The sequence below is a fragment of the Periplaneta americana genome, chromosome 6 (genome assembly GCF_040183065.1).
Source record: "Periplaneta americana isolate PAMFEO1 chromosome 6, P.americana_PAMFEO1_priV1, whole genome shotgun sequence".
Lineage (NCBI taxonomy): Eukaryota > Metazoa > Arthropoda > Insecta > Blattodea > Blattidae > Periplaneta > Periplaneta americana.
Genome location: NC_091122.1, coordinates 4063129 through 4114219, shown reverse-complemented (window position 1 = coordinate 4114219; position 51091 = coordinate 4063129). Strand labels below are relative to the sequence as shown.

The following is a 51091-nucleotide window of genomic DNA, read 5'->3' as shown; positions in this document are numbered from 1 at the left end:
TGGAACTGAACACATACACAAGTATGGTCTGCAGATGTTCAAGGTTTTCTTGCGTTCATTTAAGAAGTATTCATTACATAGACTTTTCTGTATTATTTGAAACTTCACAGTAATAAAACTCTCCTTGACTCTAGAATAAGATCTCGAAGATTCCAAAGGGTGTGATCAGTAACAAGCACCAAAGAATGTATTGTTATAATTTATTATGACCCTTTGAAAGCTGCTGTTTATACATACTTGACCAATGCTTCTTAACATGAGCAAGAACAAACACAAGTCCAATTTTTTTTTTTTAAAGAGAAGTGGCTCCAGAATACAGTCCATCCGATAATCCAAGCTAGAGCCAGTACTATGTTCCTAGCAATGACAGTCCGTTACTTGCAAACTCATCAGACTCATACACAACCAATTTAGATTACAGAATACAGGAAAGTCCGACGGACTCCAATATTAAAAAAAATGTAACCAATCAAACACTAATACAATATATTTCACAAGTACGGCATGCTTACATAAATAAAAAAGAAACCAAACTGTACTGCAATGACGTTCCCAACCAAAACAAAATGAATGTAACAATTTTCGTCATCGTCGTCCAGACAGGAGCCAAGACAACGTTCCTGGCAGCAGTTCGTGTAATATTAAGAGGAATGAATGCAGACTAAAAATAAAGAAATGATGTATGGATGTGATGCAGTACCAGGAAAGTAAGTCCACCTCCTAAACAACGTTCTTTTTTATCAATATTTTTTTTCAACCATCTCACAGGCTTCAGCATTCAAAAATGCAACCAAGGAATTCCAGTTCTCTCAAAAAGACAGCCACATAAAACAGAAGGGTAGCAAAATACAGTGAAAAAACGGGATTTATTTTTACAGCACAAGACAAAACCGCGGAATGTCGACTTTAGTTGTTATAAGTTCTACATTTTCTTCCAAACACTCCAAGTACTTATACTATGATACCAAATTTGTAAGATCTCGTTGGAAGAGATCAAAAAACTTATATTTTTAAAAAAAATCCAACACCTACAATTGTTGTAATTTTTTTAATTTTCAGGTGCACTTTCTTGTTCTTATCTTACAATCTGGAATTCATTCACAACATGACTTTAAGATCCCCCCCTCACCTTCAAAAAATTTTGGAAAATATCTTATTTTGAGAAGTGCGGCAACAGAGACATTGCGTCACCCGCATCCTTTACTTCCCGGACACAAAAAACAACATGAAGAAAATGGAGAGAGAAATCAATGCGTGGTGATGGACTATAACTCACTATACATCAACCGTCTGTCACCAGAGCACAGCTCCCCGCCAGGACAGTCACCCTAAGCGGTTCCTCCATTCTTCAGCGTATCAAAACTGCCTTGCATGTAACCAGAAGAGCGCGACCACGTTTGACGTTATTTTCTTCATCTCTTTTTTTTAAAGGGGAGGGGTCAATTGTTGGTTCTTGCTTTCTCCTTCAAAGTTCTGCTCGCGACACATCCCCTTCCTTGTTTGTTGTCACCACGTGAGTAAACACCAAAGATGCTCACTCTTCTTATATTTTCAAGTCCCATTAAAATGGTTATCAGGTCCACATGCCTTCAGGGGAGAATGCAACCAAATCAAAACTGTATTAACTAATCATTTATAAATTGTTTTGCGTGCACGCTCCGTCTGGCAGAATCACCGTCTTTAGTCCCACTCACACACACTCACACTCTAGGCCCCTTCCGTCAACACAGATGCCACAAAGAAGTATCACAGGTCCACAGATCCGGCGCGACCCATGGACGGTCGTCGCAGTTCTCAAGACTCTACGCTTTAGGAAGGAAAGCACCGGACATTAAGACATAGTAGAAAACAAGTGGAACGTAATGTACTAACATTCAATTACACTAGGACAAAGTAAAAGTGGCGTCCATGGATTCCCAGAAAATGTGGGGTGAAGTGATAAAGATCTGTGGCAGACACGATCGATGTAGCCGGAACATCTTCAAAGGCATCTCTAGAAATAAAGTAAATATCTCTGTTCCCTTGTTGCAAGTTGTGCTGACGATTGCTAGCGAATCCCCACCAAAACTTGCTGCAGATGAATATTTATTTTAATGCTAGATCCTCCTTCCCGTCTCTCAAGGCTGTTGCAAGGTATAGGAGCGGTACAGTGTGGCGAGACTTAGCGATTGGCATTCTTCAACTGGTTGGACAGCCAGTCTAGCCCCTCGTACAGGCCGTCTCCACTGGTGGCGCACGTCGCCTGGATGTACCAGTTGCGGTTCCTCAGCGAATGCAGGCCCAGCTTGTCTGTAATTTCCGCTGCGTTCATGGCATTTGGCAGATCCTGGCAACAGAGAAACACAGCATGAGATATCAGGAGAGGCATGACCCAGGACTGCAGGAACTGTGCCACCTAAGAACCGTCTCAGTCCCGTCTTGAAACAATGTTCACCATCACAGTTGAATATGGGAACAGGTTTGTCATCATCAACAGTTCTTGTAAGGTGGAAATGAACAACTCCCAGAGCCAGGGTAAGACCCGTAACACACTTGCAGAGTTTTTGCCAGTGAGAAATGTGTTGCGAGAAAATTAAAAAATTGATAACATGGATTCAAATGGACGTCCACACACTGGAAGAGATTCTCGCTCAAGGCAAAAACCTCGCACCAGTTTCTCGCTGGAATCAGTAGCTCAGCGAATTTTCTTGACACATTTATCAAAGACGTTTGACATTTATACTCTTTATGACGATTGAATGTAGAAAAAAATATCACAGGTGGCGATAAATTGTATTGTTTTTATTTGAAAATGAGGAAAGATGGCTGATAATTGCAGTCAGAAACTTATCGAACTTGTACGATGTCACCCGTAGGCCTATTTATATGATACATGGGATGAGACTATAAAAACACGAAACTTAAAGAAGAAATCTGGAGACAAATATCAGATTATCTGAAAATAAATAGGGCTATATTTTATTTTGATGAGATTTAATAGTATTGATTAAACATTTGAAATAATGTATCTATATGCCTTAACAATTTACGTAATTTTAATCAGAATATAGCAAAGAATTCTCTATCATATCATGAATAGCAAAAAAACAACTGTGGTCCATTGAACCTGAAATAAAGCCTAAACGTATCATCATTCAAATCGAAACCAGTGTCCAAAACTCGCCCTTATTTTCGTGAGATACAATGTGATTTTCAGATATTTCTGGCTTTAATTTTAGGCCTACTTCTTTTCATGAACAAAATATGTTCATATAACTCCATTTCCTCATCATCTGAATACTAAGAATTCAACATAGCATTTGTATGTAATTTGTAAAGTACGACAATATACTTAAAGGTTATACAGTAGCGTGCAAATTAATCCGAACACGACATATTTTTACATTTTCTGTTATTGTTGGCCTCACAGCTGCTCATACCGCTTTAATTGACATCTGTAGTACGTGTAATTCCATTGTTGAAGGTCTGTCATTATTTTTTTTATAATATGTGACATTTTGCCTGTCGTTTTGTACTTATAAGCATTTCAGTTGTGTTGAAGACTTAATACTGCAATCCTGTGTACATTCTGTCGTCTTCACAAATGGATACAACTCCACGAAAACGGTCTAAAATTATAAAATTAGGAGAGCATTCTTCTATAACACAGAGGCAAATTGCTGCAGAATGTCACGTCGGTTTGGCTACTGTTAAGTCGATCATAAAACGATACAGGGAGACTGAATCCATCACACCCCAGAAAAAAGGAAACTGTGGCCGGAAAAGGAAGACTTCACCTGCAGATGATCGTTTAATTGTCAGGAAAAGTAAATTAAATCCTAGACTAACTGCTGTCGACTTAATCCGCGAGTTAATGGCTACCACTGGGGCGAATATTCACGTCACAACAGTGCGGCGTAGGCTTTTGGAAGCTGGACGAAGGGCTCGTAAGCCTATTAAGAAGCAACTGCTAACCCCTGTTATGTGCAAAAAACGCTTAATGTGGGCAAAATTACATCAACACTGGACAGTGAATGACTGGAAGAATGTACTTTTTTCCGATGAGTCTCATTTCGAGGTCCACAGCCACCATGTTTCTTATGTACGGAAAGGATCCGAAAAAGTAACAGCAGCTCATCTCCAACAAGCACCCAAATACCACCCTAAAGTAATGTTTTGGGGTTGTTTTACACATGAAGGGCCTGGAGCATTAATACCTACCAAGGGAATATGAATTCTGACAAATATATTCACTTATTGGAAACCAGAATCGTACCTCAGCTGCAAAAATCATTTCCCGATGGCAGAGGTGTGTTCCAACAAGACCTGGCACCATGCCATACGTCTCGAAAAACTACAGAATTCTTCAACAAGAATATTCAGGTACTCCCCTGGCCAGGCAACTCACCCGACATCAACCCCATTGAGAACTTGTGGTCAATTTGCAAAAGAAGAATGCAAAAAATGGATTGTTCTACAAAGGAGAAGATTATTTCTGCCCTCATTGGTGTATGGTTTCGTGATGAAGAAATGAAGAATATTTGTGGGAAATTAGTGGAATCCACGCCAAATCGTCTCAGAGCTGTTATTAGGAACAAGGGAGGCCACATAGATTACTGAGGTATGTCTTAGATCCTTTTTTTATCCCATTTGAGTGTTTTTGCATAAGTAATTACGTTGTTCGGATTAATTTGCACGCTACTGTATATTTAAGTACGACAATATACGTAAATACATAACCTATAATATTTCCCCCAACGAGTGATTACTATAATCAGAAAAATGCTTTCTGGATTAAGGCAGTGCATAGATGATCATAGCGAGGTGTGATAGCGAGAACTCTCCAAGTGTGTGGAGGAAGGCTCTTCGCCTCTTTCTCGCACACATTTCTTGCTGGCAAAAACTCTGCAAGTGTGTTACGGGCCTAACATGAAGATGCATGTGTCTATTGCTACCAGACCTGTGCAGTATTACATAGAATCCTTATTTCAGTGGTTTTAAGAATGTCACTTATTCCTTACTTCAGTGACTGACAAGTACGTAAATGAAAGTAAGAAATTGTTAAGGTCTATCGTTTATACAACATGTTTCAGAATAACTATTGCTAATTTTCAGATGTGATAGAGCACAAGTAATGAACATTTTTTTTTTCGTAATAAAGTAGTACCCCGAAATGTTTCCATATCGAGGTGCAACGATATGAAAGAAACTAGGATTTTGAAAGAATCTCAACGTGAAAAGTAATTGGCCACTATCTCATGAAATGTTTCCGTATTGAGGTGCAATGATATAAAGGAAACTAGGATTTTGAAAGAATCTCAAGTGAAAAGTAACTGGCCATTATCTCACAAAATGTTTCCGTTATTGAGGTGCAAAGATATGAAAGAAACTAGGATTTTGAGAGCATCTCAACATGAAAAGTAACTGGCCACTATCTCACAAAATGTTTTCGTATCGAGATGCAACAATATGAAAGAAATTAGGATTTTGAAAGAATCTCAACATGAAAAGTAACTGGCCACTATCTCACAAAATTCTTCCATTATTGAGGTGCAACAATATGAAAGAAATTAGGATTTTGAAAGAATCTCAATGTGAAAAGTAACTCGCCACTATCTCACAAAATTCTTCCATTATTGAGGTGCAACAATATGAAAGAAATTAGGATTTTGAAAGAATCTCAATGTGAAAAGTAACTGGCCACTATCGCAAAAACTTTACTCTAGCCTTGAAATGTTGTATAGTCCAGATCAGCTTATTTATGTTACCTGTGGACAGCCTTACAAAGCTTGCTGTCTACATAGAGAACTGCTACTAAAACTAGGCCCATTTTTTAATTCTGTATCTGTAGAATAAAAACTTTTCTTTTTCCTGATGTCTTAATTTATGCAAGAAGTTCATTAAATAGTTAGTGTCAAGACACTATTTACTCCATGTTAATGGTTCACCTGATTTTCTTGAACATTTTGGTTAATTTCAAATTTTAATACACTGATTTTTTTAAGAATCTCCTTAGAGTTCGAATTACTTCTACAGTCAATCACCAGTATCATGAATTTTATTTCACTCTCATTAACATGTAAAGTCGAAGTAAAGCTTCCATAGGGTAACAACCAAGCAAATGTTAGTACGACTTAATTTCTATGCAGCAATAAGTTAAAAAAACCTGTGTGAAATTCGTGATCAGCTTGCAAAGTTTGGACTACCATCAGAGATAACTCTACAATCTTCACCACCAGTTGCCTCGTACCTGTTTGTTTGCAAAGATAAGTAGCACAGCATCCCGCAGTTCATCTTCTGCCAACATTCTCATGAGTTCTTCTCTGGCTTCCCCAATACGTTCTCTGTCATTGCTGTCTACTACGAAGATCAAACCCTGCAAACCAAAACCACACCGTTCAGTTACAGTAAAAGAAAAACAATCTTCACTGCTGCAAACACTGATGAGAGATTGATATTTCTTTCTGAGCAAGCACAAAATGATGCCGTAACAGAAACCTGAGTCATTGTTGGGGAACACCTTTACTGTAACATTCAATATTAAGACGGTGGAGAGAAATATTCATATTGAATTAGCATTCACCCACACTTTGGGAACCACTGTTCTAAACCAATCCAGCTAGCGGTATAGGAACAAGAACACTTACTATGTGTAGAATGCAATTACAGCTCGACCAAGTTAATGCCCACGTGCATCAACGTCGGTTAGTGTAACCACTAGTTAAAATTGTCACCTAACCCCTGGTTAAGCATTTTTATGGTGGATCGACCTCGGTTACGACTTAAATAGAAGGTTAACCACAGTAATCTCTAACCGGCCATATTCGAGCGGTTAAAGGAGATAACCAGTGATTAGTAGAGGAAGTAAAGCAAAATGGCGGCCAGAGCCACAGATGTTTATTTCGAAGACGATTATTATTGTACAGTACTTGAATTACTTGGATAGGCCTAGAGCGTGAGTGTGAAGTTTCTATAGTGGAAAGAGAGAATTCTTACGAGACAGAAAATTTCAGGAGGATGTCGTTTAACAAAATCTACAAATGGCTCACTTGAAATAACACAAAAACAATCATATTTCTTCTATTGATCGGTTGCTTATGTTACGATTCTATGTAACTTATTTTGTATATTTTAAGAGGGAATACTTGAATATCTCTTTCTCTATGTCACTGGCTGAACAAAGAGAAGTTATGGATGGATCTTAGGATAATGAACAGTAACTTGGTGTAAATGAGGTCCTGGATCGTACACACATTCCTACTAATCTTCTCCATCCTTTTCCTTTATGGATATTCCTTCTTTTTTATGTAATATATTTAAATATAGTAAGTCTATCAATACTTTAACCTCATATTGGAATATAATCGTTTTTGGATTCAATTTTCTATTTTGTACGATTTTAACCTAACAGCACTGAAAAACAAAGAAATGCAACTCGCAAATATAACATCGCCCAAAGGCAAACAAATGCAACGCGAAAATGTAGGACACGTTCATTTCGATGTAGAACGGAGTGAGCGCAGTCGTTTTTAGACGTTGACTATTATCTTTGCAGCGGTATGGATGCTTTCCTTTTGTCATTTTGTAGAAACAGTGTACCATCATAGACTTTACTCTGGTTAAATGAGGTGTCAGTTAACCAATGTTAAGTAATCGGTCATTATGAATGATGCACAGAAATTACATTTTAACCACCGTTACTGTTTAACCGTCGTTTCGTAATCTATGATTACTGCGTTTTTAACCGATGTTGATGCACTTCGCCATAAGTCTGCGAGCCAAGAGGGGAAGTTGGAGGCAGTTCTGTAGTGAAAGGAGGCGGTAACGAGAGGAGACCAGTACAGTCTCATATGACAGCAAAGTTTTCCTTCTGCGCTTCACTTCATAGAGCGGTAACAATTTAAGACGCTTTGAAATAGACTGTACTTCTACTTCTGCTTGACAGTGAGGTTTGGCGTTCTGATTGGCAAACGTGGGCGTAGGAGAGAAAGTTGCATGAGGGGGGAGGCAGCGTAACTGTTGCCTTTATCTGAAGACAAGGACAAAAAATGTGTGCGCTCCGTAGTGTATTTTAAACGATGTGCACACGTTGAAATCTGAGCATCAAGTGACCTATGTGGCAACTGTGTTTTGCCTCTACATTCCATCCTGATATCCCCACTAGCAGACTTGACTTAGACAAGCTGTAACACGATTTTTCGTACTTCATAACTAAGAGAAGAATTCCATGCAAATGCATGTTTTTATAGGAACACAGGACATAGTTCAAACTTACTACTTATCCATTCCATTACTTTCCAATTTTTAGCTTAATAGTGCACAATCAAACATATGTTTTAATGGTTTTGAGTGAACACTTCAGTTTCTCGATTTTATGTCCCTTCAGGAATCAGGACTGACCAAGGAAAAGAAAAAACTAAATAGAAAAATGAAATAAAATGTTAAGATTTTGACAATAAGATACTAGAGGACCTATCTCTGGATGGAAGTTCACTTTCACAACATTTTACAGACGGCCCTCTATAAACTGTGGTCAAACAGATTTATTACGTTTCATATTTTGAGAATAGTAGAGAGGAAATACAGAGCGTTCAAGGAAACTGCTGACAAAATAATAACTTAGGTGAAAAGCAGGAGGGCTGTGAATTCTCTCCCTTTTCCAGTACTAATAGCAATTTAGATTCTTCTAAAATTGGAATCATTCGCTGAACTGTGTTTGCAGTGTGTGAACCTCGTAAGTGGTTAATGTGTTTGTTTATTCTATTTGCGTATGTTAATGTGGTTCTAATATGCTTCCAATTAAAGGTTCCAAAAGTGTACTCTTTGCACAGTGATTAAAGGAAAGGTTTTTATTAGATCAGATGGGGATGTCGTATTCTGCGATTTTGCAGTAAAAAAGTAAACACTACTATTGTTTCCAAATATTTTCTATGGCAGTTCTTTGTAAAAAATTACAGAACTTCTTTAAAATAATTAAATTACGACGTCCGTTTTTAAATGGTATCTAGGTGACCATAAGGTCTATTATAATTTCAGATAAAATGTACTAAAAATTTCAAAAGATGGTAGAGCTAGCCGTCGAAAGCTTGGAAGCTAATCTCCAACTCACTTGGCTGAGAACCCGAGAAGAGTTATTCTAAAAATTTCAAGTTGACCAGCATGTCGCATCTGCTTCATATATTGCAAGAATGCAAAAAAAATTCTGCAAAGAATTTCACAGATCCTTCATTTATGTCCATGAAAAAGTGCGTATAGACGAGGATTCTTTTGTTCAGTGAAGAATATTATTTGATTTGACACCGTCACAAATATGTTCATTCAAGTTTGCACCCATAACTTCTTGCGACATAGAGAAGTCATTCGCTGCCTACAAAAACATATTGACTGACAAGCACAGAAACCAATTTATAAATGATGTTAGGTTGTTAACTGGTTGATTCTGGGGAAATTCCACAGATATTAACAGTATATTCCTACTACAAAAAAAAGTAATTAGAATAATAGTAGGTGCCAAATCTGGGGAATCTTGTAGGACTATTTTCAAAAAACTACAAATAATGCCCATGGCTTGTCAGAATATCTTTTCATTAATAATCTTCCTCGTATGTAATCGTGAAAACTTTGTAACTAATTCAACAGTTCATAGCATAAATACACGTCAAAAAATGACTTTCATACTCCATCGGCAAGTCTATCATGCTATCAAAAAGGAGTGCGTTATATGGCAGTAAAAATTTCTAATAGTCTCCCTATCGATATAAAAAATGAAACTCAAAACATAAGATTATTTAGGGCCAAATTAAAGAAGTACCTAATTTCTCACGCCTTCTATTCTGTAGGTGAATTCATGACATTCAATAACACTTCATGAAATTGATACTAAAACTTTGTGTTGTACTAGTAGACTATATTGTAAATCTCTTCTGTATATATTTCATCTAGACTGTGACTATAAATTAAGATTTTATAATAGTATTAAGTTTTTTGACTTGTTCCATATTCTAGCTGTGTCTCTTCTCACTTTATAGATCTCTTGGATATGGAACAACAAGTTTTGATGGTGAAATCATTGCAATAAGTGAAAGTCTCAGGAATCTTCTAAGCCACATCAATAAATTTAGGAATGCAGTTATAGTATCAGACTCCAAAGCAGCTATTCTATCAATCGTCTCTAAACACACACCTTCATCTCAAACAGCAGAAATAACTAAAATGCTCTCTCAATTAATATCACTCAATAAAAGAATTGTATTCCAATGGATACCATCCCATTGTGGAATCCTGGGAAACGAGAATGTGGATGCTTTAGCAAAGAAGGGCAGCACTGCTACTTACAGACCTGTTACTAAATCTACGTATTACTCTGTGAAAAGATTTATTAAATCTACATACTTAGACTTCAACAAACAAAATTTGATAACTCAATCCCAAGGGAAAAAATGGAACTCTCTGCATCAAAATCCACAGTTAATTCCCGATTTACTACGAAAATCGTCTGTAGCTGCATTTAGATTGGCAACAGGCCATGATTGTTTGGCCAAACACCTGCATAGAATTGGGATATATCAGTCCCCTAACTGCCCATTGTGCAACTCAAACCAAGAAATGGATTCGGAACACCTCAAAATCTGTGCTTCAGTGGCTAGTCATGATAATATCTTTGAAAAATATTGGAGTGCAAGAGGTCAAATGACTTTATTGTCAAACGCCTGGCATTAGAAAACAACAACAACATATTCTAGCTGTGAAGCAATGTATGAATACCATGGAATGTTAATAAATACAATACAATACAAGTGTGCAAAAAGAAAGTGAAGTGAAATAAGGCATTTGAAACAAAAATGGAAGTGCATATTTTAATATATATTTTCCTTGATCGTGCATGTTTCATAGTTTGACAGTGCACGAATGCATGCATATTTTGAATCTTTTTATTGCATTAAATTCTCGTCTCTATTCACAGTGTTTTGGTAACATTTTCATATTTCATAAAAATCTTCATATTTTGCACTATTTCCCCTCCTTTCTTTTCCATTAATATTTCTACAGCTACCACTGAACAGGACTTTCCAGATATTATAAGACCACAACAGCAATGTTTTCTAGGGAACACTTAGAAAACCAAAACCAACCATTCCACCGGAATTCCCAAGGGCAAGTGAAATGTTCAAAATACTCTTCAGAGCCATTGAACTTGTTAGCAGAAAACAAGACGACACTAAGGGATGTGCTACTGGAGCTAAATGACAGCTGTGAGCAGTATGGGATGAAGATAAATGCAAACAAGACGAAGATCATGGTCATAGGAAGAAAAATAAACAAGGTAAACGTGCGAATTCTAAATGAGGCAGTAGAGCAAGTGGACAGCTTCAAATACTTGGGGTGTACTATGAGCAGTAACATGAGCTGCTGCCAGGAAGTGAAAAGGAGGATAGCAATGGCCAAGGAAGCTTTTAATAGAAAAGGAGCATCTTCTGCGGACCTCTGGAAAAAGAACTAAGGAAGAGGCTACTGAAGTGCTTTGTGTGAAGTGTGGCATTGTATGAGGCAGAAACATGCACATTACGACGAAGTGAGGAGAAAAGAATAGAAGCATTTGAAATGTGGATATGGAGAAGAATGGAGCGTGTGAAATGTACAGACAGAATAAGAAATGAAGCTGTGTTGGAAAGAGGGGGTGAAGAAAGAATGATGCTGAAACTGATCAGGAAGAGGAAAAGGAATTGGTTGGGTCACTGGCTGAGAAGAAACTGCCTACTGAAGGATGCACTGGAAGGAATGGTGAACGGGAGAAGAGTTCGGGGCAGAAGAAGATATCAGATGATAGACGACATTACGATATATGGATCATATGAGGAGACAAAGAGGAAGGCAGAAAATAGGAAAGACTGGAGAAAGCTGGGTTTGCAGTGAAAGACCTGCCTTGGACAAAACACTAAATGAAATGACATGAAATTTTTGTAACTAATGATGTAAAATGATGTAAACCTGCTCCAAATGGTTTAGGAACGAAGATTTTTAGCACTGAAATATTTCAAATTTTGCTAATTAATATGTCCCATGACCTTTCCAAAATTCAGATATTACGTTATAAAATGAAATTACGGATCAACTGTGGTACAGCAGCAATTGCGAGGTCACTGGTCCAAGTCTCAAGTCTGACAGGAATCGAACCTTGCTCCCACTAAAGGCAAAACTGAATGAACTTCGGCACTGTTCCTTAGACCACTCTAGCACCAAACACTGTAGCACTGATCACTCTTCCACGTCACGCGACTGGGGTGACTCATATCCAAGGAGTTGTGCACTATCTCACAGCACACTTCATTCACGACCACGTGGAACAGGAAGGCTATTCACAGCGACTTCCAACACATACACGCCTCGAGGATAAGAAGGGTCTATGTGCCACAGTACCTCAATAACGATCTATTGACTTCAACATAAAATATAATTTCAAAGGTAGTATAGTTCATTACAGTTATAGAGGTAGGTCTAAAAGTGATCCTAAAATCTATACAAAAAATATTCACATCAATATAACCATTGTAAAAAAAAAAAAAGTAAAAAAGTGATCCAAAACAATACAAAAATTGTGCATATAGACATAAAACTGAACTAGCTATGTAACTTAAGGGAGAAATGAGGCGAAATTTCATAAAAATTCCTACTTATTTATTCTTTTGCTTTAATATCAAGTCCTGGTGTCTAATACAGTAAATTTCAGTCACTTTCGCTCCTACAATCAGCTGTTTTGGTAGCCATTTTGAAATGTTTACACAATTTAAATGTGCCTTTACCTGTCAAAACTTTAAATATAATTTTCTCGGCTTAAATTTTTTGGCAATCTTCTCACACAAATATTGTTCTAGAACAACCATTTCTTTTTTCATCTGCATGGTAACTGTTGTTAACAATAAAACAGGGATTTTTGTAGTAGGGCTCGAAAAAAAACCTTCACACAATGTTGGCACTCTTTCCTTTTTCAAAATTAAGTTTTTTTTTTTTAATAACGGTGTATATGAGGTTGTAAAATGCAAATATCTGTCTGGATATTAATTATTCAACTATTTGGGAAGCACAACAAAAAATTCAACACAAAAACTTTAATTTTCAGAGAAAAAAAATTGTATAAAACCTTCTTGTTTTAAAGAAAAAAATTCATTACTTCTACAATTTTAGATGGACTGATTTTAAAATTGGTATACATATATAACATATCAAGATACACCAGTGTACCAAATTTTAACTTTCCATCTTTACCAGGTTAACGAATTAAAATTTCACCTTATTCCTCTGTTAAAATATTTAGAATGACACAAAATGGAGTCCAAAAATATGGTCAATTAAACCCTTTTTCTTCATGCTGGATTATATTTTCATTCCTTATCGGAAATAGAACTATTTCTCCAATTTAGAATTCGTGCTAAACAAAGAACATACAAATTTCGTGGGCTCACTTTAGAATAAATTATAACAAATCAGTAATAGTCCATATTTTGACATCAAAGTAGAACTAGATCCCAATGCATAACCAATAAAATCATTAGGATGAATCTGTTTGCAAAGTCTACAACATACAGTATATATTTTGCTTGTGGAAATCAAATCTATTCGGGAATATTTCTTGTGACATTTTGTCTTCCTCCAAAAACTAAAGAAGGTAAATTACAAAAAATTATTTTATTGGGTTATTTTACGATGCTGTATCAACATCTAGGTTATTTAGCGTCTGAATGAAATGAAGGTGATAATGCCGGTGAAATGAGTCCGGTGTCCAGCACCGAAAGTTACCCAGCATTTGCTCGTATTGGGTTGAGAGAAAACCCTGGAAAAAACCTCAACGAGGTAACTTGCCCCGACCGGGATTCGAACCCGGGCCACCTGGTTTTGCGGCCAGATGCGCTGACCTTTACTTCACAAATTACAAAAAGTTTAGTTGCTTCCACATCCCTTTCTACTCATCTTAGCAATGAATTCTGCTATCAGCCTCTATGAAATGAATGTAACATGGCTAGGTAATGCCAACTTCGTCCTTGTTACTTGGACCACTTCTGCACAATGCAGTGTTTGGAGAAGACAAAAGGAAGAGCTGTAGTCAAAGACTCTGTAAGGTTGCTATCTTATCACTAATTCTAGACAGTCTTATCTGCGGAATGCTCACTCCAAGCTTCTACTGACAGAGAACTCATGCAATGATTTTGTGCTCCAGTTTCTTAGCATTATTTTTACAAGTGTGTGAAGTCAGAAACTATCAAATGCTTTAAAAAAAAAATTAAGACGAAAAACATGCACTTCACATTAATTCACGCAGAATGCACACACTCATTGCAGAATCTTCTAAATGATTATGTATGGAAAGAGTCGTAAGTATATGGGCGCCCACAGGGGGTAGTCATTGCTACCACCGAGATTTATTTTTTTACGCGTTTCTTTTTTACTTTTTTTTTTCATCCACTGAGCAACCTTTGACATTGTCCATCACTTTACCCTGCACTACATGTACAGTAGAACGGTCATTCAGGTAAGTTATGTTCGTTTGTTATGGTTACAACATTTATCAGAAAATACTTCTATGCATTCCTTATATTTATATGTTTATCCATGACCACAACGAAAAGCATGCCTTTACTAAATACTTTTGTGTTTGTAAAGTAGGCTTTTATTCAACATTACTTTATTCCACTAATGAGATAAAGACTTCACCTCACAGTTTGAACTTTATCTCACAGTTCATTAGTATTTTCCTAGTACCCGGGCGCACACGTATACTTTTCCATTGAACTATTACTCAAGAAGTTAATATATTAGTTACTAGATGTCACTACTTCTACTTCTTTATTACCATTTCTTAAATATACATACACTCAATCTCCTTCTCTTTTATCTATCTGTTACGTCGTAATTTGTGCATTGTATTTTTTTTTAAATTTTTTTAATAATTTACCTTTTGGGATGCGAGGAGACATGAACCTGCGAAGTTGGGTTTATAGAATTTTATAACAACACGCATTAGCCAACTGAGCTAAACAGACAAGATGATTAATTACGTTTTAATATTCCTCTTAAGTTTACAGAAGTAAAATGAGAAATTATTTTAATCACAATAGTCCCGTGAACACTTCTAAATAATCCCTGAAACTTAAAAAAAAAACGAAAATACACGTTTAAAATGAAAAATATATATTAAAATTATATAATTAATTATAATTTGTTATTTATCCAATGCCTTAGATACCATTCTTTACTAATCATGGCCTCCTACATCATAACCTATCTAGTACACGTATCGATTCTAAAATCCATGCCATGATATTATTTTCAACATATTTTCTTTCATAAAACAGAATTTTTCGTTATGGTCATGGATAAAATTATGTATGGTACTTGTGAGAGTGATCTTTATTGTGCTCGTGTGATTTAAGCACATAAATCTTTCCACTCGCGCAATAAAGATGCACTTACCTCACAAGTACCATAAATAACTATTTAGCACCCTTCGGAGAGTGAAAACATGGTCAAGGAACACCACGGAAGATGACCATCTTTCCTCTCTATGCATGCTGTCCATACATTGGAAAGACATAGAAGAAAACAGGGATTGATATCTATGGATGAGATCCTAGGAGACTGCAAATTTTGTTTTTTCAAGTTCAAGAATCAAAATATTGAAATACTACTAGCTGGAATATTGTGTATAGGTACATAAAAACATTAAAATTTGAATTATTATATTATATAAATTTTGAATTAAACTTTCAATTTAGGGTAATTTAGATTTCAGAACTGACTATTTTTCATGTTCAATTTCCTCTCTCCTCATCCATCCATTTCCTCTAATTTTCTAACCATCTTGCTACCAGTGAGATTGAATCCTGCAGGTACCCTTGTACAACAACCTACTAATATTCAACAGGCATGATTATGAACTCCAAAATCTGCAATAATATATGTCGCACTTCCACTAAAATAGTGTCATAACTCGAAAATTGTGATTTATAAAGATATGCTATGTATTTCTAAATAAAATACTACCATAAAAATATTTTAATAAATACATGCCAAAACCTTTGATAAATCACCATTTTATTATTAGAATTTCATACCTCCAACTAGTAAAATAGTTTTGGAAATAATTTACGAAAGTATTGGATTGGCACATAAGTTCGTAGTGTAAATAAATACTTGGTTGCTATGGAAATATGGACAGCAAATAAATGAAAGTAGAGAAAAACGCTACGAAATCATGCACCAAACAAATGATATGTGATTTTCGACATATGAGTATTTTACTGGGAATGCAAAACGATTAATTTCTAGAAAAGTTCCTTAGATGTCAGAATTATATTTATCCTCCCATTCATTGAATATATGCTCACTATACTACGCCAATTTTCGTAATTCATTAAAACTCGTTCAAAAAGTTTCTACAACCCAATATTTCAATTCTATCAGTTTACAATCACACATATGAAGAGTTTGCGGGAAATGAATGTCACAGTTTTGTTAAGGTTGATGTCATTATCTAATTCATGGATCACTACGAAATTTAATGTTGTTCTTATGAAAAATGGTAAAAAGGAGAATTATCACCATGAATACAGTAAACCTTTCCTTTATTTTCTATAGAAACAGCGCTACATCTTGCAGTTAGACTCAATTAGATCATTATCTAATCCTTAACAGAAATGTGACATTCATCGTTTTTCCCGCGAACTCTTCATATGTAAATATACGCAGAGTATATCTTTTCAATCTTCTATTAATATGTATAAACATACGAACAATGCAGTATTAATGAAGTCTGCGAAGTATAGATATGGAATTAAAGTATGAAATTAGTCTTGATGGGTGTCCACCTGTATGTAGGCAATTTCACACGACTGTCCACAAGTTAGCATTTATACAGGAGTCTTGTTGACTGCACATGCGCAGTGTGTTACAAGTCAAACTTATACAACAAGGAAGCTCCATCTGTACATTCACGACTTATCAAAAAATATGGAGGACAACAAAACTGTTTTTAGGCAATGCTGTAGCACTTAGGTTATACTTAGATCATGATTTCACTGAATGGAAACAAAGAAGGAAATTACAGCTTGCACAATTACATCCACTACAAACAGGAAATCTACAACCAATGCTTTCAACGTAATATTGAAGAACATGGCCATGTACCAACACAACTTCCTGCAAAATCCAGTACAAAGTTCTAATGATGACTATTCACTATGACACCCAAGTAAATTTAGAAGTCGTATATTGAATTAGATGCCATGACATGCTTCAACTGTTCCTGGAGACAGCGTCCATTAGGAGATCAGGAGTGATTATCAAAAAAGCTTACGACACAGTGAGTAGGACAACTATGGGGAGCTCTAGTATAATTTACGCAATTGAAAGTAAGAATGAAAATATCAAAATCAAAAAGAATAACACAGTAAGTAGAATAATAAACAAGGTGTAAAGCAGGATTGCCAAATGTCACGCACTATATTTAACATTCATGTAATTAATATCATTAAGACCTTGGAAACTGAAATAATTACACACTTCATGGTTGATAACTTCCCTCTGAATACGATCAGAGTATTCTAGCCAACACTGAAGACAATACAAACAGCAGTACATACATTATTCAAGGTAGCAAAAAATTATAATTTGGAAATTTTTATAAACAAAACCAAAATAATGCATTAAAAACGCGAAGACCTAAAACTGTCATTAATAACAACAGTCCACACCTGTGGAGTAACAGCACGTCTGGCCGCAAAACCAGGTGGCCCAGGTTCGATTACCGGTCGGGGCAAGTTACCTGGTTGAGGTTTTTTCCGGGGTTTTCCCTCAACCCAATGTGAGCAAATGCTGGGTAACTTCCGGTGCTGGACCCCGGACTCATTTCACCGGCATTATCACCATCTCATTCAGATGCTAAATAACCTGAGATGTTGATAAAGCACCGTAAAATAACCTACTAAAATAAATAAAAATAACAATAGTGTCCATTGCTGTGGAGTGATTAGCATGTATAACCGTGAAACGAGCAGGCCTGGGTTCAAATCCTGCTTAGATAAGTTGCCTGGTTGAGGTTTTATCTGGAGTTTTCCCTCAAACCATTAAGAGAAAATAATGGTTAACTTTTGGCACTGGATCCTGAATTCATCTCGTTAGCAATATGACCTTCATTTCGCTCAGATGCTAGATAATCATAGCAGTTGATGAAGTGTCGTAAAATAACCAATTAAAAAATACAGAAAAAGTAAATGCTTCCAATTACTTTCACTGCTCTCTCTCTTCCAGAGATGTATTACATCAAATTAGCCAAATTTCAGCAACTTTAAAGTACAATAAAGTTGACATGAATTTAACCGAAGAAAGCTCTAAACCATGTTAACAAGCGAACTATGCTCATATAAAAAGAGATTCGCTTCAAGCAACTGGAAATCATTTAAATTTTTACAAGGAAAGCACATAGCCTACAGTACCCCTTACTGTGACCTAATGAATTAGCTAGGGTTATAAGTGGTGCCATGTTGGTATCACTTGTGAGATTCAGACCTGTCTTCGGACAGTTGACTACACAACAAAAAACATGTTCTGTGAGAATATGAAGGATAAAGTAATATAATATTTATGTTCCTTCTGGCTTGCCATTATATTTACCACTTTTTGTGCTCAACTTGACATTTTTCTCGTTTTTTAAATGTTTTAACCAAAGTAATCTCACTAGAGGTTTAGTTTTATCAACAGTACTCTCACTACACGTTTTGATTTATCTAGAGAAAATCAAAACTCGAGTGGGATTTAATTGACTATTACACGATTAGAAGAAAGTATATAAAGATTAGAAGTAACGAAGTACTCCAATACAATAAAATATTAATTGACTTACGAAAATACAACTGTCTTCAAATGTATTATTGTACCATCTCAACATTACAAATATTACGCTAGATGCATGCTAGATGGCAGTAATGAGTTATGATTACTAGCAATGCCTTCTCATCGAGAAGTTCTCGATCTATACACGATGGCAGTGTTACTAGTCAAGAAGGCTTTGTTGATTCAGTTTCATTTTTATTAAAATGCAACATTCCACTTAAATTATCCAAATCCCAGTAATCAATGTCACTTGACAGATGATTTTCAATAAATCTTAATATTAAACAATCTCTGATACGTAACTACCCATAATAGCATAAGCAGAAGCTATAACATAACCTAACTAATATCACAAGTGTTAGAAAAGTTTTAATTAACGACGATGACATAAAAAATAAACATGAATAATTTTAAAAGGAATAATTATTGAATGTACAATTTTCAAATTTGAATGTGGTTGGTGGTTCAATTGATGTTATATTGGACGTGTGCGTAATAGAAGTGGAACTCGTTGATTTAGGCCTACATGGTGTATTCAACTTATTCAGGATTTCCGAATGGTGCTCTTCATTTATTTGTATATCGGATTTCAGAAGATGCATAGGTATGATCAGTGATTTTTATTAATTCTTGTTCTTGAATGCCAATGCGAGTCATATTTGAAACTGCTGTGCATCAACTGGAGTGGTTTGTAATTTTATATATAGGCTATATTTTTTTTTTTTTGACTTCCAGACCAGCGCAGTTTCAAATGTTGGCAAACAAAGAAACAAATGCTAGGGACGCGATAAAATTAAACAAATGCTAGGGACACAATAAAATTGTGCGATAAGCAGCCATGATTGGTTGAAATACGTCATTTCGTACCGTTTTATTGGTCAAAAGTAGTATGACGTAGTAAGAGTGTAATAGTCTAGGGAAAATCAAAACTAGATTAGAATTTAATTGATTATTACATGATTAGAAGAAATAAAGTACTCTAATACAATAAAATATTAACTGACTTACTAAAATATTAAACTGTCTCGAAATTTATTATTGTACTATATTCCACTACATGGCAATAGTGTGTTATGATTAGGTGTTCTCTTGTTACCAGTTCTGCCAACTGTACAATCTTCATTGAACTATGGACGATTACTAGTCAAAAAGGCTTTGTTCTTCCAGTTTCATTTTTATTTATCTCTATCCAGTGCTTTTGCTTCAGTAAAGTCTATTTTACAAACCTATGGATCAACAATTGGCTCTCTTCTGACAAAGGAAAAATTTTACAGTCCGTACAAAAGAAACCAAATGACCTGGAAATGTGCAAAAACTTGCCCACACATGTTCAAACATTTTTAACAAGAGCCAGAACAAGTCACATTGTCACTCAATTGTACCTACACAGATTTCACATTTCTGATAATCCTACTTGTCTGTGGTGCAATAACCATGATGAAGATCTGGAACACATTCCTCTATACTGTCCATCCATAAACCACAAAAGAAGTAAATTAAAATCATCAGTACCAGTTGCAGAAGACACAGCCCTGCAGTATATATTGACTACACCCCAACTCTGGCTACTAGCAACAGGCATCTATAATGAACACCGATCAAAATACCCCTCATTTCTCGTGAAAAACAACTGAATAGACTACAGTGGACTATAGTGGACTTTATGTTGTCAGCAAACAGCTGGATACATTAAGAAGATTGATTGATTGATTTTTATTAAAACAGTTGCATTCCACTTCAATTATCAATATATATTAAACAATCTTTGATACGTGACTATCCATAATCTCATATACCAGAAGCTACAACATAACCTAAATAATATAAACAAGATAAATGATAGAATAGTTTTAATTAAGAATAATGGAAATAAACGTCTTTGGATCAAAAATAGAAATTGTAGAAGAATTAATACCATATTAAATTGTGTCTTTCATTTGAAAATAAAAATAATATATGAATAACAACTGAGAGCAATGGAATTAAATAATGATTTATGTTCGTTCTGTAACAAATTTTTCCCACACATCACTTTTGATGGCATAAAAGTTTTGCCTCCACAACCAGACTAGTTTCCCCAACCTATGTTTACTAGAAAAATTCTCACGATTGTGTTTCGCTCATCTCGAGCACCTCTCGCTCTAAATTTAGTGGCCTCGTACACTTCCATGATCTAGGGGTTTAATAGCCAACTACATGATCGCTTTCTCATGCACGAGCAAAATTAGTAAATGCAATTCTCTGGTTAATACCAACTTGAAGTCAAACCACTTCATACCATGCCATCAAGGCACCAATAATGTTCTGTTGATCAGAATGGCCCATTGTGATACATTTTTGAAAATGTCTTGACGAGCTTAATTGAAATATTGAATAGTAAATACATAGTGGCATTTAAAGAAACAATGTTAATACTCGTATCTCATTAATAAATAATGCTACAAAGTTGCCTCCCCATCAATATTACTTCTCCCTTTCGATTGTATGAAACAATTTTTCATTTGATGCTTACATACGAAGTTACTTTGGGTGGTCAAGGTAAATGGGACATTCTGTATATTTTATATTTTATACCCGGCACACGCCATGAAGGCAGAGCCCCATGCTTTCCATGACCTCGGCACTAGAATGAGGTGGTGTGGTCAGCACAACACTCTGACCACCTTTTACCCCCCAGAAAAGACCCATACTCATTTTTATAGGAGGCTGAGTGAACCTTGGATCTGTTCTGGAAGTTTGGAAACGAGAAAAATCCCGTCACCACTTGGGATCGAACCCTGGACCTTCCAGTCCGTAGCCAGCTGCTCTACCAACTGAGCAGAAATATAATTATTATTCCTTAATGTAGCGAGTTGTACGTGAAATTTTTATCAAGCCATGAACATGTATTAATATTAGTGCTTTGAGTTCAAAATTGGTTGCAAATTAAAGTACCAGTCATCTTTGATCTTTGGTATTTCACCATAAATTGTCTTCAGATTTATTAATGGCTACTCTTTCGCTTAACTTTATATTAAAACAATAATTCTCATATCCAATTGCATATTCAAATTCACTTAATCGGTGAAGAAAATCTTATTCCTCAGCACATATTAGGGGCAGAAATAAAAGAGTGATTACTACCAACAGCTTACAAGTCCAGATCTGGACTTTCAACAGAAAACTGATGGAAAGACCAACAGAACAAATGAAAACAGAGTTATTTACGTTAACTGCGAATCTTATCAAGAAACATGACTGTCACCTGTCACGGAATCAAGAATCGTACTGCCTACCGTCACTGCTATGAGTAAGAGCAAAGATAACAATTTGTGACGTAATAGGGTCAGCCTAGCAATGACATAAGTTTCACTGTTCAGATATCACATGGAGTAAAAGGAGTAAGAATTAGCTCATGGTTTCTCGTCAAAGAAACTAAGACATACTCCACATTATCTTGATAAGATTTACTCTAGAGTAGCTACAGGACGAGTACTTCTGTTTTTTTTAAGTATTTTGACAGCTGAATTTAAAACAAAACAACTAAAAATTGTAATGTTTTGAGAAGCCTGCATTTTAAAATTTTATGTCACTGTGGAAAATCAAAGGATCATTGAAATCACTCCAAATTCTGTTAACGATAATTTTATAATACTATAAGTTTCAAATTTGAGTGTGTTAATTGGATTTTTCATAGCAACACGAAGCTTTAAAATTCAGATTTCTCGAAACTTAAAATTTTGAGTTTCTCATTTGAACTGGGCCATCAATTTCTAGTATGGACAATATGTAGGATTTGGAAATCTGTCAAAAGTTGCATTGTAATAAAGCATATTTAAATAGAAACAAAATAATAGAATAACATTTCAATGGATACCTAGTCATTGTGGTATACCTGGAAACGAGAAAGTCGGTAATATTGCAAAACAGGCAACATATTTGCAACCAAGACCTCTTCAAGTGAGATCTCTATCCATTGCTTTTGCTTCAGTAAAGTCTCATTTTATAAACCTATGGATCAACAATTGGCTCTCTTCGACAAAGGAAAAATTTTACAGTCTGCACAAAAGAAACCAAATGACCTGGAAATGTATAAAAACTTGCCCAGACATGTTCAGACATTTTTAACAAGAGCCAGAACAGGTCACATTGTCACTCAATTGTACCTACACTGATTTCACATTTCTGATAATCCTACTTGTCTGTGGTGTAATAATCATGATGAAGTCTGGAACACATTCTTCTATACTGTCCATCCATAAACCACAAAAGAAGTAAATTAAAATCATCAGTACCAGTTGCAGAAGACACAGCCCTGCAGTAGGCCTATATATTGACTACACCCCAACTCTGGCTACTAGCAACAGGCATCTATAATGAACACCGATCAAAATACCCCTCATTTCTCGTGAAAAACAACAACTGAATGGACTACAGTGGACTTTATGTTGTCAGCAAACAGCTGGATACATTAAGAAGATTGACTGAAATAGAAACAAATGAAAGTAGATTTACAATATCTACATATCTAATTTGAATTTAGCGTTCAAATTTTGAGAAAACTACAAAACCCATGATGTGTGATTCCTCAATCGAAAGTTATTAACATCATGGAAAAAACATAAGTTTGTGGTGGAAGAAAAGATCCTGTGATTCTTATTGTGTTGCACATGGCACAGCTTATAGGAATATGAGTGTTTCAAGATACGAAAGGTGCATGTCTACATAAATGGCACTGGTACCATGAACACTGAATCAATATGGCGAATTATAAATGTAGGCAGTGTAAGCATTATCCTATAGGTCCAATAAATTGTACGTGTAGCCATTGTGAAGCATTTAATTTTAAATAAGTGATCGTGAATGAGGATTATAATTCATGTCCCAACAGTTTAGTGTCCTTTCCTCAGCTAACGGAGAATTTTTTCCTATACAGACTACATGAAAATTTAATATCATGCACAGTTCATGATTCATGCAGCGTTGTTGAATGTCATAAATTCACCTACAGAATAAAAGGCATGAGAAATTAGATAATCTTATGTTTTGTGGGAAAGGAGTGCAAAATGGTACTGAATTCATTGCGAAGTTGCAAATTTTTCTACCAAGTTTATTTCCCACTAAACAAAAAGAAACAACACAAAATGGCAAAGAAAAATTCTGTTCATATTTTCCACCCTGTGTATTTTTCAAGCCCTGATTCTTAGGTTCGACTCTAGTCTAATCCTCTACTGTTAACTTCTATATTTAAGTTTTCCTTTATGTTCCACATTACTGCATGCGAAGTACGAGAATTTAATATAATTTTAAAGTTAAAATTTAATCCATGTTCAATCTTTCGTACACTACTTTTAACACTTGAATATAAATAATTGATTAAATGGCGATCTTAGTCGTGTTAATTATGTAAGCATCTGCGGCTTACAGTGTTTCGGTGCTATTCGACACCATCCTCAGAGCCTACTAGATCTCGGCGCTATCTCAACTTCGCTGCCTGTTGTGTGGGTGCGTTCGTGTGATGAAGACACACTACAACACACCCCAGTCAAATTCTCAACACACAGATCAATTTCAGAACACGCACACTATTTGACACAACTCTTCATCACACAAACACACCCACACAACAGGCAGCGAAGTTGAGATAGCGCCGAGATCTAGTAGGCTCTGAGGATGGTGTCGAATAGCACCGAAACAACTGTAAGCTGCACATGCTTACATAATTAACACGAGTAACATCGCCGTTTAATCAATTATTTAAAATTTAAAAACACTAATCCAATTTTTGGATCAAGTAAGTCTGAATATTTATTTCAGTACTTTTATTTCTCGTTGCTATTCGACTGTTTACTTACTGAAGAGAAGAGCTGCTTCTTGGACTAAGCAATCGCGCACTTTCTAGTCTTCACCATCGTAATGAAGACAGTTTACACCTGAAAATCCCTGTCAAATATTTTTTGTGTTCATTTTCATTTTTAAAAATGTGAAATAACTGGTTTGAATATCGTTATAATGTGTTCACTGCTGTGAAGTAGAGGTCAGCATGCCTGATTCAAGTTTCTTTCTGGGGTTTTCTCTCAACTCATGAAGAGCAAATACTAGGTAGCTTTCAGTGCTGGACCCTGGATTTATTTCAACATTATTATCACCATTTTCATCCATTCTACCTATTTCCATACTCTTCTATCATCCTATGGGCTAACACAATCCGACCTAATGGATGTCCCAACCTCAGAACAGAATTTCATCATATCACAAAAGTGCAAATGGCTGTATGCCAATATTCATAGCTTAAACAAAAGAAGTGTTATGTATGAAATGATTGGTCGGAAGGTGAGATACATTAATACGTATTAGGTAGGTATAGTATGTTAAACAAAATGGCATGCTCTAGCATTTCCTTTCTTTCAAAAGAAAAGACAAAAAGAAAAAAAAAGATTTGTCTTTGTCCTTGCATTTCTCCTTCCTATGTCATTGCTACCTATCTGCACTATATTGCATAATTATTATCATCATCCCTATCAGTTGATCTAACGCAACAACCAACCTGACGACTAACTTTTTTATTAGGAAAACCTGTCAGGGAACCTTCAATGAGGTCATGGTACCACTTGAATAATGCCACAAGTCCAGAGAACAGGAATATGTTGTTTTCTAATGCCAGGCGTTTGACAATAAAGTCATTTGCCCTCTTGCACTCCAATATTTTTCAAAGATATTATCATGGCCAGCCATTTAAGCACAGATTTTGAGGTGTTCCGAATCCATTTCTTGGTTTGAGTTGCACAATGGACAGTTAGGGGACGGATATATTCCAATTCTATGCAGGTGTTTGGCCAAACAATCATGGCCTGTTGCGAATCTAAATGCAGCTACAGACGATTTTCGTGGTAAATCGGGAATTAACTGTGGATTTTGATGCAGGGAGTTCCATTTTTTCCCTTGAGATTGTGTTATCAAATTTTGTTTGTTGAAGTCTAAGTATGTAGATTTAATAAATCTCTTCACAGAGTAATACGTAGATTTAGTAACAGGTCTGTAAGTAGCAGTGCTGCCCTTCTTTGCTAAAGCATCCGCATTCTCGTTTCCCAGGATTCCACAATGGGATGGTATCCATTGGAATACAATTCTTTTATTGAGTGATATTAATTGAGAGAGCATTTTAGTTATTTCTGCTGTTTGAGATGAAGGTGTGTGTTTAGAGACTATTGATAGAATAGCTGCTTTGGAGTCTGACAATATAACTGCATTCTTAAATTTATTGATGTGGCATAGAAGATTCCTGAGACATTCACTTATTGCAACGATTTCACCATCAAAATTTGTTGTTCCATACCCAAGAGATGTATGAAGTGAGAAGAGACAGCACGTAACACCTGCACCGGCACCTTGTAGAGAACAGTAATATGAAAAACAGGCCTACAACATTACAGAAACTAATGTAGCTTAACATATCAGTCATCTATCAGGCAATAGAATCTTATTCTTTTTCTTCTAAATACTAATAAAAGAGAGCCCCGAAAATACAAAAGAAAAAATAGACACGTACTAATGTATTTTAATACATCTGCACGAAAATAGTTGAGTAACTAGGTACAACAAACTATGGGACACCTCTAGAAGCACGAGTTTGCTAAAAAAACATAAGTTATTCTACTTAAAGGCAAATTACTAATGAAGACCTAAGAATACACTAACATTCTTCGTAAGTACATCACAACAAGGACTTAATAGAATGCTTAAATGCAAACTTGCAAGCTCACTAATTTTCTGCACTTCTAAACTTTCCCTTTCACTTGTTGACCTTGATAACACAAGTGGACTAGCGTTTATCAGCACAGACAGCAAAAGAGGGTATGTTGAAAACATGGCGATTTAGTGACCAATTTCACAGCATGATAACGAGGCTAGAATAGCCCCTATCTCATTAAGCCTACTTTCTACAACATCATTACTGTTTTCCACTCGCCAACTAAATAACACCATCAACTTAGAGTAATCAGAACCACAATGTAAAGCACTTTTATTAGCTGTATAACAGAATAATTCATGCCTGTCTCTGTACCCTTTCGTTAACTCATTAAATCTACTCCACATTGCGAACTATAGCAGCTACATAGGCCTACTGCGTCACTTACAGCCTGAATCGATGTGAAATTTATTACGACAAATGGAACAAATGTTTGGGGCAATGTTTGTGCAACAAATTCTTACAAGTTCACATTCAAGTAATTTTTCTAAGTCTGAAACTACAAAAATTCTCAAAGATTTGTGAGTTTTGTACTTTCTAATGTCACAAAAATAGAAATGCCAAACAGTTTCTTTCAACTGCAGAATCAGTGGATTGTTCTATTAACTTCTAAAAGAGATGACGTGGAAGGTCAAAATTATCAATAATAATACCTGATTAACTCGATTTACAATTAATCATTCGTATTACAATCATCACAATTATTGTCTTAAATTCTGTAAGGCACATAAAGTCTGCTATTGCATCACTTCACCTGTGAAAAACATTCCAACACCCATAGAGTTCTATATTCTTGTACAAAAGTTTTATTTTAACACACATGACTCCAGCTCTACAACAGGAGATGTGAAAGGTCTTGTCTTGTCAGTTGAAGATAAACTTGTATCATACCAAAAATCGGGTTTCTTCCAGTATGACAAATTGAGAAGATATTGTGAAGTGAAGGGTTGTTATGGTGTACAAAAGTGAAAAGCAAAGACTAAACGTAGTAATGAAAAAATCACTGATTCAAGATTCAAAAAATGGTCAAATACAATGGCACTTCCGAAATAACGGACAGGAACACCACGTGTAGCTATTTGAGAAGAAGTGACGTGTCTATTTTCTCGCCCTTACACAAGTCTTGCACAACGTAATGCAAGGTTCCAAATAATTGTTAACTGTTTCATATTTAGCCTAGATATCCTAGAAAATACCATTAAAAACGTAAAGCAACGGAATTTCAAACTACACACTTCAGTTAGACTACTTCTCGTTACAATTTTAACAAGTGCAAACAATTTTCAAACAACAAAATTCCTACAACTTTAACCACAAGTAATACTCAGTTTTTTATGGCACACGCAATATTTTATGACACTTGACAACAATGGTAACACATTTCCTCGCGTCTTCCTAGATTTGCAATAAATCTCACATATTAAGTAATATCTATAAATTTGGTTTCTGTCATTCAAATGCTAGCACAGTATCATCTCACACCGTATTCAAACCACGAAATGAACAGAAATTAAGGTGATTACACACAAATTTATTGCCCAACAGAACTTATCCTAATCGCAAATTCTAGATTGTCAATTTAGTGTATTAAAACTGCATTTATGTCAAAGTGTTGGGGATACTTTTTACTTCCGGCGAGAAACTTGTGATCTTATATTGATTTCTCAAATTAACAGAATCACACACCACTGAAAAAAGGTTAGACAGTATGAATTTTCTACTTTTTTTCAACAATGGACATGTTGCACTACTGTCAATGCTAGCAAAACCCAGCAACTACAAGTTTATGATACAGCATTTCATTAACTTTCTTTCTAATGTGAAGAATTATTTTATAAACTAAATGAAAATGCAGTGAGAAATGCTTGTTGTCTTAATTAGGTCAAAGGAAGGGAACAGCTACAACAGAAAAATTCTACAAAATGCATCAGAAGAATCCAGTTCAAACAGGAAGCAACTCGAATTCGAAACGTGGACCTACACAAAGCAGTCAATAAATTCTAAAAACTATGACCGACTTTACGTCCAAGATGGCGGATCTTTGCATAAATTTACAATATATTCGACGACACTCAGCACAAAGTTTAACGACCCCAATAATCAGTCCCTGTATTACTGATTTCCACTCCTGACACCAAAAATTATCTTTCTATATAAATCACACTTTATTTATCATAGTTTTAACGAAGGAAAAAGAGATGTGAACTGTGACATATGGCTGACATTAAACCTTTCTTAAATGTCACAATGTAGAGATAGGCCTAATTATAAATTCTGAAAGTAAAAGTAAAAATGTTGTCTGTAATTTCACTAAGAACCACCAAATATATCATCAAAAGACAGAACTGGACAGATCAGACCACTTAAAGCTGGAGACTATTCAGAAACGAGAATGAAAGTTCAAATTGCAGTAAATTTCACTGAATATTTCATAAATTCGAGATTCAATATCGGAATATTGGCACGAAAAAGCAAAACTAGATGGAACTGTTGAGTATCCCTCAGACGGAACAGAAAATAAATAAAAACTGTCAACTTAACCAAAACTTACAAAGCACAATGTCTTTCATCGTAATTAATTAAAAAAGCTCTGTCATACGCTGTTAGGGTCCTTATTAAAAGCAGTTCTAAAGGTATTAAATATACAATTTTTTCATGAAATTCCACGTCAGAGAGTTATACTAACGTAAAATAGGTCATTACAGAAGTTTGCTCTAATTTTCAGTAATGCTAAACATTTGCACAACATGTAACGTAAGCAATACTAACTTGTGTATTCTGGAAGTAATGTCGCCACAAAGGTCGAATTTTGTCCTGACCGCCCACGTCCCATACCGTAAAGCTGATGTTCTTGTACTCCACAGTTTCAACGTTAAATCCTATAACATAACATGTACTAGATGTAATTTTCTTAGCACACAAATTCAAATGTAAAGACCAACATAACCAAAAAGTTTCATTAAAAACTAATGTCAATTTTTAATTTTGGCCTTGTCTGTAATACGTAAGCCAACTCAATTCATTAATTTTTCAAGAACAAAGATTGTAATTACTTACCGATAGTTGGGATTGTAGTAACTATTTCACCTAGCTTCAGTTTATATAAAATTGTGGTCTTTCCCGCTGCGTCTAACCCCACCATCAATATCCTCATCTCTTTCTTGCCAAATAGGCCTTTGAAGAGATTTGCAAACACATTCCCCATGTTGGCAGTTTATTATATTATACAATACCTAGAAATAAAAACAAAAAACTAATATGTAAGCATTAAAACACGTCTATTGTATTCAACATATGGTCTTCATTAGCCACGTTTCCAGGAAATGCATATTATACACAGCATTCTACGTCTATGGTCATAGGGTTAAACCCTATTGATTCAGTAGTGGCATTGTCTGGAACAAAATCAACTGCCGGTTAACGTTTATTCTTTGAATATAAAAAAGTTGGATAATATTTAAAACTATAATCATATTAAAAATAGTATTTCCTTGTTAAATGAATAAAAAGCAAATATAAAGGCTATTGAAAGTTTTCTTTAAACCTAAAATAACGGCAAGCCCTTCCGTTTGTCACCTTGGATCTCCTCCCAACGTAAGGGTATGAGTCAAATTTAACAAGTAAAACTTTAAAACACTTATCCTCATGAAAGCATGCACTTATTATCAATATTTATAGACAATGTGAACCCAATGAAACTTACGTTCCGAGATTAAAAAGGTTGGTTTCGTCACAAAACGCTAACACATTAACTATGTCCTCCGAGTTAATACTATATGTCAAAATGGCGGACGTGGAAGAGGATTCGTGCTTCATGCCACGTAGAGGGGTCTAACAATTGACGCAATTGGTACAGCCTTTGACACGTGATCAAAGCAACTTATACTGGTCATGACATATTTATCTCTTATGTCAAATCTACAAACGATGCATGAATAATCATGTTGTAATCATAAATTGAGTTAAATCAATATATTTATTCTTACTAATTATTTTCTACACCAGTTAAGAATAGATTCATAAAATATTTCTTCCTATACTGTAACAACGGTTGTGACGTAATGTTCAAAGTGCTAAACCAAAATGTATTAGTACCATCTATTGTTGCTTACAGGAACTTTGATGTTGAAGAAGATGTTAGGCCTAAATAAAAATATCAATTTAAATCTCTGTTCATAATAGATATATGGCATTTAAAATAAAACTTACATTATAAAAAAAATACAAATTTATGTCAAAAAGTATAGGGGAAAATCAAGAAATTTTTTTGGACAATAATATGTTAAAATAAAATAACAAACGGTACCGGTACTTCCATAGTTCAAGGGGAGTCATCAGGTACCACTAAATTCATTCCCAGATAGAAAGTCTGAGATTAACGATAAACAATGACAGAATAAGATTCCCCCGAGTACTTCGGTTTCTATGCCCTCTCCGTTTCTCCTCCTTTGCCAGCAATCTTCAGACTTTAGGTGGAAATAAAATAATTTCCTTCGGGGAAAGGGCATTTAATAGAATTGTAAAATAAGGTACTGGTACCTTCATAAATATATTCTTATCATGATCTTACGAATTCGTCCACACGCGTAAGAAAGACTAACACATAATGAAAGGATAAGCATCTATTATGCCGTCTGAAACCAATAGATTGCTTAGCCAAATACAGAAAAATTTCAATTACAGGTACAGTATCAAATAAATAGTGTCTATTTTTGTTAACAAGATCCTAAGATTCTTGTGTGAACTAGAGATTCACTGATTCTGTAGGATGCTTTATATTTGTCCACTTTCCCATTTGTTATCACTTGTATAGTCACTAGTTGTACCGGTAGGTTCCTTGTCATCAGTGGTATTAGCAGTTTCTTTCACTTTGTTCTATATTTTTAGGACAGGATAACTAGCGAATTCATTGTCACATGAAGTGAATTGAATAAAACTTTCCAAGCTTGTCGCAGTTCTTTCTTATTCATACTATAAAACGATAAATTGCTTATGGATGCTTATATTTAGAAACATAGTAGGCCTAGTGATTTGTACATTAATTTGCAGACTCCTCAGAATTATGCTTTCCTAATGCAGTACCTATTTCCTTTTGATCTGGGTGGGGGGGACATTGCAATGTGCTTTTGTGGAAGGTAGAGCCAGAGGTTCTGTGTAGATATGTCAGAGAACTTTATTATCTCTGAGCTCTGACCAAGAGAGATCAAGGCAAATTTTACCAGCCAACTAGGACGACCTCCTTCACATACAGTAGGCCTAGTCTATTGTTATTATTCCAGCTTCTTGTAAGCCTTGACAATAAATAAATAAATTTAGCTTCCCTTATGAAAAGGTTGCCAGATTTGACAAAGCGTATTACATATAATTTGGAAACACACTTAAAAGGTAAAATGATACACATTAGAAACATATTGGCGTCATCCATCATGAACAGCAACTCAGATGTAAGTTACTAATGTACTATTTCACTATTAAAATATTATGTTTTGGGGTTCTGTGTTTATGACACATTCTTGGATTATAATTTCCACGATTTTAAATACGGTATATTATTGTTTTCGTTTTCTTTTGCAGTATAATAAAAATTCTTTGCAGTTATTCTGATATATTGAGGTACAGTTGATATTTCTAGGTCATCATGCATTTGAACTTGGGTTGTATAAAAATTATATCCACTTATAATTTGTAATGTCTTATTCTCAACAACTTATAAGTTATACGTACTAGTTTGGGGAACAAACCCCCATGCAGAAGCTGCATATGTTATTTGACAGCGTATGTACATTTTGTATAATGTCAGTTTACTTTTCAAGGATAAATTTACATTTAATAGATGTAGCATGAGTTGTTTCAGACGGTTTAGTTATCCTAAAATTCTGCCATTGTTGTTATAATCCGAGATAAGAAGAAATTCATACACTAACCTCATCGCAATTTATACTGATGGTTCTAAATAAAGTGATGGAAATGGATGTGCAGTGATATCTGAAAATGAAATATCTCTATTAAGCTACCAGAATTATTTTTAATATTTTCATGTGAATTACGTTACCGGTATACAATTAGAGAATCACTACACTACATTCTAAATACAGGCCACAATAACTTCATCATACGTTTAGATTTTTTAGTATTATTAAAGCTGAGTAATGTATGGGCAATTGATAAATTAACACAAGACATTCAGATATATCACAACTTTAGAGATAGAAAAAGAAATAATCTCCATCTGAATACTCTCACATTGTGGTATTACAGCCAACAATGCAACTGATAGAGAAGTCAAACAAAGCACTAAAGATTCTACCACCCTCAAGAATACCCTCTTACCACATCGAGATTTCATTTTCCTTACTTACTGGCTTTTAAGGAATCCGGAGGTTCATTGCCACCCTCACATAAGCCCGCCATTGGTCCCTATCCTGAGCAAGATTAATCCAGTCTATATCATCATATCCCACTTCCCTCAAATCCATTTTAATATTATCTTCCCATCTACGTCTCAGCCTTCCCAAAGGTCTTTTTCCCTCCGGCCTCCCAACTAACATTCTATATGCATTTCTGGATTCGCCCATACGTGTTACATGCCCTACCCATCTCAAACGTCTGGATTTAATGTTCCTAATTATGTCAGGTGATAATAATATAATAAATTTAGCTTCCCTTATGGAAAGGTTGCCAGATTTGACAAAGCGTATTACATATAGTTTGGAAACACACCTAAAAGGTAAAATGATTTACATTTGAAATGGTTAGGGAATCGAATATACAAAATGTCAGACAAATTTACACGTAAGTAGCATTTGTGCTCATTTACAGTTAAGAAAGGGGGGAAAAAATATCATCAGTTCTGCATTGTGTAACTTTCTCCATTCTCCTGTAACTTCATCCCTCTTAGCCCCAAATATTTTCCTAAGCACCTTATTCTCAAACACCTTTAACTTCTGTTCCTCTCTCAAAGTGACAGTTCAAGTTTCACAACCATACAGAACAACCGGTAATATAACTGTTCTATAAATTCTAACTTTCATATTTTTTTGAGAGCAGACTGGATGATAAAAGTTTCTCAACCGAATAAAAACACGCATTTCCCATATTTATTCTACATTTAATTTCCTCTCGAGTGTCATTTATATTATTTGTTACTGTTGCTCCAAGGTACTTGAAATTTTTTCACCTTTTGAAACGATAAATTTCCAATTTTTATATTTCCATTTCGTACAATATTCTGGTCACGAGACATAATCATATACTTTGTCTTTTCGGGATTTACTTCCAAATCTATCTCATTACTTGCTCCAAGTAAAATTCCCGAGTTTTCCCTAATATTTTGTGGATTTCCTCCTAACATATTCACGTCATCCGCATAGACAAGCAGCTGATGTAACCCGTTCAATTCCAAACCCTCTCTGTCATCCTGGACTTTCCTAATGGCATACTCTAGAGCAAAGTTAAAAAGTAAAGGCGATAGTGCATCTCCTTGCTTTAGCCCACAGTGAATTGGAAACGCATCTGACAGAAACTGACCTATACGGACTCTGCTGTACGTTTCACCGAGACACGTTGTAATTATTCGAACTAGTTTCTTGGGAATACCACATTCAATAAGAATATCATATAAAACTTCTCTCTTAACCGAGTCATATGCCTTTTTGAAATCTATGAATAACTGATGTACTATACCCTTATACTCCCATTTTTTTCTCCAATATCTGTCGAATACAAAATATCTGATGAATAGTCGATCTATTAAGTCTAAACCCACACTGATGATCCCTAATAATTTCATGTACATATGGAGTTAATCTTCTCAAAAGAATATTGGACAAAATGTCAACAAAAGTGATATTCGTCGAAAGTTACTACAGTTGGTCTTTTCTCCCCTTCTTAAAGACAGGTACCATCCACACTCTTGTATTAATTCTTCTCGGATTCTCAGCCAGGTAAGTTGAACAGTTGCTTCCAAGCTTTCGATGACTAGCTCTGCCATCTTCTTCCAGGATTGAAGTGCCGTGAGATCATGCCTAGTCAGTATGTAAGAGGTCGGTACATACCGGCAAGACATGGTGCCGTGGACATGAACTAGTTCCATCAGTTTGCAATTTAGTTTATTAACTGGAATGGTAATCAGGTAAAATAAAGCAACCCCAGGTAATAGTCATGAACTTGTATTTAGCATTCAGTAATAAATAAGTCATATAATGGAATATTTGATTACTTACAATTGAAATAGTAAAAATATCATCTTACTCCCCTATAAATGTTTCACAAGAAGCTCTAGCAAACGTCACTACAGGTTCATCACATTTGTACAATATATACAACAAGACACTCAGAGGTCAGTCCACACACTTCTACAAGTCCAACTAGTAATTTCTTGAGTCATTCATTACAAATGTTATAAAAACTTCGTCATCTAATAGGAAGTAACTTCAGATCATATCCCTGTGTCCTGAACATGCAGGACTTCTAAATATCAAGGCTCCAAGCATAACTGATTAAAAAATTAGAGTTCACTTGAAACCAACTTCCTTTCACAAGCTTTGAATTATTACGATCAATTTGAATTACTTTCAGACATTTTAATGATCCTCAACTCATACAATGGTATCATAAGGGACGACAATTACTCATTATTCACGTCACCAATGAAGTCTTCAGTGACCAATTTCTGCTCGGCCCGTTACAAAGGACAATGTGAAAAGTCATTTTAAGTATTCCCTAAATGGGGAACTATTAGTCATAATTTTAACAGATGAGAAATGACGTAAAATGAACGACTGTATAGGATTTTGTAAAATAGAAACCTTATTTTCACATTTCACTGCAAAAATACGAAACATTATCGTGGAAAAAAAATCATGAATTCGAAATTCTGCATTTGCAACAATAAGAAAATTCAGTTTAATAACAAATACTTCACTATGTGACCACAAAACATGAGTATTATATACAGTTACGAAGCTCAATACGTAGGGAATATGCATCCATAGATGGTTGCTAACCACTAGGATCGCTACTAGCGCCTTATGACAGACAATGCAAAATAGTACCGGCACAGTCTATTGTTCCTAGTACCCTCAACAACTCAAGCTTCGTCACTGTATATACTAGATTGCGGTAATATCTCAAACCCAGTAGCACATAATAGATTCATGGTAACACAAATAACAGAGCACAAGTACCCATGTGTGGTTACAGAATATAGAAGGCATCATAAATAAATCACAGCTTTCAATTTTGTTGCGTGGGATGAGAAGGAAGGTGTAAAAGAAACATCTTCCATCACTGATAATGAAAAAAAAAGTGAAGATCTACTTCTTGAAATAATGGTTGCTGTTAACAATATTAACAATTATAGTAACACTACCCTTAAGGTCAGGAGGGTAAAACTGAGACAAAATACAAACATTAATGTAAAAAGTGGCAACTGTTTATGGTGTTCGTTATTTGAAATAAAAGTTTGATATTTCTTTTCATTTCTGTCTTCATACTCCCCGCATTTAAATTTAACAAGGCACAGCCTTCTCGTTAACTACTTCATAATCGCTTCCTCATTCCATGCGGCCTAGTCTGCAGACAACAATGCAATTGATAGTCGAAACGATTCACACATCAATATGACGCCAATGAGTTGTTAAAAATTGTAATGAATAATAATATGTCATTACAGAGAATTGGATTCATTTGGAAATAGATAACACAGTTAAGTACTTTAGAATTAGACTGTGTTAAATTAATTACCTCTGTTTTTATACTGTCCACATTTATTAATCATCCGAATTTATGTACGAAGCAAATTTTATTCATTAAGATGACACATTCATCTGTTTCTCCTTTATGATTTATCACGGCTGGCTGGATTCGTAACTGCTCTGTTTTAAACAGATCTTAATTTCAATCATCCATGGCCTAATGTAATTAATGAAGCTACCATATTAACAAAAAATGTGCCCAGATTTCTTGAATGTGAAGTGGATACACATTTCACGTTAAAATTACCCGGTAAGTGATGGTAATATTAGCAAAACTTAAAGTTTAACTAGGTTTAGTCCATCAAAATATGTCCTCATAAAAAATTAAATCCGTATTTCTTTTCAGTCTTCAATTGAATTGAAAATAAGGTAGTATTGGGTAATTGAAAATTAATGTCCTGTCTCTATAACTGGGAAGAGCAACAGCCATTTTTGCAAATATACTACAGTATGTTGGACATGATTTCAACTTTCATAAATAATTTTAGAAGAAATATAAATCTTACTGAGGATTTTTAGGTGCTAATGTATACATATTTTATCAATTACAGTACAATTAAATAAAAACGAATGGAAAACATTGGGCAAACTGAGTAATTTCAAGGGAAAAATTAATCAAGTCAGGGAGCTATATCTGAAAGCCAAACTTGTATTGGGAAAACTGCTTCTCAAGAAAATGTTCTCGTTGAAAGTGTAACAGTACATCCAACCATACATATTTGAAAGAACTCTTACATGATTAAAGGGAAAAATTAAAATTGTGTTCACCAAAATTATCAGCCGTACAAATTTACCTCCTTTAAATTATTATATCATTTTAGTTTTATTGTTGTTAGGACATTTTTAGGCCTACATACCTGAGTACTATACAGAATTATAGTAAGAATAAATCTGAAAATACTTTCTAGAAGACTGCAAGGTTGTGTCATGAATGGAAGTAATGGGCTAGTCGCCTGGGGAGAGGATGGTATTTTTAAAACTTTTTTCCTATTTGGTGTAAAATATTAATTTTTTGTTATGTAGAGAGCTCATAGCTGTAGCAATTCAACCAAATATAAATATTAAAAAATATATATATATATTTGGGGGCCCAAATTTGAAAAAAATATACCCAATGCAGGATTGTACTAAAACCGATATATCTAAACCGTTTTTAAAGATAGATTCAAACAGTTTTTGCAATGTATTTGCAAAAGTATGTTCTACAAACTGTCTGTAACAGAATTTTGATATTAGTCCCTACGTTTGTAAAATAAACAATTAAAATTTAATAACAATTTTCTGATTTCCTTTCTTGCAAACAAACGGACGTACTTTTAAAATGAAATCAATTAACAAAATTCTGTTACAGAGAAAAGGTTCCTAATAGTCTAAAGAATGTATGTTCTAAATTTCATGCACGTATCTTTAATAGTTCAAAAATTATATCCATTTTTGTCTGGCAATGTAGCCAAAAAAAAAAATGAAGTTACTGGAAACCGATAAAAGTGGGTGAGTGATTTAAAAATCCATAGCGCAGGAAGTTTAAAAATGACGTCTCAACATCCGATAAGAGCACAAATACCCACAAAATGTTATGCTATGCATTCCAGACATATCACAGAGTATTTTAAAGAAAAAAAATTTTTTTTTTTAATTTACTCATTTTTCACCAAAAAATACCATCCTCTCCCCTTAAAAGGTCTCTTGCATTATGTCTAACAAGTGTGTCACTTTTAGTGTTACTCATTTCTACCCCACCTGACCTTGTAGTCCATAACAGAAACATTTCAATGCCTTCAAGCCATTAGCAGAAATTTCTATTATAATCAGAACAGGTTACTGTCTTTCTGTAATTCAGTTCATACACATTTTCATTTTCTGTTTCTTGTACTTTATCTTGTGAATATTGACATATGACACATAAACATTTGCACAGAATACTAAATTATTTTTGTCTGATAAAAGTTTAAAAAACGTGGTACCACTACGTATCTAAGGGCTGAAAAACTTGGCACATCTGATTTCGGGATTGGCTTGGACCATTGTCGGCAATAAATGTACAGTTTAGGTGTAATATTTCATAGGTTATGACTTAGGCTACATGTTGCTAGGCAACTGTGTCTGAATATAAATAAAATCTCAACCAAAGAGGAGAAATACTGCTACAAGCAAACCATTTTGAGCATTTTAGTATATATTTCAGTTAATGCATGTCAAACGTTTGCATAATGCAATTACTTTATTTTCATATACACTACTGGCATCATGGTGAACGGTAATAACATTATAGGCTACATCAAGAATTGGTCATAGTCCCGATATTTCCTGAAATATTCACATTTCTCTCTAGTGTTATATGCTCAACTCTACAGATAAGCTGATCCGTACAAACACAGCTATGGCAATATGGTGACCTTAGAATATGAAGCAGATTGGTGAAGTGGCACTGATGCGGTACACAAGAGTACTGGGTTCGTTTCGTTAACATTCACTGCTCAAGGTTTCCACCATTAATAACAATTATTGTCAGATTTCATTACTTTCAAGCATTTATCAAAATCACATTTATACCATAAAGTTTATTATTCTGTCCTTTAAGGCAATAAATCTGCAATGTTGGCACGACTTTTATTTGCAATTTGTTATTCTTCTTATTGTCTCCACGTTATTGTGTCCTAATATGTTGCTCTCACCCTGAATTCCAGATACATCAATTTTACAAAAGCACATTTCTGTGGTGTCTTGGCAGAAGCTGATATGTACAATTTCAGCAAAAATATTTTGTTGTCTAAATATAATTACAGACAAGAACTTTGCCACATTCAAATATAAAACAGAAATAATTCTCCTTAAAATTTATGACTGGTTTACAACCAATAAACTAGCATCAAACATTAATAAAACTAACATAATTCAATTTAAAACCACCTCAAATTTAATCTCTGAAACATTGGACACAACTATCAACAATATACCTCTACTAGAAAGATCAACAACCAAATTTCTTGGTTTGCATATTAATAATACAATAAATTGGAAAAATCATATCAAAGAAATAACCCCCAAACTTAGCTCAGCATGCTTCGCAATTAGGTCGTTACAACAATTTCTAAACAGCAGTATCTTAAAGACAATATATTTTGCCTATTTTCATTCCATTATGTCCTACGGATTAATATTTTGGGGATTTTCTGCAGATAGTAAAAATATATTCTTATTACAAAAAAGAGCCATTGGAATTATAGTTGGGGCAAAGGCTAGAGAATCATGTAGATTATTTTTTAAAAAGTTAGAGGTTCTAACTTTAACAAATCAATACATACACTCTACAATAAATTTCCTCTTATGTAATAAAGAAAATTTTCCAACTAACTCAGCCATACATAGTATAAATACCCGCAGAAGGAATGATTTTCATACGCCATCATCAAACTTATCATGCTATCAAAGGGGAGTACGTTACATGACGATGAAAATGTTCAATAGTCTTCCCGAAGACATTAAGAATCATAGCCAAAACCCTGCATTATTTAAGGTAAAACTAAAAAATTACTTAATATCTCACACTTTCTATTCTGTGGATGAATTCTTGACATTTCACAGTACTGTGTAAATATTTTAATACTATTAAATGGTAAACATATTACATTGTATAAAATATTATTGTTATTAAGGTATTAATTCCGTACATATTTCATATTTGCATTTTATATGTATTGCATTTATATTTAAACGTAAGAATTGGACATGTTCTTTATTCTATGCTATAAAGCAAATGTAAGAATATTATGGAACGAATAAATCTATCTACATAGGTTGGATAAAAAGTAATGGCAACACTGGTGTCACGTGACGATGGTGCGTTCGAGAGCTGCCAGCTGTGTGGACATGAACAAGGACTGTTAGATGAGGTAGTGCACTTGTTGCACCGGTACCAAAGGGAAGGTGACAACTTCCTTGGACGAATCGTTGCTATGGACGAAACCTGGACTCGCTCGTATGAACCAAACTTGAAACACCAATCAAATGAATGGAAGCATCCCGGTTCTTCTCGTCCAAAGAAAGTGCGCCCTACACAAAGGGCTGTGAAGGAGATGCTCATTGTGGCGTATGACATTGATGGGGTAATACTGCACCACGCTGTACCTCCAAGGCAGACTGAAAACGCGGACTACTGGAACATCCACCGTACTCACCCGATATGATCCATGCGATTACGATCTTTTCACCAAAGTGAAAGAACCACTGTGAGGGACCCGGTACAATACCAGAGATGAACTTATCCGTGCTTTAGGGCGGTCAATATGGAACATCAACAAAGATGGATGCGCTGGTGGTGTACGACGCCTTCTAAACATTTGGCAAAAGGTAATAAATAAGGTGGGGCGACTATATAGAAGGTACGTAAATGTTGTACCCCTGTGAATAAAGCCATGTCAGAAATATCGAACTGTTGCCATTACTTTTTATCCAACCCAGGTATCTATCTATTGTAAATGTTGTTTTTAACGTTATTGCAAAACATGGTGTACTGTATCTATTCCCATTAGTAGCCAACACTGATACTAATTAAAAGAAATATTCCTTCTAATGTGTCCCTCATTTTTCCTGAAAGAATCAACTTTAAAATTGCTCTCCTGTAAAATAAGGAAAATGTACATATCAGCTTATGCCATAACACCAGAGATTTCATCTTTTGACAGTCATATTACTACACTACTGTGCAAAGCCCGAATATAACCGGCCTCAAACAAACAACACAGCACTTTAAGAGTTTTCATAATGAATACAAGACAGTTAATATGTCCTGTTTATGTAAATGATGTAAGCACCACAAAAGAAACTGCTGAAATTTCCCTTTAGCTCTTTTACAAAGTGTAGAGAGTACTAAGGGTGCAACAATTACACCCCTATCACCCTCTACAGGTGCAAGCAATTGGCAAAATGATTTCACACCCAGAATTCAGTTCTGTCAATGGTTTAACCCAGCGTTTCTCAAACTTTTCTGAAGTGGGGACCACTTTTTTAAGTCAGAACAGTTCCGCGAACCACCTTACTGTTGTTCCCTTCGAAAGCAAATTTATCATTTGTGTAGCATATTTTAATACCAGTATACTTACATTTTAATGTAGAAATAATTAATTAAAATTAATTTAATTCAATTAATTTTATATTAGTATTAACTAATTAAGTTAATGTTAATAGAAGAAAATTTCTTATATCGTTGTTTGCAAAAACAGAAATAAAAAAAAAATTAATGCAGAAACATTCCTTATTTTCAACACATAAAGATGCAAATTTGCATGTTCTATTATTTGTGTACGAAGTACAGTACGTGACCATTTGAATGTGCAAACTGGGTGTCAGCAAAATTATTAAGAAAGTCATAAATGTGTGAAAAGTTTCGGTACTTTGGTCCTGTTATGAATTCGGGTGGTCCCTAGCTGGGTAACAGGGACAGCGCCAGATTTTAACGGAAAAGATGGCGAGAAACACCACGTTCATAGTGCTTTAAATCCCTCTTATGTTGCTGAGAGTAGAGTGGGAAGGCGATAGACGGGTAGGTTAAATAAATTTCATAAAATGTCAGTACTGGGAGAAAAAGTGAAAGGTGATTGCCATGTATTATTTACAAACTCTGAGATTTTCAGCTATAGTATGATACACAATTCGATTGAATTTTATTTTTTCTTCTGTCTTTTTTGAAGGTCCACAAGGGCAGACATCGAGGATCACAGGTAGTCCGCGGACCATAGTTTGAGAAACGCTGGTTTAACCAGTGCTTTGCTACTGTACCGAACTTCCTACATTCTGTACTGTTCATAGATGGGTTTGTTTCACCCGTGATGCTGTTTTCAATAGCCAAGTCTGGAGTGACGAAAATTCATTTATGACCTCTGAAACCCCACCATAACTTTTGGGACACACTGTATAACGAACACAAAATACATATAATAGACCTTCTACGAGGTCTTGAGTGATATTATCCTGAGGTATGGACAGTGATTTAGTCGGAAAAGAATACCAATATGACTACAGGAAACTCACTATCTTTTAGGTATCTCCAAATGGAATTGTAATGGGTGTCAAGTTATCATCCTCATCTTTCTGACATGCATGTATTTTTATGTTCCAGAACGGTGTTCTGGTAAGTTCCAGTACAACTAAACCAAGTCACTCAAATGAGTGTGCTCCTTGTGTGATGATTGTTGACTTGATGTCAATATACAGGGTGTTTCAGAAATACTCTGACAAACCTTGGGGGCATGTTCATCACACCAAAACAAGGAAAAAAGTTCATATAAACATATGTCCGAAAATCCTTGGTTTTTTAGTTATTAATGAAATAACATAATGAAACATCTGTTAGATATTGTCAGTTTGGTAGCAAGTGTTGCAACTTTATCAATTCAGAAACTCATAACAAATGTTCAAATGACAAATGACTGTAGTAAACAAGTCTCCTTGGCAACACATAGCCATCTAGGACACAATGGGTGCATCAGCAGACTTGTATTGATTATTATCTAACAAAATGAATTATTATCGGTTACAAACTTAAGTTGTTGGATTGTACCTCAAAATGCGTTGAACGTAAACTTTCATTGTTATGAGTTTCTGAATTGATTAAAGTTGCAACACTTGCTACCAAGCTGACAATATCTAACAGATGTTTCATTATGTTCTTTCATTAATAACTAAAAAACTAAGGATTTTCGGACATGTTTATATGAATTTTTTTTTCTTGTTTTGTTGTGACGAACATCCCAAGGTTTGTCGAAGTATTTCTGAAACACTCTGTATGTAAGTCGAACTTGTAGTAAGGCCACTAAGGGAAAAGAACCAAAGCAGAAAAATTCGATCTGGTGCGGTGGGTTGAACTTCGGCGTAGCTCAGTGGTTAGAGCACCCAGTGAGTGAAACTGGGGGTTCTGGGTTCGATCCTCGGTGCCGAAGCGAATTTTTCTCCATTTGGACCTGTAAGCAGTTCCTAAATATCAACGAAATTAAATTTCAATAAAGCTGTTTGATGATTTTGGCATTGCCATATGTCTAAAAAAGATACACTACATTAAAACAATGAAGTGTTAAATTAGACCGTAGGAGTGAAGACCAACTGAGAGCATTTTCTATGGCAAGGTCAGTAAATTAGATACCTGAGTTAAGACAAATGTGGTTGACAGTTGGGTATTATTATTACATGTTCGATTGTGTAATTAATATTCATGCTATACATCTTGATTACACAACTTTTAACACTGTATCACTTCGGAATATGTATGATAAGAACTTTCTTGCGTTAAATTTTAACGTACCTTGTTAACATGTTTCGACCTATTTTCGGTCATCTTCGGAACTGGTCGTTGTTGGTCTTGGTGTCTCTTGTTTCCTGTGAGGGTGCATTCGTAGTGTAGAGTCAAAGAGTGTGTGTGTTTTGAAGTTGAGTTGTGTTTTGAGAATATCGTTGAGGTGTGTTTTCGTGTGTCTGTATATTTCGTATTGTTCTAGTGTGTTGAGTTTCTGGCTTTTTGGTTGGATGTGTAGTATTTCCATGTCTGTGTTGATGTCTCTGTGGGTGTGGTTGGCATTTGTGATGTGTTCTGCATATGTGGAGGTGTTTTGTAATTTTGTTATGACTGCCTGTCTGTCCTATGTAGAAGTTGTTGCAGGTGTTACATTTGAGTTTGTATACGCCTGTGTGGTTGTATTTGTTTGTTTGTGTTGTTTATGTGTTGAGATGTTTTTGTAGAGTGTCATTTGTTCTGTATGCGATGTTGTAGTTTAATTTCTTGAATGAGGTTGCAATTTTATGTGTGTTTTTGTTTTCGTATGTTAGTGTGATGTATTTTTTGTGTTCTTGTGTTTGTGTTGTATTCTTCTGTTTTTTTGTGGTTTTGTTTTGTCTTACGTATTATGTTGTCTATTATGTTGGGGTTGTATCCGTTTTCTTGTGCTATGTATTTGATTGTGTTTAGTTCTTTGTTGTAATCCTCAATTTCAAAACACACACACACACTCTTTGACTCTACACTACGAACACACCCACACAGGAAACAAGAGACGCCAAGATCAACAACGACCAGTTCCGAATATGACCGAAAATAGATCGAAACATGTTAACAAGGTACCGGTACGTTAAAATTTAACACAAGAAAGTACTTATCATACATATTCCGAAGTAATATTCATGGCTGGTTTACTAATGATTTTAGCATGAACTCTTTTTCTTACACAAGGACAAGTCTTTCTTTTTCTGTGATGTGACCATGTCATGTTGTAAGTCCCACAAAGAACTCAACACGTGGACACAGGTTCAAATACCAGAGCACAACAAAACAGCAGGCTAAGGGCATGGAAGTATCTACTTTATCTGTGGCATGCTGAACCACAATCCCTGACAAAATGTTAATGGAGTTCAAAATCACAGAGTAGCAACGTCTAATATTACGTGAAGAATATTAAAATCGTTTCTTTTTACAAGTAAAATATTCAGCCATATTGGTAGACTGTTTGAGGCATTTCGTATTGTCACTGTTACATAGAGCAATAGCATTCATCTCCTTCACTCATTCTGCTAGTTTTTTTAACAATGACTACTAGAAATAAGTACAAACATACAGACACACGGAACTGTAAAGAACGGGCCATTGGGAGCAGTCCACTGAAATTTTAGTGATCTACAATTAACATAAGTTCTATACTTCAGTAAAAAAAAGTGCGTTACAGTTCAAGGAATGCTGAGACTGAATTTTGTGATAAAAAAATTGCAAAAATTTCTAAATTCAGATTTTTCTATATAAAAATACAATAGACCTCTCAGGTTTCGAATCCCAGTCGGTGAAAATTACCTGGTTGAAGTTTTTTTCCGGAGTTTTCCCTCAACCCAATACGAGCAAATGCTGGGTAACTATCGGTGCTGGACCCCGGACTCATTTCACTGGCATTATCACCTTCATTTCATTGGTCCACACCTGTGGAGTAACGGTTAGCGTGTTTAGCCGCGAAACTAAGTGGCCCGGGTTCGATTCCTGGTCGGGGCAAGTTACCTGGTTTCGGTGTTGGACCCTGGACTCATTTCACTGGCATTATCACCTTCATTTCATTGGTCCACACCTGTGGAGTAACGGTTAGCGCGTTTAGCCGCGAAACTAGGTGGCCCGGGTTCGAATCCCGGTCGGGGCAAGTTACCTGGTTGAGGTTTTTTCCCTGGTTTTCCTCAACCCAATACGAGCAAATGCTGGGTAACTTTCGGTGCTGGACCCCGGACTCATTTCACCAACATTATCACCTTCATTTCATTCAGACGCTAAATAACCTGAGATGTTGATACAGCACCGTAAAATAACCCGCAAAAAAAAAAAAATAGATCACTATGGATCTTTGGCCTAAATGTTTTTTTTTTGTATGTCGCCATTTTTAAAAGACCTAACAACATTTTTTAAATCTTCCCTTATCTAATTTTTTTTTTTTTTTTCAGTTTCATATTTTCACGCATGACTAACAGACTAATGTTGCATGAATCACAGTTTTAATACAATCTTCATGAAAATTTGCATGAATATTCTTTATTTCAATTGAATTAAAACAAAAGAAACAATAGACTGACTCAAATTCGTAGACTGTTTTCTTTCCAAAGATCACTATCCATTTCTATAAATCGATCATTATTCGAGTTCACATGACAGGCAACATAAACAAGATACAATCAATAGGATCAATAGTTCAGCTGCTGCCATGTTAACCCTGCCAATGGTTCTGAGATTCCCATGTTTCTCATCCCGTAATATCTATACAGTGGACGTAAACACAATAGCGATGCCACTGTGATCACAGAAAATCAAATTATGGACGACTTTTAATGACTTCGTATATACAGGCACTTTCTCTCCTCTAGACTTCAAATAATTTTTATTCAAGGACATTTTTCCTCAGAATTCTGTAAAATATACTTCAGTTTTTACAAAAAAATCAAGTTCAAGAAATGGAACTTTGATTGTAAAATATTTTAATACTAGAATTTATTTTATAATTGAAATAAATTTGCTTTTATGTATGTTTTTAAACTTTTTCTTGTAAGTATATAATACTTCGTTTGTTTAGTGTTCAGTACAGTGCTCCCTTCAAGCAAAAAAAAAAAAAAAAAGCATATTGAGTGTCATATCTTAACACCTAATAAGAATACAGGTTACCACTGTTCACTGCACACGTCATTCACTGTCTACACCAAGCTGTGGCAATGCTTAAACTATTTACACATCGTGTTGCGTATCACATTTGTATTTTGTATTTCAAAAAAATATCAACATTATATCATAAAAAATGAGTCTTGCATGACAACATGCACTTATAACTACAGAAAAACAGTACAAGTAGCAAATGTACAATACAATGGTATTATGCATACATTATTATAGTAATAATACAATGTGATTATTCCCCTGTTAAATCTCTTGTATGATATATATGCTTCCATCTTGCAGTATTACTGATTCCTTTCTGAGATATCATTTAAAGCAATGAAGTGAGAACATTTTAAAGTGATGCTCAAATGTTTCTGGCGTTAGTTGCTTGTTTTTTTTATGTAACCTAGCAACCACTTTTACTTTACTATCAGATAGGTCTGCATGTTAAATATCTTTTGTCAGCAATGAATTACATATATACCATACAGTTTAAGGCAAAATTTTAAGCAGTTTCTAAAAGTGTTAACAAATCAGTCTGAAACCCCTATGTCGTGACCCACGATGTCCTAGATTAGAATTCCAATGTCATGTAAATATTTCTCTATCACTCCTGAGTGTCTTTTTGGCTGTCCAAATTAAACAGTTCTTTCAAACTTTCGGGCGATCTGTTAAAAATATACATTCAGGACTTCAAACTGGTTAAGTTGGCAACAATTCTGTTGTGTTTATTTTGCATACCTGCATTTTTTTAAGGTTCTTAATAGTATGAAATTCAAAACTACAAGTTGGTCTTTCTATTATATTCCTGAATAAAATATATTTGAATTTTTCTATTAAACATTTAATAGAACATAGTATACCGGTAATATTAACAAATACAGCGTAACATAATAATAATAGACATAATTTTAAATATCGATAATGTAAATTGTAAAAAAAATTTAATAATGACCTTGACAAAATTTTGTATACATCCCTGCATACAACGACACCAAATTCAAGCTTTAAATCTGAAATGCGTTCAAAGCAAATGAAAGACTCCAATCAGATGTCGATTTTCGAGGACGAAAATCTATTTGACTCATGAAACAAGTACAATGGACTACACCTATCAAGTAGCTGAAGTTATGAAAATGTAATTTCAAGTGAACATAGAGGCACTCAGGAGTTTAATTTGTCGGGGACACTGTAATTCAAACTTAGAACACAATTGCACCATAATAATTTTACCTGTACTCTCACTGCAAGCTGCATCTTTAAGTACATAACTTTCACATGTCACTGCTTCAAGTCTCATTGGATACCTTACCCATGTTTAGAAGGAAGAAATATTATTAGAAACTTCCATCATAACTTTAAAACGGGGAAGGAACTAATGTTTCCATGGCAACTGTTGCTTCTGTTTATTAGTAACCATGGAGAAAGGTGTAAAAGAAACAAATGCACTACGTTTATTATACCGAATATATCAGTAGGGGAGAAGGAGGGAAATTTCTTTCACAGAGTTGGAAAAAGTTGTTTTTCATTAATGGGGAATGGTGAAATAATGTTAAAAAATAAGAAAATCCACTTTTTTTGTTTTTATGATCGTTATATTTGAGGTTGTTTAAAATGATGTAATCATATACAGTAATCAAATATGGCCAAACATATGGTGTGTGGTCAGTTGAGAGAAATTATTTTTTTTTTGTTTTGTTTTAATGACATTTTCTCGACTTAAAAATTTTAAGCAGTTTATTAAATTAAAAAAGCTCCTTGCACAACAATTGAATACCGCCCCGGAATAAGTGTATATAGTGCATGGTTTCCCTTATACCCTTATTCTGGGGAGACGGGTTATTTGATTATTTTCAGATTGGTCTGGAACTTCTTACAGAGATTAACTGAATGTTGATAAATAAAATTTAATTAGCATTTGTATGAAATATTATTATTAAGTTCCTTTGGGGCATATTCATATTGCATGTAGATTAAAATATGCTGTAATGGTAAATTCATTAAATTAAAAAAAATTATCATGACTCTCTATTTAGACTGAGCTCAAAAAGCTAATTAATTTTTATTCCCATGACTATTTTTAAACTTTTGAGCAAATATGAACAAAAAATTTTGAAAACTTTGATGCAAGGAGCCTTTTTTAGTGATGTCTATATAAAATATATTTAAAAAAATATAATTTCAAAACTATTAGATCTAATGTCACCAAATTTTGTACAGATTGTATTGTATTGTAGGTCTGTTTATGCAGTTTAAATTTCACAAATTTTGGATGGAAATTGTAGAAGTTTTAAAAATCATATACATGTTCCCTTAAGGGATCCTTAAGGAACACTAGGATTGAATGTTTTGCCAAAATGGTAAAAATAAATATTTTTGTTTGTTTTCTTTACTTAAATAATTACCTTATACATTTGTTTAACATTCTGTCTTATATTTATCCCGTATCTATTACTTTTAAAGGTGTGACGACCATTTTTAAAATGCCACACCCACTAAAAATTGCATTTTCTCAAAACTACGTTTTTGGTCAATAATAAAATTCCTAGTGGCTTCCATTTGCTCCGATTTACATGAAACTTTGCAAGAATACTCAACATATTGCAATACACAAAGCTGTGCATGGAATCAGCTCTTCATTGAAAACTTTTCATGACATCAATTTTTAACTTCTAAAAATTAAAGGAAATTATCAAGAAAAATTATGATTTGTAAGAAAATTTTTTTATCTCATGAACCAATTCTGAAATTTAAAAATCCATGCACAGTTTTCTTTATCATGAAATGTAAGTCCTTCACAGAAGATTATTAAAAGCAAAAACAATTCTGAAGCCTTGACTGCCTCCGTGGTCTGTTGGTCAGTATGCTGGCTTTCAGATCGGGAGGTCCCGGGTTCGATTTCCGGGCTCGGCTCTCGGTGAATTTTTCTTGAAGAAGAAAAATTCCCTGGGTGTCTAGAGTCTGGAAATTTATATGAATGTGAGTGTGATTGTGAGTGTGCCGGGTTAACATTAATTAACCAATCATCACAAATATAAAAATACATCAGGACTGTTGCTGGGCAGTAACCTGAACACACGTTTCAGCGTCACATTGTTGACAAGTAACTCCATCTGTTAGCACAACCATAAAGCATTTAATAGATGCTATAGAGTTACCAACAACGGAAAAAAAAAAATTCTGATGCCGTCAGGGATGTTTTGAAATTACGCATAATTTAATATTATCATTAAAATGCGTGAAAATTAATATCTAAGGAAATAATGAATGAAACTTGATGGAATTTAGTACCGGTACTGTTATTTAAATGTACATAGGTACATAACAAACTCACCGAATTTGAAAAAAAAAAAATTAATCAAACTTTAAAAGTTTCAAAATTCAGTCCCAATGTCCCTTTAGGAAATTGAAAAAAATGAAATCAGATGAGGAGCGTTTTTGCAAAAGTCGATAGATGCAGAAATCAAGATTTTACAGAAATTACACTAAGTGACAGGATCTATCACGTTTTGAAAAAAACCTGGAAGGTTTGGTAGTATCTACATACTGTATGAATCAAGTTTTGGTAAATCTGATTTCATTGATCGATTCCGGAGGTAGAAAACTTACGAAATCCATATGTAACTCACTTTCGAAAATTTCTGCATCTATCGACTTTTGCAAAAACGCTCCTCAATTGTGAGGGCCTGTGTTTGACACAGGAATTATGGAAATTTTGATTGGTTGAAGTAGGAAAGATTGGGAATTTCTGGTGTAAAACAACACTGACACTCTTCCTTTACAAACATGGGGCAAATACCCAAGATTTCTGAAATGCTAGAACTCTTCTGCTTCTTTTCCAAAATACACAATTATGCCTATCAAAACTGAGGAACAATAGAAGAGAGAATATCATAGCCTGGACGCCACTGCCTGCTATACGTGGCTCGCGGAACCCGTTGCTTCGCTCCACGTGACGACGGACGCCAGGCCCTGCTTTTCGTACAGCTTGCCCTCGGCGGGCGCCGGCTGGTTCTGCGGGGGGCTGCCCCCCAGCGCCAGGTTCACGTTGCGGTACAGGTTGACCGTGTTATTGTTCTGTTTGTGGACTAGCAGCGAGTGGTTCAGCTTGGCGTTGGTCTCGTTCTTCTCGTACTGCTGCAGCAGCAGCGGCACCTTCTTGGAGGACACGTCGTCGTGGTGCTGGCCGGGTTTGCGTCCCGGCGACAGCACCAGCGCGTGGCCCGACGTGGCGGGGAAGATGCCCCCGTGCTTGCCGCTGTGAATGAAGCCCTGCTCCAGGCTGTCCCTGCGTAGGATCTTGATGGCCAGCGCGATCAGCACGAAGAGGATCAGCGCCCCACAGATCGGCACCGCGATCGTCGCCGCCCTGAACCACACCTCGTTGTTGGTGTAGCCCGTTGGTGCCTGTGGTGCCCCGTTCAGGTAGAGGCGGTCTTCACTGGTGTTCAGTATGGAACCTGCACACACAAACCACACTTCAGAAATAGGTACAGAATGTAACTTGGAATCCTCAGAAATTTGGCCACACTTCTTGTTAATACAGTGTCGTCATTAATCACAGTAGGACTTGGATAACGAATT

The 51091-nt window shown here is 35.2% G+C and overlaps 2 protein-coding genes across 2 annotated transcripts in view; both read right to left on the bottom strand.

Annotated features, from left to right (window-relative positions):
* Positions 1-1367: 1367 nt before the first annotated feature.
* Positions 1368-30427, bottom strand: Arf1 (ADP-ribosylation factor 1). Its single transcript, XM_069827324.1, has 5 exons — positions 30294-30427; positions 29648-29823; positions 29360-29469; positions 6230-6355; positions 1368-2326 (listed from the first exon to the last, which is right to left on the bottom strand). Exons 2-5 carry the CDS (start codon positions 29793-29795, stop codon positions 2162-2164), a joined length of 549 nt encoding a protein of 182 aa, XP_069683425.1. The 5' UTR covers positions 29796-29823; positions 30294-30427; the 3' UTR covers positions 1368-2161.
* A 19099-nt stretch (positions 30428-49526) lies between these two features.
* The window catches only part of LOC138700904 (uncharacterized), a 93526-nt gene continuing 91961 nt past the window's right edge, over positions 49527-51091 (bottom strand). Inside the window, exon 4 of the mRNA XM_069827323.1 lies at positions 49527-50967. Within this exon, the coding sequence (XP_069683424.1) occupies positions 50423-50967 (545 nt within the window). The 3' untranslated portion in view covers positions 49527-50422. The remainder of the gene's footprint in view (positions 50968-51091) is intronic.

Bases quoted from the DNA above. Each gene is read 5' to 3' on its own strand.
- Arf1 (XM_069827324.1), bottom strand. From the start codon at position 29,795: ATGGGGAATGTGTTTGCAAATCTCTTCAAAGGCCTATTTGGCAAGAAA. The intron at 29,470-29,647 runs GTAAGTAATTAC...GTTATGTTATAG, and splicing joins TACTACAATCCCAACTATCG to GATTTAACGTTGAAACTGTG. The intron at 6,356-29,359 runs GTTAGTATTGCT...TTTGGTTTGCAG, and splicing joins ATTACTTCCAGAATACACAA to GGTTTGATCTTCGTAGTAGA.